Source organism: Cucumis melo, chromosome 9 (assembly GCF_025177605.1).
Source record: "Cucumis melo cultivar AY chromosome 9, USDA_Cmelo_AY_1.0, whole genome shotgun sequence".
In the NCBI taxonomy this organism is placed as follows: domain Eukaryota; kingdom Viridiplantae; phylum Streptophyta; class Magnoliopsida; order Cucurbitales; family Cucurbitaceae; genus Cucumis; species Cucumis melo.
The window spans coordinates 6,718,270-6,790,358 of NC_066865.1; the positions used below are offsets into that span (position 1 = coordinate 6,718,270).

A 72,089-nucleotide genomic window follows, 5' to 3' on the forward strand; every position below is an offset into this window, starting at 1 on the left:
ACTAACAATATGAACAGCATATGCAATGTCTAGGCGAGTCACTGTTAGATAGATGAGACTGCCAACGAGTTGCCGATACAGACTGACATTTTCAAGAGGAACACTATCATAAGGGGTCAAAATGAACATTGGGATCTAACGGCGTTGAAGCTGTGTTAGAGTCAGTGATTCCTGAGCAAGCTAAAAGATTAGAGGCATATTTATCTTGAGACAATAAATACCCGTCCAAGTGTCGAGAGACTTCAAGGCCAAGAAAGTAGTTGAGAGACCCAAGGTCTTTCAGTTCAAAATGTTGACCAAGGTAATGTTGGAGATCAGATATGGCCTGTGGATCATTACCAGTGATAATCATGTCATCAACATAGAGAAGATGAAGAACAATACCCAAGGGTGTGTGGTGAGTAAAGAGTGCAGTGTCATGAGGACTAGGAGTAAAGCCAAGTTGAGTAATGGTAGAACTAAATGTGGCAAACCAAACTCGTAGAGCCTGTTTGAGACCATATAGTGTGCGACGCAAGAGGCACACCTTATGAGGAGGAGGAGAAGTACCAGGAAGTGGCTTCATATAGATTTCTTCAGAAAGAGTCCCATTAAGAAAAGTATTTTTGACATCCATCTGAAGAAGCGGTCACTGCTTGGCAGCAGCAACAGCTAATAAACTGCGAACAGACATCATCCAAGCCATAAGAGCAAATGTTTCTTCATAGGCAATACCATATTCTTGGAAATACTATTTTGCTACAAGACGAGCCTTATAACGCTCAATTGTACCATCAGAGTGAGTCTTGATTTTGTAAATCCACTTGCAAGCAATGAGTCTTTTACTAGGAGGTAAGTCAACATAGTCCCAAGTGTTTGTCTTTTCAAGAGTCTGTAATTCATCATTCATCACTTCTTGCCATAAAGGGTCAGTACTAGCCTCTTGATAAGAGGTAGATTCCACAAGAGAAACAATAGTGGAAAAACAGTGATAATCTTGGAGATGAATGGGAAGTTCCCTTACCCAAGTAGAATGACGAGGAGGGGTGTCTGGAGTAGGTTCAGGACTATCATCAGAGATGGACGACTGGTTCGAGGTTGCAGAAGTAGGTGCAGATTGGGCAAGCTCATTATCAAGAGTGGACTCAGAGAGAGGAAAAAGGTCAACAGATGTGTCAGTGAAGAAAGGTTGAGGACTAGAGAATGAGGACAAGCGAGAGAATATAGTGTGCTCCAAAAATGTGACATGGCGAAATATACGAAGTCTATTGGAAAGAGGATCCCAACAACGAAAACCTTTATGTTCTGTGCAATAGCCAAGAAAACAACAGAGGCAGACACGTGGTTCAAGTTTAGTGTGTTCATGATGATGCAGGAGAACAAAGCAAGCACAACCAAAGATTTTAAGGTTGGAATAGTTAGGAGGAGTACCATATAGTCTTTCGAATGGAGAGATGTTCTAAAGAATGGAGGAAGGAAGACGATTGATAGTATAGATGGATGTAAAAGCTGTTTCACCCCAAAATTTCTCAGAGCATGAGGCAGAAAAAAGGAGGGCATGTACTGAGTCAAGAATGTGGCGATGTTTGCGCTCAACACGTCTATTTTGTTGAGAAGCGTGGGGGCAGGAGCGTTGAACATGAGTGCGCTGTTGGAAGAGGAAAGATAGAAGAGTGGAGTCTTTATACTCCAAGGCATTGTTAGTGCGAAGGGTTTTGATAGGACAAGAGAATTGGGTGCGAATCATATTAGCAAACTCAGTATAAGTGCGAGATAATTCAGAGCGGTGTTTGAGAAAATAAATCCATGTAAATCGAAATAAATCATCAATGAATAAAACATAATAGCGATAACCATGGACAGTGGAGGTAGTGGCAGGACCCCAAATGTCAGAATGGATTAAATCAAAAGGTTTATTACATATAGAAGTGGATGTAGGGAAAGACAAAGCAGGTTGCTTAGCAAGTTTGCAATTTAAACAATTAAAAGGGACAAACTTGGTAATACTATTTAAATTGTTAATAGAAATTAAATGACGCAGTTTTTCTGGAGAAGCATGACCAAGATGAAGATGTCACTGATATGTATCAAAGTCAGTGACAGGAGCAGAGATGGATAAAGGAGGAGGAACCTGAAGTGATAGGAGCTCAAACAATCTTCCCACTTTGCGACCCGTCCCATCTACAGATCCTAAACCTGACAACCATTGGGAGAAAAAGAGACAGTTAAGCCATGGTCGCACAATTGACCAACAAATACTAGATTAAAGGTTAAGTTTGGGACATAGTAAGTATGAGGAATATTCGAACTAGGGGTATTAGTGGTGCCAATGTGAGTGATATTTATACAATTGCCGTCAGCAGCATAAATGGGAGGTAAAGATTTAGCAAACTAGGAGTGTTCATAAGAGAATAATTAGATGTGATATGATTGCAACAGGAAAAGTCAAGAAGCCATCGATTACCTGATGAGACGACAAGTGCAGAGGAAGATGATGAGATTAACTGATTTAACAAACTTTGAAGATCACTTATCTAAAACTAGGGGTGGTGGAATTATCTGAAGTTGCAACAACAACTAAGGAGGTATCAGGTTTAGTAAAGTTCTTTGCTCTTGTAGAATAGCTTCGACATCGAGGTGGTTTTATGGGACAATTATCCAGAATATGACCTGGCTTATGGCAGTACCTGCATTTTATTTTAGGACAATCAATAAATTTATGACCAGTGAGCTTACAATTCTTACAAAATGAGCTTGATGCTCCAAATGGTGAATAAGTGTCAGCAAGAACAACATTAAAATGTTTAGAGAGATTGATGTCAAGACGTTTTTCTTCAAATAATATTTCTTAGATAGGAGCATCCAATTAGGGCAAGATACTGCAGTGTAATAAAGTAGGCCTAACAGATTCATATTCTGGACAGAGTCCCATAAGGACTTTAATAAGACAAAGATGATCTTTATTCATTTTAGCTTGATCAAGTTGAGTCCAGATAGGTTGAAGCACGGCTAGATACTCATTAACTAATTGACCAACTTCTTGATTAAGATTAACAAGGCTATTGTGCAACTGATAGTAATGAGCTAATCCGATGGACTTAAATCGTGTAGACAAAAAAATCCCATGGAAAGCCAAGATTGATGTGTTACTGAGCCAGATGATAATCTGATGATTTTTGCTGTCTCATTCTTCGAGGCGTTCGATAAATTTGCTATCATCTTCCTTGTCTTGTTTGGTTGGTTTGGTAGTATCGCTGGTAACAATACGCCATAATTTTCGTCCAATTAAAAAACTTTCCATTTGATTTGTCCATGTAATATAATTAGAGCCATCAAGAATCGTGCTAATTGGACGAGCAATTTCACTTTTCTCCACCAACTCACAATAAGAAACAAGTCAAATATCGAATAATCACAGCATAAACACAGACTTAGAGGAAAACTTCAGATAACTGCAGAAGATTAAGCAGATCTGCACAAAGAAACTAAAACTCAGAGAGCGACAACGATGAACAGCGGGGTCAGAAGTCACGGCGTCGATGAGCAATAGGGCTAAACGGAGAACTGATAACGGAGTTCAGCCTGGCTGAGTTTCATTGAGACCGAAGAACAGGGAGCTAAGATCGAAGGTCGGAGATAGGGGCGTGCTGCGAACGGAAATCGGAGGAACGCGTACTAAAAAAACGAGATCGGAGCGTCGACTTTGGCTGGGTTTCACAGAGACCGAAGAATAGAGAGTTGAGGTCGGAGATCAGGACATGTTGCGGCTAAGCTTGGACGAAAGAGGTGGCTCGGGTTTGGCTTTGGCTGGGTTTCACAGAGAACGGCTCGCACGCGCGAATAGACTAGCGCACGAAAAGATCAAGAAATGCACAGAATAAACATGGGAGTCGGATGGATCGGGGCGGGCGCGAATATTAGCTTGGACAGAAAAGGTGGCTCAGATGGATCTGTCTTCGTCTTGATAAGGCTCAGAACGGAGAGATGACGATGGGAATCGCGACTTCGGAGATCGGGAAATGCACAGAAGAAATGCGGGCGTTGGATGGGTGGCGATGGCGGCGGCGGCGGTTTGAACAGTGACCTAGGTTAAAAAGGCTCTGATACCATGTTGTAATTTTATTGAATATCTTATTGTATATTCTTACATCAAGAAAAAAGGGAGATAAATACAAAGTCCTATGAGATAAATAAGGCAACAAATAGTATAAGATAATATGAAATAATATCTTCTTAATTAGAAAAGAATATATATACATTAATAGATATCACATATGAATTATAGGAATCTTGAAAGCATGAAAGTGTGGTTATTAAAGACTTACAATAAATGAAAGTTAGTACCTATACTAACAATGTGCATCTTCTTTTTCGATGGCTCATTCATAAGATTTCTGAATTAAGTATATTTGGTTTGGAGCAATCCTATGCAAGACAATTAAGAATGATGTTATTAGGTTGCAAGAGACACACTGAAAATGTCGGGGCCATCATATTCGAATTTAAGATCCTAGTCTAAATTTTCAAATTGAAGTGTTACAAATTATAATTAACCTACTGTAATAACCAATTTAGCATATTGCTTGTTATGAGTTTTGCCTTCATTCACTTTCATCTACGCAAAACTCAATCGTAAATATATCTCATGGTGGGTCCTACTAATGCAACTAATACAAGTGTCTAGTCTAGGAATATACAACAAAAAGTGCATCTCCTATTTATGCGTTGCTCATGCATGATTAACGTTTAGTACAAATTTTTCTCATGCTTGTCGAAGTGTAAGCGAAGCAAGAAGTTTCCTGGGTAAGCTAGGGTCGAACACAGAGAATTTCTGTCACAGCTTAGTTATAACGCTTACTTCTCAACTAGACGATATAAATTCTATACAGTATGAGCATAAAACTATACTAATCTACTTATTTATACAGAGGATACTATAGAGGGGAATGGAATGGGATGATGATGGAATAGGAACTAACTTGCATTAATAGGGATGAAGGAAAGTCTTAGTATTATAGGCGATCTAAGCTATGTGACATGTGTTCTTGATGCGATATAGATCACTTAACCATCTCATATTTAAGGAGAGAAATCTCTCAGTGGATAAACACAACACTTGTTCTCGTTTCGGGACACAAATGGTAAAAATAAATCAAACGATATATATCTACGCTTCTTTACTTATAAACATCATATTTGACTCTCTATTTAAGGCGAGCATAACCTCTTAACGCCTAAACACCACACTTGTTCTCCTTTCGAGACACAAATGATTGGAGTCAAACCATCATAGTGGAATTTGTTTCCAAACTCCCTTCCACACATGTTTAGCTATTTCCTTGCTACTTATCTCTCAATCAGTTGGTGACCAACACTGACCAAGTGATTAAGTTAAGCTCAATTAAACACGATGAGACTTATAACTAAAGAATCCTCATCAAGTACATAACATGAACTTAAACTACTTAAAACACGCCAATAAGATGAATAGTACAGAAATGGAAGAGAGACAGTGGATAAAATGCATTGTATTGATAACGCAGGCCTATACCGACCATAAAATAAAGAACATTCATACAATACATCATAAATTACAAAAATGGGTAAGAAAAGAATTGTTTCCAAGATGCAGAATGCATGCATTGGTTTGCATTCCTTGGATCTTTGACAAGTTAATGGAAATGGGAAGGGGATTACTCTCTCTCCAATCTCTCTTTAAGCTCTCACTCAGACAGTGATTGGAGAAAGAATGGAGGAGGTTCTTCTACTACAAATGGTGAAGAACTCTAAAACTCGTCCTTCACCAACCTCCTTAAGGGATGAACTCCTCTGTTCATATTTCTTCATGGTAGAGATGGGCTTCTTTTATAAGCATACTTTAGGTGGAAAATTAAATGCTCATGTTGTACATTCATCCTTGCCTATGTTGAACAATTGTCGTTGCTTACAAATGTTAGTGAAGAAAGTAGTCGTTCCTTGTAACATCAACCCCTATTACCATCCTTGTCTCCTAGCGAATCATCTCGCATAGTGATGCGCTGGCATCTTGCCTTGCATTTCGTGAATTGTCAGTCTCCTTCTCACTAAGTTAGCTCATGCGATCCTCTCTTCATTTCTTCTTTTTGCCACCTGCATGAAAAACACTTAAAAGCATAGTTCATCAGGTGTTAAGACTTATGAAGGCGGATTCTCTTGATGTTAGAATTTTACACTAAAAGCCGCATTTTGATCATTTATCTCAAGTTTTGACTCCATTGTTTTACCTAAAAGGCCACAATAACTTATATTTTTTCAAGTTATCATGTGTATGATAGCACAATAAAGGTGTTATATTTTCTAGGTTAAAATACCTTAGATACTCATACTTATGCATCAATTCCCTTCTTTTATAGGAAATATTAATCCAGAGAAGCAAAGAAGTCTAACGAAGCAAAAATGACTCAATTCTGAGCTAAAACAACTAAACAAAGATCAAGGGCAAACTTGTAATTTTTACCTTGTCGGCGCCGCTTGCGACACTGTGATGTCATGCCATGGTATCAGAAACCGAATAGCTGCATTTTCAAGTAGCACCGCGACACCCAACTTAGTGTCGTAGTGCCAAGGCCAATATAAAGCACTGCAACATCAATGACAGTTAAAGGCAAGCATCCGGGTGCTACAAACTTTTGATGCACGTCAATGAACACGTCTACACACCTTTTGAAATCCAATTGTTATGTAACTTCCTTTTCTCTTGTATTTTAATATCAATTCCATAATTATATCACCCTGTTCAATTCCCAAATAGAAAGGGTACTTCTTCAACTTGTAATTTTTCTCTTCAAATTTATTAATAAAATTTCTCTCTTTTGTTCTTTGAAGATGTCTTTAGTGTTAAATAAAATTTCTCTCTTTCATTCTTTGAAGATATCTTTAGTGTTCAACTTTCCTCTTAATGTTACACCAAGATCAACGAAGTGATGGAAAAACGAGACATGCGCAATGGAAGGACGAATCAAAAATTACTCTAGATGTATCTAAACTAATTTAGAAGTTAACATGCTTTAAAAGCCCTAATTAAAACAAATTAGGGCTAAGGAAAATACTTACCTTTGAAGCTTTTCCCGACTTCTCAAAATCTCCTCACGATCACGAACCTGAGACCACCACTAGTATTGACCTGTTACTTTCTGGACTTAGGACCGGGTTGTGGAACCCGTTAAGTAAAGGAAAATATGAGAGATGGATGGAAAATGAGGAAGGAACCAACAATTTGGTTATGGGACACAGGTGAGAAAATTTTGAATGTTTTGAATAATTTCTCCAAATTATTGAAAGTCCTAAAATAATTTTCAAATCCTATCTTTATATAAAACTTACATGTAAAATCATGAAAAAATTTCACAAAAAATCAACACCTCATTTTCCATTTCATCTTAGTGAATTTGTTGTTTACATCACATGTAAACACTTGTCCCACTAAGTATTAATGGCATTGTCCAACAAAATGTTAAATATTTCCACTAACTTTAATCCAAGGGCAATATAGTCATTTAACCAATTAAATCAAAGTCAAACTTTGACTTTTTATAGTCAAAAGTCAACATTTTGATTTTTTACCATTTTGTTTGTCCTGACTAATTTCGACATGAATCCACATTCCTTTTTCCAAATTTAAATCATATTTGAATATAAAATCGGTTAAATGTTGACTTTTATTTTGACTTTTCAAAGTCAAAAGTTAACATTTTGACTTTTCACAACTTTGACCATTTTCATCAATTTTAAGCTTCCGAATATGAATCTGGATTCATATTTTTAATATTTAAATCACATTTAAACATAAATCTCTATAACAAACTTATAACCGACGCTTATATCATATATATTCGTCGATTTCTATTTTTTTACCTAATTCAAACAATTTGAATTATTCCAACATATTGTTCTAAGTTAATTCCATATATATGAGCTAGTAGGGGAACCTAATGGACCTATAAATCATAGGTTCCAACAATGCGAGATTAACTGGCTAAACCATTTTAGACTGAACTAATCAACATTTGTTAACTAACGGGTCATTCTACTAAAATCCTATAGTTACACTCCCCTCACTATAGATATATTTGTGTCAATCTAATATAACCATAATCAATAAGTTAATCCTTCACAGGTTGTTCGTAACCTCGGCTGAGTCAAAATACTATTTTACTCCTGAGACTATATCTTGTTCCTTAAAGTCCACTGATCTACTACTACATTTGGTTTAAGGTCCAACCTATAAACTGAATTGCTCTTAGGCCAATGAGAAAGCAGGACCTCTTGTTTAAGACTTGGATTCAGTATTTAAAGGAACAACCTATCTACTAACCCTATAACGGGTAGGAGTGAATTCTGTCTTGCACTCTATATCCTTAGCTATTCACCCATTCTTATCCATGAAATGGAAGGCTTATTGGGCCAGTGCCATTGAGTTGCCTTCATCTATGTAGATCTAAGGATAATACCGTTTGAACAAAAGTTCATAGTTAGCTTAGAATTAAAATTAAGTTATATAGGTCATCATAATCAAAATAGTCAGTTTATATAGTCAACGATGTTATAACTTAAAAGTGACTATTTCATGGTTCCGGTCTTATGCAAACTCTTTACATAGGATGCCCTTACTCCCATGTCTCTACATGAACGATTTAGTGTCACATCATTTGTACTAACTACAAATCGGGTCTTATCCATATTGTTTCCGGAATAAGGTTGCTATAGACCGTTTGAGCTATAAACTCAAACGTGATCCATGTTTATGTCTCTACATAAAGTTCAAGTCTACACTAGATAGCCTTAGTGTTGGGTTTTATGTCCTAAAACTCATAGATAATAAATATAATTAATTGATTGTTATTAATAAAGTGTTATTATTATAATTTCAATAAGCGTTATTGATTATATTATTAGTTTTATCTTAATAACCTAAATCCAATAAACTAACATCCTAAGTTGTTTGATGAGTCTTGACCAATATGTAGAGACATACAGGGATCAATGTTTAAGATCAGCTTAAAGGGTCTATAGTATAAGGTTAAGGCTGGGTATCTTATCTTGGTAACACTATGGATACAACTCACTTTGTATTTGATACAAACATATTGATCCAATATGTTCATGTAGGTGACATGTGAGTGAGGATATCTTATGCAATGAGTTTGTATAAGACCGAACCACGAAATAGTAACCACTAAATGTACCTTCGTTAACTAGTTGGATTTCTATTTCATTAGGATGACCTAGGTAACTTAGTCTTAATCTTGAGTGTATTATGAATTCATCTTTTCAAGAGATTGTCCTTTGATTTTTACGAGTGAGAGTGGCCAGATTGCCGACTCAATATGCTTATCATTTTGGAGACAAGACCAAGTGGGGAATTGGAAACATAATCACACAAGACGAAATTCACTTCTTTTCGACTTTAGAGTAAATAAATAAGTGTTCTCTTAAATGGTGTCTCCGGGACTTAAACAAAGGGCTCTACCCTCTCTATGACATGAGAGGGATTTTTGTTTAGTGGTTGGATCATAAACAGGTTGTTCATTAGAGGAGCACTGGTATTTAAGAACTAAAAGTAACCTAAGGGTAAAACGATAATTTAACCCAGCTGGTGTTACGAACACTTGTGAAGGACTAACTTACTAGTATTGGTTTATATCCGTGAACACAGAAATATATCTACAGTGAAAAGAGTTCAGTTGTGAGTCTTTAGTGGAGTGTACACACAATTAACGAATATTGGTTAATGTGGTTAATGAGTTTAGTCAATTAATCTCATATCGTTGTAGCTTCTGATTTCTAGGTCCATTAGGTCCCCTTCCTAGCTCGGAAAAATTAATGAGATATAATTGTATTCGTAGTAATTTGAAATGTTCAAATTTACTTTGGGCATTAATATAATGTATGGTGATACATTATAATATAAAGTTTATATTTTAATTAGACTTTAATATATAAATTTAATTTTTGATATGATTCAAAATTAATTTATGAGAGAATAAAATATTTAAATAAGTTTAAATATTAATTTAATGTAAATTAAATTCATACTAAACTATAGGTTAAAATTTAATGTGTATATAATACATATTAAAGCTATAGGTCATGAGAGAAATCCATATTTGAATATGATTCAAATTTGGATTAAATTAAATATAAGATATTTAATTTAGAAATTAATTAAAAGTTTAGTTTAATTTGATTTAATTAAATTAATTAAATTAAAACTATATTTTATGCGAGAGATATTCATTTAAATATGATTTAAATAAAATATTAATTAAATATGATTTAATTAATTTATTAATTAATTAAATTATTTATTTATTTTAATTTTAATATTAATTTATTAAATTAATAGGGAACGTGGGTTGTTTTCCTACATTCCCATTTTTCTCTCAACTTCCATCTTCTTCAGATTGAAGAAAGAGGGAGATATTGGTACGCATTCATAGAACAGTTCAATGAGTTCTAAGTACGATACGATTCTAAAAAAAAAATCTCTCTACTAATTTCCTTCTTCCAATTTGGTTCCCAGAAACCAAAACTCAATCTAGAGAACATGAAGGTTTCTAAGTTGTGGTGTCCCAAATTGGCGTTTGGTAGATTCAAAGTCGTCAACGTACGTAAGTTCTTCATTCTCTCTATTTTATTTCTTGAAAGTATGCTTAGCCATTATTAAATTAGGTTTTGCCAATGTATTGGTATTTTTAGGTTCCAATTAAAATTGGGTTATGGTTCTGTAATTCTTCCGTCGTGCAAGGGCTTTCACCCCTTCACTCATTACCTAGTTAATTGGATTTAAGACTATAGTATTCTATTTTTACTAATAAGTCCTCAATTACCACTTTATTGAATATAATTTAATCTTAAACTACAAACTATGAATTTTATGACATAAATTCCAACACGAAGAACTAAAAGGTACCTTTTTGGAAATGAGTTTTTAGTTTGATCTTTCTTAAGCATGTAATTTCAATCTTTCATTGAATTTCAATCTTGTTTTTGTATGAATGACTTGACCAATCATGAGAGCATGGAACTTTCTTTAAATTCTAGTGTTGTTCAGCATAATCTTTGAATTAAAATTGATAATTGGTGATTTTTTAATTAATTTTAAGCATGTCTTTCCTTTTAATCTTTGCTTGCATAGTCTAATTTGAATATCCACACTTTCAGTCTTTGGTGTTAATGTATATTAATTAATGGTAAATTTTCATAAATATAACAAAACATTACAATATTTACAGTTTGTGTAACAAAATCAAAAATTCAACGAAATTGGTAGAAATTTTTTCATAAATTTCAAATTTGCCCTTGAAATTGCAGATGATTCATCACTTCTCTTTCTTCTTCTTATTTGCAATTTATTCATCTTCTCTTCCAGATTTCTTCAGCTTCTCTTCCAGATTTTCTTTTTTCTATTTTTATTTTCTTTTTCTTTCTTTCTTACAACTTCTCTTCCAAAATATCAAGATCGTTTAAATATCACTTTGATGTGATCTAAACGATCTCTTACATAGTTAACACAATCGTTTAGATTTGAAGCATTTTTTCCATCATTAAAAAAAACTATATGATCATATATAAATTTCTACATGATTATGTGTAAATTTCTACATGGTCGTGTATCATTTTCTATACAATTGTGTATCATTTTCTACATGATCGCGTATCATGATCATTAAAAAAAGAATTACACGAAATATGTTTCCATCATTAAAAAAAAACTACACGATCGTATGTCATTTTTGAAGGAATGGAATTCCTAAAGCGAAAGCTTATGAACGCCCGTGCGAGTGAAATTCAATTTATGAAACCAATAAATTCAAAGAAAAATAATAAACATGCATTTCATGGAAAAAGTGAAAATAAACTGACCTTTGTAGAACCAATTCAATTCTTCTTCCAAGCTTGGCACCACAAAATCTTCCTCGTTATTCTCCAAGTAAAGAATCACAGAGAGTTGTGGGCTTCTGTAATTTTGGTGAGGGAAGAAGCTTTTGAGAGAATTTTCTTTTGTTGGGATACAGAGAGATCGTAAGATTGTTTTCGCTGTTAAAAAAAAAACTTTCTTTTTATTTTCTTTTAAAACAAATCTCAACAATGGAGGGAGTTATTCTATTCTATTTAAATATATTAATATATATATATATATATATTAATTAAATTAAATAAAATCAATATAAATTTAATTAATATATATTATATCTCATATAACATAAAATTAATATAAATTTAATTACAAATATATTATATCTCATATAATATAAACTTTATATTATATCATATATAATATAACCAATGATTTAGATCTCTCATATAATCTATAGTTCTAATATGAATCGAATTCAATTTTAACCTATAGTTTATTTATGAATTTCATTCATATTATTATTATTATTTGAATCATATTCAAATATTAACTTCTCTCATAAAAAACTTTACATTATAATGTATCAAATAAATTATATTAATTGTATCATATACAATTTATTCCCTTTAATCAATTTGAACAATTCAAATTAAACCAAAATAAATTTGATTCTCATTTATCCTTATTGAGCTAACAAGGGGACCTTATGGACCTACAGATTGAAGCTCTAATGAAATGAGATTAATTAATTAAACTCTTTAATTAAATTTAATCTCTATTCATTAACTATTAGTCATTCCACTAAAGACTAATAGTTGCACTCTTCTAACTGTAGATATATTTTTGTGTCCATTAGATATAACCAATCAACAGTGCAATGACCCTTCACAAATTGCTCGTAAGTACAGCTAAGCCAAAAATTACCGTTTTGCCCCTGTAGTTACATCTAACTCCTTAAGTACCATTGATTCCTCTAATGAACAATAATTATAGTCCTACTATAACTGAACTCCTCTCAGGCCAAGAGAGGGTGTGGCGCCACATTGTTCAAGCCCTGAAATCAACCCTTAAGAGAGCAAATTCTCTACTTACTCCATCTATAGAGAAGGAGTGAATTCCTTCTTGTGTAGCTGCGTTCCCAGCTCCCCATTCAGACGAATCCCCAAAATGGTAGGCATATTGAGTCGGCTACATAGGCCACTCTCACCCATACAAATCAAAGGATCGCCTACATAGGCAGGAGTTCACAACTCACTCAAGATTCAGGTCAAGTCACCTATAGTCATCCTGGTGAAATGTAGTCTCAACTAGTAACGGTGTTAATAAGAGAGACTATTCATTTCATGGTCCGGTCTTATACAAACTCTTTGTATAGAATACCCCCGCTCTAATGTCTCGACATAAATGATTAGAATCAAATCATTTGTAGCACTTTAGAACAATTGTAACAACTACAAAGCAGACCGTATTCGTAGTGTCACCAGGATAAGGTATCCAGCCTTATCCATTTACTACAGACCATTTAGGTTATCACTTAAACATGATCCACTTGTATGTCTCTACATACATGTTTAGGTTACAGAAGATAACCTTGGATGTTAGTTTATTGGTTTTGTGAGTTAATGCAACTAAATATCAAATAAAATAAAACACTTTATTTTATTAGATAAATAAAAAGTTTGTATTATATATACAATTACAAACTACAAGACCACGAGATTTAGGGCATCAACCCCAACAATCTCCCACTTGTCCTAAAGCTAGTGGGGTGTACAAAATAAAAAATAAAATACTATAATAGTACACAAAACAAGAAACTAGGGCATACAATATGCACCCAGTAAATCTCCCACTTGCCCTAGGTTAAATGTGGCATGTCACGTAGACCCAGACTCTCTAGGTGACCCTCAAACACCTTAGCCGTGAGGGGCTTTGTAAACGGATCAGCAACATTGTGTGTCGAAGCTATCTGTGTGACGATCACGTCCCCTCGATGCACTATCTCTCGAATCAAGTGATACTTGCGCTCAATATGCTTTCCACGCTTGTGGCTTCTGGGCTCCCTAGAATTAGCCACAGCCCCACTATTATCACAGTAAAGAGTAATTGGCTTTGACATGTTTGGAACTACTTCCAAATCAATCAAGAAATTTCTAAGCCAAACAGCCTCTTTGGCAGCTTCACAAGCTGCAACGTACTCTGCCTCCATAGTGGAGTCAGCAATACATCCTTGCTTGATACTTCTCCAAACTACAGCTCCTCCGTTAAGAGTGAACACTGAACCTGAAGTAGATTTCCTAGAATCTCTATCAGTCTGAAAGTCAGAGTCTGTGTATCCTGTAAGAATCAAATCCTTAGAACCATACACAAGCGTGTAGTCCCTCGTTCTCCTAAGATACTTGAGGATAGTTTTAACGGCAGTCCAATGAGCTAATCCTGGATTAGATTGATATCTACTGACTATCCCCACCGCATAACAAATGTCAGGTCTAGTACATAACATCGCATACATCAAGCTGCCAACAGCTGATGCATAGGGGATATGTCTCATTTCCTCAACGTCTTGAGGTGTCTTAGGACACTGTTCCTTAGACAAAGTAACTCCATGCCTGAAAGGTAGTAAGCCTCTCTTGGAGTTTTGCATTGAATATTTAACAACTATTTTGTCAATATACGATGCTTGAGACAAAGCTAGCATTTTGTTCTTACGATCTCTAAAGATCTGAATACCCAGAACAAATTGTGCCTCTCCCAAATCTTTCATTTGAAATTGGGTTGCTAGCCATTGTTTGATGTCAGTTAGTAAACCTATATCATTCCCAATGAGTAGGATATCATCTACGTACAAAACTAAGAAAGCTACTGATTTGTTGATGATTCTTTTGTAGACACAAGGTTCATCAACGATTTGATCAAATCCATAAGATTTTATTGCGGTATCGAATCTTATGTTCCAAGATCGAGAAGCTTGTTTTAATCCATAAATAGAACGATTAAGCTTGCAAATCTTTTGCTCTTGACCTGGAATTATGAATCCTTCTGGTTGTTGCATATAGATGGTCTCCTCAAGATTGCCATTCAAAAAGGCAGTCTTTACATCCATTTGCCAAATCTCATAGTCAAAATATGCAGCAATGGACAAAAGTATTCGAATAGACTTTAACATGGCAACAGGTGAGAAAGTCTCCTCATAGTCAACTCCCTCAACTTGGGTATAACCCTTTGCCACTAGTCTAGCTTTAAAAGTTTGTACCTTACCATCTGCACCTCTTTTTCTCTTGTAGATCCATTTACAACCTATAGGTTTTACCCCATCAGGTTGATCTACAAGATCCCAGACCGAATTGAAGTACATAGACTCCAATTCAAGATTCATAGCTTTGATCCATTCATCTTTATCCACATCCTCCATTGCCTTCTTAAAAGTCAATGGATCCTCAATGTCGCCATCAGATATGACAGTTAAGGTTTCAGTTAAACTCATATAACGAATAGGTAAGTTTGTAACCCTCCCACTTCGTCGAGGTTCCCTCAACGATTGAGGTTGATGTGTCCTAGTAGATGAACCGACATGAACAACTCTTGTTAATGCACTAGGCTCTTCAACAACTCTTGTTGAAGGTTCAGTAGTTTCTTTGGAAAGTTCATTTAATACTATCTTACTACGCGGTTTGTGCTCCCTTATGTGGTCCTCTTCTAAAAATGTAGCATTTGTCGATACAAACACTTTATTATCTTTAGGATCATAGAAGTAACCACCTCTAGTTCCTTTGGGGTAGCCTACAAATAAACATAATTTTGAACGAGGTTCCAATTTCTTAGGGTTATTCTCAAGCACGTGTGCTGGACAACCCCAAATTCTGAAATGACGTAAACTACCTTTACGACCATTCCATAATTTTAAAGGTGTTTCAGAAACACTTTTAGATGGAACACAATTCAAAATATAGACTGCAGTTTGCACTGCATAACCCCAAAACGAATTAGGTAAGTGAGCGTAACTCATCATAGATCGAACCATGTCCAACAAGGTTCGATTTCTCCTTTCTGATACACCATTCTGTTGAGGTGTACCAGGTGCTGAGAGTTGAGATACAATTCCACATTCCATCAAATAGTTTTGGAATTTCAAATCCATATACTCTCCACCTCGATCCGATCGAAATGTTTTAATAGTTTTACTTAATGCGTTTTCAACTTCAGCCTTGTATTCCTTGAACTTTTCAAGGGCTTCAGACTTATGTTGCATTAAATAAACATACCCATATCTTGAATAATCATCAGTAAAAGTGATGAAATATTCAAATCCTCCTCTTGCTTTAACATTCATAGGACCACATAGATCTGAATGTACAAGTTCTAGAGGTTCTTTGGCCCTATGACCTTTTCCAGTAAAAGGTCTTTTGGTCATCTTACCTTCAAGGCATGACTCACATACAGGTAAAGAATTTTCTTCTAACTCACTTAGAAGTCCATTCTTTACTAATCTCTCAATCCTATTGAGATTTATATGCCCTAATCTTAGGTGCCAAAGATGAGCATTTTCTTTTGGAGAAATTTTAAGTCTTTTATTTTGAGTTATTGCAGTTTTGAACATTTCAGTATTAAGAAAAGCTTTAGATGTTAATGATCTTAACACATAAAGATTATTTTCTAACTTTGCAGAACAAATCTCAACACCATTTTTGTAAATAAACACTTTATTTACATTAAAAGTTAACGAGTAAGATTGTTCTAGTAAGCACTTTACAGAAATCAAATTCCTTTTTAAATCAGGAACAACATATACATTTTCTAATAAAAGAAAAGATTTCTGTAAACAAAGTCGAAGCCCTCCCACTGCAATTGCTGAGACGACATGCCCAGTTCCAACTCGCATCGTCATCTCTCCAGTCTCCAACTGCCGCCAGGAACTAATTCCCTGAAATGAAGAACAAACATGATTAGTGGCACCTGAATCTATTATCCAGGCTGAATCATCATTTTCCACTAAACAAGTCTCTAGCACTAGTAAATCATATTTACCTTGTTTAGCCTTCTTCTTTTCTGCCAAGTACTTGGGACAGTTTCTCTTCCAATGTCCCTCTTGGTTGCAATGGAAACATATTCCCTTTGCAGCTTTGGCTTTCTTGGTCGTTTTAGCAGCAGCGAGGTTAGCTTTATTTCCTTGGCCACCCTTCTTCTTCTTCTTCCACTTCTTATTGCCAGATGAAGAAGGCATAGACTTAGTTCCTGAGGTCGAACCCCTATGGAACTTTCTTGTGGAAGTAGCAACATTTGCCTCTCCCTTCTGTCCCTTGATTTTCATCAGAGACTCAAAAGTCTGTAGCTCGTTGAGAAGGGTGGTAAGGGTATAAGCAATCTTATTCATAACAGCATTGCTTCTAAATTGCAGGAAACTCTCTGGCAGAGATTCCAAAATAAAGCTAACCTGACTGGCTTCATCGATGACAGCCCCATTCATTTCTGCCACGTTGAAATGAACCATCATATTGAGAACATGTTCTCGCACTGAGGCTCCCTCATTCATACGGGCATTATAAATGTATTTCAGAGCATCATGCTTAATCTGATAAGAGGCCTGACCAAACATCTCCTGCAAGGAGTCCATAATCTCACGAGCAGTGAGCATTGATTCATGTTTCTTGGCCAATACTTCAGATAAGCTTGCCAAGATGTATGCTCGGGCTTTTTCATTTGCCTTGGCCCAACGCTCATATGGTTCTCGAACAGTTCGAGTTGCATTAGCAGCTGGGACTTAAGGACACTCCTCAACTAGGACAAATCTAAGGTCATCGATGATTAGCACAGTGTTGATAGTATTTTTCCAAGATGCATAATTATTGCCATTAAGTTTATCAGCAGCCAGCATATTCAAAGTAGCACTCGTCATTATCAAATTACTGAAAACATACAATTTATTTATATTAGTTATACTAGCATTTTCCATATAAAACCAATCAATTTAGCAAAATTTTAATGTATCCTAAGTGATATCTATTTTGCAATGATGCTTCAGTGAGGTAGGATAAAAATCTCCGTAGGGTGATTAATTATCCCTTCACTAAATTGAGACAATCTCAACTAAATATTACACTAGAATAACTCTTATTCCTATAATAGTTAGTCATCATTGTTTGGTCAAGAAATGATTAACTTACTTAAAAATTTCTTGTAAGTGTAACCTTTCATTTTAGATTCTAGAGTTCCGCCCCAATAAGTAATCCGTAGGGAAAAAACCGATTGGAGCAAAAACTAAAGAAATCTTATCCATTTCTGGAGTTTGAGTAAAATCTAATGCAAACACCTTCCGTAGGGGAACACAAGCAAAGGTGCCTCAAGGCCAAGCATGAGAATTTACTTAAAACTAATGAAAGAGACCGCGGGATGTGTTGACACACATCCCTCTCCCACTTACTATAAACACTATCTCCATTCACCTTGTTATTGACTTACACAAACACCATCCTTAGGGGGACACAAGCAAAGGTGCCTCGAGGCCGAGCATAAGTCTCACGGTGTGAATGTTTAAGGAGAAACATGAAAAGAAAAATGAAGTATCATATACCTCATTTCCTCCCACTTAGTGTTTTACTTAAAAAAAACAACTTAGAAAATACGGCTAATTATTTATCTAAGTCCATTGTTAAATTGGCCCAATATAACTCTTATATTGGATAGTTTAACAATATATGATTATTGTTCATCAAACACTTTGATAAATATAATCATGTATTGTATGCTTATAAAATGTTTGACTAATTCACCTTCCAAGTCAGTTCCCAGGTAGGGGTGTTCCGTTACCGTCAGCTTAAGTACCCCAGCCTAGACAGAACCTTCCTTAGACAAAGGTCCCTTATAGACAAATATTTTATAAATTTAATCTTTTATTGATATCATTTTAATCCTAATAAAACGAGAAAAGATTAACCCTATTTCTAATCTCATTAGAAATATTATTCATTAAGGTCTAGGTGAATTAATTTTAAACTATTTAAAACTAATTGTGACCTTATGTTAGCATGCAACTCTTTATTATAGATTTTAATTCTAAATTCATAAACTTATAACACTTATAAGGAAAGAAAATAATTAAAATCTATAAACATGCAATTCTAATGTCATTTAATATATATATTCTCTAAGTAATGACATGCTCAATGCATTTTCATTTTCATCACACAATACAACAATTATATTAATGCAATGAAAATAAAAACATCCATCAATCAAACTATATAATACAACATGTTAAATTATAGGATGATGCATGGATATATTAATTATACATGCTATCATATAATATAACAATTATATTAAATATGATGCATGAGCATGCTTAGAAAATCATGCAACTAAAATACAACACTTATATTTAAGTATGATGCATGATAATTATAATCCTAAGGTGGGATTTTAAACTATATGACATACATTATGTATATAATTAGTTTAATAAAACATCACATGCAATAAAAGATTAAAAGCAAAATAGACCGAATTTGGCACTCCTAAAAAAATAATCAAATTAATATAATCAAATTATATTAATTTAATTAATTAAAACCAAAAAAAATGAAAAACTGCACAATCTGGAACTCGAAGCCACGACCTCTTGCAACAGAAATGGACAACCAGCCACTGCACCAGGAAGCAATCCTCGATGTTTGAAAGACGCGCGTAAAGGATATATTTGTTTTGTTGTTTTTTTTCTTTTTTAATAACAAAATCTGCTGCAACTCTGTACAGATTTGAATCTGTACGAACTGGAAAAAAAAACTCCGTAATGCCTCCGAAAATCGTTCATCAACCCAGCAACACTTGCCTCGAACGACATGGACTTACAGACTCGATTACAGAATTAAAATGGCCAAAACAACAGCCCCTTACATCAATCAAATTAATGAAAAATAAAAAAAAACTGTAATCTAAGGTGCCAAAATCGAAAACATCTAGTTTGCAAACCCACATACAACAATGCAGAGAAAAAATACCCACCTTTTCTTTGAATTTTGTTTCAAAAAAAATTTGAAAAAACAATTGCACGATTTGGCTCTGATACCAATTGAAGGAATGGAATTCCTAAAGCGAAAGCTTATGAACGCCCGTGCGAGTGAAATTCAATTTATGAAACCAATAAATTCAAAGAAAAATAATAAACATGCTTTTCATGGAAAAAGTGAAAATAAACTGACCTTTGTAGAACCAATTCAATTCTTCTTCCAAGCTTGGCACCACAAAATCTTCCTCGTTATTCTCCAAGTAAAGAATCACAGAGAGTTGTGGGCTTCTGTAATTTTGGTGAGGGAAGAAGCTTTTTGAGAGAATTTTCTTTTGTTGGGATACAGAGAGATCGTAAGATTGTTTTCGCTGTTAAAAAAAAAACTTTCTTTTTATTTTCTTTTAAAACAAATCTCAACAATGGAGGGGGAAGTTATCAAATAACTTCCCCATCCTTCCCACGTAGAATAACTCCCAAGGGAGTTATTCTATTCTATTTAAATATATTAATATATATATATATATATATATATATATATATATATTAATTAAATTAAATAAAATCAATATAAATTTAATTAATATATATTATATCTCATATAACATAAAATTAATATAAATTTAATTACAAATATATTATATCTCATATAATATAAACTTTATATTATATCATATATAATATAACCAATGATTTAGATCTCTCATATAATCTATAGTTCTAATATGAATCGAATTCAATTTTAACCTATAGTTTATTTATGAATTTCATTCATATTATTATTATTATTTGAATCATATTCAAATATTAACTTCTCTCATAAAAAACTTTACATTATAATGTATCAAATAAATTATATTAATTGTATCATATACAATTTATTCCCTTTAATCAATTTGAACAATTCAAATTAAACCAAAATAAATTTGATTCTCATTTATCCTTATTGAGCTAACAAGGGGACCTTATGGACCTACAGATTGAAGCTCTAATGAAATGAGATTAATTAATTAAACTCTTTAATTAAATTTAATCTCTATTCATTAACTATTAGTCATTCCACTAAAGACTAATAGTTGCACTCTTCTAACTGTAGATATATTTTTGTGTCCATTAGATATAACCAATCAACAGTGCAATGACCCTTCACAAATTGCTCGTAAGTACAGCTAGGCCAAAAATAACCGTTTTGCCCCTGTAGTTACATCTAACTCCTTAAGTACCATTGATTCCTCTAATGAACAATAATTATAGTCCTACTATAACTGAACTCCTCTCAGGCCAAGAGAGGGTGTGGCGCCACATTGTTCAAGCCTTGAAATCAACCCTTAAGAGAGCAAATTCTCTACTTACTCCATCTATAGAGAAGGAGTGAATTCCTTCTTGTGTAGCTGCGTTCCCAGCTCCCCATTCAGACGAATCCCCAAAATGGTAGGCATATTGAGTCGGCTACATAGGCCACTCTCACCCATACAAATCAAAGGATCGCCTACATAGGCAGGAGTTCACAACTCACTCAAGATTCAGGTCAAGTCACCTATAGTCATCCTGGTGAAATGTAGTCTCAACTAGTAACGGTGTTAATAAGAGAGACTATTCATTTCATGGTCCGGTCTTATACAAACTCTTTGTATAGAATACCCCCGCTCTAATGTCTCGACATAAATGATTAGGATCAAATCATTTGTAGCACTTTAGAACAATTGTAACAACTACAAAGCAGACCGTATTCGTAGTGTCACCAGGATAAGGTATCCAGCCTTATCCATTTACTACAGACCATTTAGGTTATCACTTAAACATGATCCACTTGTATGTCTCTACATACATGTTTAGGTTACAGAAGATAACCTTGGATGTTAGTTTATTGGTTTTGTGAGTTAATGCAACTAAATATCAAATAAAATAAAACACTTTATTTTATTAGATAAATAAAAAGTTTGTATTATATATACAATTACAAACTACAAGACCACGAGATTTAGGGCATCAACCCCAACAATTTTCTATACGATTGCGTATCATGATCGTTTAGAAGAACAATTACATGCACACATGTGGTCAGTGTCGATACCTACATGATCGTGTATCATTTCTCACACGATCATGTATCATTTCCTACATGATCGCGTATCATGATCGTTTAGAAGAATAATTACACGCACACGTGTGGTCAATTAATTGCGTGTTGACTTGAGCATTTTTTATATTTCCCATTGTGGGCTTTTTTCGTTTTCAGAATTGTTCTATACTTTGTAAATATTTAGTCAGTTTGTTATATTTTTTTAAAAAAAAACCCTTAATTAGTTTTAAATAATTGTGAAGTGAAATTTTAAAATTAATTATGATTGCAACGAAAAATAATGAAATTTAATTAATTATAAACTTTTTATAATTGTAATTAAATTAATTAATAGACATTAAAAAAATGTAATGAAATAGTTAGTTAGTTTAAATCTTGAAACATATGGATCCAATTAAAAAAAATTCAAACCAAATGGGTAAAATTGTAATATTTTAATACCTATGAACTAAATTAAAATCAAACTCAAAACTTAAGTTTAGAAGTGTAACATTATTTTGAAACCTGTAAACTAAAATAAAAATTAAAAAAAAAAAAAACTAGACTCGAGATCTATGGACTAATAAACATGGATCTTTTAAACTTATTTTGAAAAATTTAGGAACTAAATAGGTATATTTTGAAAACTTGATCAAACGCACACAGTTTTAAACATTCAAAAATTCTAAAATACATATTTAAATAATTCAAAGACCAAAAGAAAATACTCGTGAACTTAAGTTTAAAAAATATCCTTAAACATTCAAAAATATCATTGTTGTTAATTTTTGATGAAAAATGTTAAAAGATTTGCTTAAAAAACACCACTAAACTTTTTATACAACATATCAACACAATAAATAGTCAAATAAAAATAAAAAGAAATTGCTATAACACACACTTGACTAGTAATGTATGACTTTGTTAGTGTTGAGTTTTGTGTTCTAGACTGGCAGTTTGTATTTTTGTAAACAATTTACTTATCCAATAATAAATATTATTTTATTTCATCTTTTAGAATTGGGGTAACACAAATCAAATAAATAAAAATTCAAGATTATTAAATCAAATTTGAACACTATGTGGTTGATATGTAAGTGAATCACGTTCAAGTAAAAACCTAGAAGTCAAGTCAATATATGGATAAGGTCAAGTACCTAATCTTGATAAATCTAGTATGGATACGACCCACTTTGTAAAAATATTACGAACCACTTTTTATTCATACAAGTTAGGGTATGAATAAAAAGAGTTTGTATAATACTGAACCACAAAATAATTAATCCCTCTTTGTAACACCAATGAATGAAAATATTAATGTTTCACGGGATGACCATGTGTAACTCGATCTCAATCTTCATTGAGTTGTGGAATTTTGTTTGTTAGAGCTCGTTCTTTTTTATTTGCATGGATAGGAGTGACTCGTGTTGTCGACTCAATAAGACTACTATTTTGGGGATTTGATCAAGAGGGGAGCTGGAACATAATTAGGCAAAAGATGAAGCTTAGTACTCCTTGACTTGAGGAAAGTAGATGTGTAGCTTTACACTCTAACTTTAGGACTTGAACAATGAGGCTTCACTCTTTCACTCGACCGAGATAGACTTGGTTTATGGTTGGACCATAAACCAATTGTTTACAATTAGAGGATAGGTGGCAAGGGCGGATTTATTAAAGGGCCAACGAGGACACGTGCCCTCTCACATTATCGATTTTTGTATTTTAATATTAAATTTGAAGTATCAGATTAAAATATATATTAAATAATGTTTTATTTATACTATAGCGGTTGTGCTATCACTTTATGACTACCAAGTTATGGGTTTGAATCTTGCATTTTGCAATTCCTTTTACAATCTTGAACCCATAATTTGATAGTTACGAAGTAAAGGCACCACCACTATGCTACCTAATAATGTGAGGGGCACCTTACTAGCCCCTTAATAAATCATGAATGATTACGACTATATAATAGTTATATCCATAGATGCAACATGATCTACAATACATAAAAATTCAAGGGTAAGGTGTATTAAGCCCGTTGGTTGGCTCACAAAAAGTAAAACAAGGACTAAGAATTTGAAAGGTTGAGATTGAGTGAGAAGAATATATGTTAGTTGTAAATGATAACATCAATAATCAGGTAGCATTGTTGAATTTGAAACCTAAATACGCTAATTTAAACTTGAAAGACTAAATAAGTATAGAGTTAGTAAGTTTGTGAACAAAGAAAAAGAGAAAGAGAAAGATGAAGGTTACCTCAAAAATTAGGAAAAAGAAATAAAATGAAATAAGGTGACAAATTATATACCTCAAAAAAGAAAAGAAAAGAAAGAAAAAGAAAAATGACAGCCAAACAAAGCTCAATTCAATTCCATTTACATAAAAAAAGAAAGAAAAAGTAAAGGAAACAGTAAATCTACCTTCTTTTATTCACCATTTGCCTGGGTGGCTTCAAACAAACAAACAAACAAAAAAACAACGCTGCCTAAAAAATTATATCTAAAACTGAAAAAATATAAATCACGATTAAAATTTAAAATCACTACCAAATTCATTTCTTCATCTATCTGCTCTCCCCGGTAAATTCTCTCTCTCCCACATTCTTTATCGGACTAGCGTCTATTTTCGGCGGACCTGACTGCCTCCTTGAGTTCGCCGGCGAGCCTGGGAATGACAGCCTTTTCTTTGCTCCAACACTCGCCGGAGTTCCCGCCGTCTTCTCCGTTCCCATCGGACTCGACAACCGGGACCTGGCCCTCGCTGCTTCTGTCGATGCCATGTAGCTTGGAACCGACGGCGAACTCGTGAAGCTTTCATCATCTCTCACTGATGATCCAGCAATGCTGTGTCGCCTGTACCTTTCCGATTTGACGCTCAATGCGCTTCTGGAATCGGCGTCTCCGCCCCACCCAATTCCTCTTGGACTATCCGGCTTCAATTTTCTCCCTGCAGATAGTGACGAATACGCTTTCGTAGGAGTCGCTGGCGATTGGTGACTCGGAGCTCGGCTTGTTTTTTGGCTCGTTGGAGTCCTTGGAAACGGCTTGATGATGTCGAGATTGAGATCGCGACGGGCGTAAGCTTTGGCAATGTCTCCGATCGAGGTTGTGTGGCTGATCACGCTCTTGACGGAGCCACGATCGTGATAATCGATTGTGCTCTTAGTTTCCCATAGACGAGCGGCCATCCATCGTTCTAACCAACTCCATCCCCAGCGGGGATTGTTCGGGTCCATGAATGTAGAGTTTGCAGATTTTGAATAATTCTTCCATGAATTCTGTTGGGAAAACGCCCATGAGAATGAAAAACAATGATCTGAGCAGGGAGATAATAATTCAGCAAGAAAGTAAGAAATGAATTGAACCTGATGAGTGTAAGCATACGCCAGTGCCCTTTCTCTTCTTGTTGCTGCTTCTTGCCTGTTAGCCAATCTGGCTTCAATTTGCTCCTTTGATTTGGTACTGTCATTCCATTCATTGCTTGCCTAATTCAAACATCAAACTTCAATTCTCATTCATAGTACCAACACAAGGATTAATTAAGAACTGATCGTAGCCACATTCTTGTAACTTGTAATATTTAATTAAGAAACTTCCTTATAAAAGAAACATCTGAAAACTACTTGTAAGAGAGAGTGCGTTATACTCAAACCTCAATTTAAGTATCTTGGAGTCAAAGGCTGTTGTATCATAGGCGATATGATTAATTGGAAAGTTCAAAAGTCAGCTTGAGGATTAATGGATTGAAATATCTCATAATAAAGGAGCACCAGATAAAGAAACACATAAACTACTTGCTTCCCACTTGGAGTATTAAATATATCTAAAAGCTTCCTGACATTGAATATTGCAGGGTATTGTAGGGTCAGGTCAAAGTTATACAAGAACTAAATACTTTGATGATGGAAAAAAGAGGGAAGAAAAAAACTGATCCATCCCTCTCCATCTCTCCACGGTACAAAAATAAAATTACCAAATATCTTTTAAAGAATTGTACTTTGTGTGGCTGAGAGATGGGGCGGATTTGAGGAATGCACCTAATCATCCTCCAAAAGAAAAAAAAGGATTTAGGACTAGTTGGGATGCATCACTCTTTTTACCTAACGACAATCGAAAAAGAAACTTAAAAGTTTTGATGGTCATGTGGCATCATGTCGTTGGGCCGCATATCTATGTTACTAGGAAAAACGTAGATGAAACCAGCTAGCCATTAAGTATTACTGTCAAAGTACAATCTGACATGAGAGATTTACAAAAGAGAATAGTAAGAAACTTACAGAAGTAGTTAATCTCTCAAGCTCTCTTTCATGTTTTTGTTGGAGCTGTCTCTGAAGAGCCTGATTCTCCTCTGACATTCTAATTCTTCTTGCACGAATCTGTGACTGGACTCGGGCAAGAGTCTGCATACATCTTAATGTGGTTGTTGCTTGTCTTTTGACAGATTGGCCTTGTATCAATGACTTTAGCCTCACCAACCCTCTTAATGCCCGCAGGGCCCTCCTTGCCTGAGCCAACAAAATTCCCATTATAGAAACCAATTTCAATTCCAATATTTAATGTCCCAAATCCTTGAACTAGCCATTACAGAGAACCTATTAAATACGGTTTTTGAACACTCTGTAGACCATTAAATGACACATTCAAAGCCTGCCTTGAAGTTAGGTGTATATGATATGCACGAATTTGATGCGAAAACTCATGCTCTTTCTCAAGAAAAAGTACTTTAAGTCATGGCAAGTAGGAGTTTGACTTGTATATTTTGTTGTTTTAAGAATGTTGAATAGTTCTGGGTATATTAATTGTTTTAGTTCCTACAGCTTAAACTTTGGTTTCTTTGTGATTTTAAGACTTCCATTGTAGCTCCCATAACTTGCTTTGATCTCTTTTATATGTTAGCCTTTTGTTTTATTTTATTTTATTTTATTTTTAATGTGGCTTCTGACAACGAAAGATGATGAGCTAGTTAGCTAGCTAAGTAACTGTTGGGAAAAAAATAACAAGGAAAAAAGGTGGGTCTTGTTGCACATTCTAAAAACTCCTAATACCACACCTTACCCAAACATCCACATGATTTCATTTAGATTTTGCACAACCAAACTCTTGTATACTTAATCTAATGCTGCAAGTCAATCTAACATCTGTTCACTGCCTCTCTAAAGAAATGTTGTGGGAGTTGTGAACAGATCTCAAGAATAATCATAAACCTTCGAACAACCTTCACTTGAACCGAAACTTTTCTATAGATTTGGATTGCTCTGTCCTCGAATTCTAAGGAATAATCATAAAACTTCAGACTAATTTGAAATGAAACTGAAACTCTAGGGGCTTATATGGTAATTTAAACAAAATCTACAATTCTATCCAAAACAAATAACTGTTATAAAAAGTAGTGAATAGTTTGAAACAGCTATAGGCTTAAAAAAAAATGAAAGTGATCACTCACCAAATAGCCACGGAATGCAGTCTGGATCTTGATGGCTGCTATTTCTTCCTTTGATTTCCCAGAGTATCGAGGGATAGTAGTAAGCCGAACGACCTCCGCTGCAGCCTGAGCAGCTGCAACGGCTGCCTCGGCAGCGATTGCAGTGGCAATGGCAACAGAGTAAGCATGTTTGCTCTGTTCGTTCTCTGCATCTGCTAATTTCACCTCTTCAATTGGTAGAACAGACACATCGAATGAAGCTGGCTCTGCAGATGTCACTGTCTCCGATTTCTTTGGCTTCCCAAACCATCTTTTCTTTGATTTGTTGGTTTTCTAGCAATTAAAATCATTAACAAACTCTCAGTTCAGGATCTAGGAAGAAAACCATAACACAAAGAAAACAAAAATTTATAGAAATTAGAATCCAACCCATAAGAACCTGATCTTTCTTTTCCTTAGATTCAGGAGCAAATGCTTTCTTCACAGCAGAAAACCAACCCCCCTTCTTCCCCATTTCCTATTCAATCATCTGAACTTGAGAAAAAAGAACACATAAATCAGTCAGAACATAAGAACTCAAAACAATGCAAAATTTGAACTTTCAGAAAACAGATCCAAAATGAAGAAAGCCCGTAACAACCAATTAAAATCCATCTGATTGCAACATTGTACAAAAAAAACTCCCAAGGAAAAAAAAAAACAAAACAAAACAAACCCATGAAACAATTCCATATGAAATAGGAGATTTAGAGGCAAAACCCAGAAAGAAACTGAAAGAAACAACCCTCCATTACATTACCTCAGCACAAAACCTCCATTTCTTTTCTGAATCTCAGCAGCTCTCTCTCTTAGATCCTAAAGAAATTGATTGGCAAAGAAAACAGCAACCTCCATGAGAGAGAGAGAGAGAGAGGCCAGATCTTGAGCTTAGAGAGAGAGATAGAGAGTGAAAACAAAAGTAACGAAGAGACTTGAAAGAACAAATGGGCAAAGAATAAAGGACAGAGAGGGTATTGGGAAAAGAAAAGTCAGTAGTAGACCGAGTGGGCTCATGCTCTGTGTGACTCTTATTATTATTTTAACAGCATCAGCGGCAAGGCAAAACAAAACCAAACCCCACCAAGTTGCTGCCGCAGTCCGTCGCTATCGCCGCCGTCGGCTCCGCCGTCGCCCGGTGGAACTTTTAGGTGAAACAGGGAGGAGTCTGTTAAAAATCATGATGTGGACTCTTAACGTGTACACCAAGTAGTAGTTTTTAACTTTTTGGTGTGTTTTTATTGGAGGATCTGACCAATTGTGAGTAAGCCACGATGGCTTTTGTTATCGGTTTTCTGAAAACTACCAAAAAGTTATATTGCTTTTTAATGTTGAAGTTATGGACATAGACTAGACCCATAGCACATGAAAAAGGGTAAATTGGAATTTGGGATAGAGAGGTAATTATTATGTGATGTCTTTATTTAAATAATAAAAAAACAATTCTGGAAAATGATGCTTTTGTCACTTCCTAGCTATTTTGCCCCCTATCTAGCGTCTTGTTTAAGAAATAATTAACGTGCCTACTTCTCTTTATTTGTTTATTTATAATATTTGTTATTTTAACAACGCTACAAACTTACATGTTACAATGGGGATATGAGCAGGTTAGCTTGGCTTTTGACCAAAACAATGTCGAGATGATGCGTGATTCTAGTCCAATGGTCATGTGGTCGGATGATCAAGATTGTGATTCAGATTAGATGATTCAGGTTGTACACTTTGAACGCATTTGCAAAACATAACCTAACACCGTTGAGGTGTTATGTCCCAGATATTTTGATAGTTAGGTCAATCTCTAATAGATCATACTATTCTCTTTTAACACTTTGAGGATATTTGGTGGTCTGCTATGGAGTGAGTTTATAATATAATATAATCCAAGTATTTTGAGGGTATTCGGTGGTTAGTTATGGAGTGAGTTTATAATGTAATGTAATCCAAATACTTTGATGATATTTGATGGTCTGTTATGGAGGATATTTGGTGGTCTGTTATGAATTATGGGTTTGTCACATCTACTCTTAATCCAAAACTGAGCTTTGGATTAAGTGTTTTTAGACCTAATTTATATTACAAAGCTCGTTATGTTTCGACAGTATTCAATTTAATTCAATCATCTTTATCACTATTTTCACGTTTTATCATCTTATTTTAGTTTCATTTTCGATTACATACACTTTTCTAACTTTTAGTTAATAATTGTGAATATATTTTAGATTTACAAATAGTCCATAAAGTGTTGTGTCTCAGAGGTTTGAGCTATATATGATAGCCTATCAATTGGTTTGGGGGCTTTTTTTAGCCATTTGTGTAGAAGGGATTGCTTAGGGTCGACTGATGTGGCCCGTGAGACTACCCTTTACCCATTTTGATAAGGGTAGATGTGACGGACAACCTGGACTTTTGGATTGTTTTGGCTTTCTTTTTTCTTAACAATGGATGTTATTAAATAAACTTAATTGAATTACTCAATTTTATCTCAAACTATTGATTTTTTCTTTTTTTTTTTTTTTTTGGTTTTTGGTTTTTGTATGGTTTAAAATTATTTTATTCTGTAAAGTTAACTCAATTGAAAAGTATATCTCACCGTCCTATTGATTGCCCTTCTTCTTCTTCTTATTATTATTATTATGATTATGTTACTTTTTAAAATAAAAAAGAAATTATGTTAGCTTGAACCATTACATGACAAACTAGAGATATGGGGTTCGGGTACCAATAAGCAAGTAAGCATTGAACTATTCTAGAGAGAAAACAATAATAATTAAGCATCTCACCATCCGGTCAACCAAATAGATATAAAGTTTGTGTTATTCATTTCTAAGTTGACATAAATTTTTTAGAAAAAATAATTTAAAAGGTTAATGAGGTCAATGAAATAGGCCAACAAAAAAAAATCAAAATTTTGTCTAGATAATTATTTGAAGAGACCATGTAATCGAGATTAGATCATTTAAGGCAAATTGTTATAGATAGCAAAAAAAAAAATAGAACTATTTATAAAATACAACAAAAAAAAATACTTAACTTAAACGAGCTAAAGAGAATTTAATGAGTTTTGCTATATTTTATAAATAATTTTAAAATTATAATATTTTTTAGATGCCCCTAATCTAATTACTTAATATAATGTTATATTGGTTAGTTATTTAACCAATTATAGATGAATATATTTTTAATTAAACATAATTTTAGTTATTTTAACACTAGTAATAATATACATATATATTAGAATATTAATAATTAAGAATTATATTAAATAGTTAGGATACTATGGAGAAACAAAACATACTTAAAAGGTCAAAAACTCACTAAACAACAAAAGTCTGCTTATACCAGACACGTTTATACAATTACAGTAAATATTTTGTGAACTTTACTATTTTGAACAATTCTTTAATTAATTAATAAATGATACTAATTAGGTATAAAAATTTCAAAGTATGAAGAATATTAAAAAGGTAATGTCCTGTTACGGGTTGTTAAAATTTGTTAAATTTGTTAGTTAATAAATAACTCGAAAAATAATCGTAAAGGATAGAGTTAGTGAAAAATATTTAAAAAGATATATATAAATGATAACTTCAATCATCATGTAATTCGAATGGTAAGTTGATAGATAGATAGATAGATTGATGTATTTGTTTATAAAAATATTGATAAATAAATGAGGATATTTTATTAAAATAATGTTGTTCAGATAACTTATTACAAAAGTATTGCTGTTTTGAAGCAATTTACAATAATAATGCACTTTTAAAAATAAAAGTTAAAAAAAAAAAAAAAAAAAAAAAAGAAGAAGAAGAAGAAGAAGAAAACAGAAAGAACGCTCGACAAATTAAAAAAAAAAATTCAAGACTTGGCCACCAATTTAATTATTTTCTTCCCTTTTCTAATCACTTCCTTACCGGTTTAATTTTTTAAAAAAAATGTAAATTTTAATTTTAAATTTATTATATATTTTTTAAAAAACTTAATGGTTTAATTTTTTAAAAAAATGTGAATTTTAATTTTTAACAATTATATATATGTTTTAAAAAACTTAATTGTTTAATTTTGAAAAAAAAATGTAAATCTTAATTTCTAATATCACATATGTTAAAATAATATTTTAAAAAATATATGGTTTTAACCATCTCATAATCATTAGTCGTATTAATATATTTGTGAGAGTATGACAAAAAAGTAAAGATAATATCAAATTTGATCCTAGCCTATTATAAGTTAAGAAATTCATATCCTAATTTTGGTAGGATCAAAATAAATCCTACTCAAATTTCCTATAGTTGTTTCATATGAGTTGTCTAAATGATGTAACGTGAGGGTGGCATGTTTTCTTTGACCAAAATTTGATATTGTATGCACGTTACATGTATGTATGTGCAGCGTGTAGGGAGTAGTAAAGGGGTGAATATGGATATTGGGGAGAGATCTACACGATCATGTACCAAATCTAAATGATCTTGATAAACGATCATTTAGATTTGTAGTGAAAGAAGAAAAAGAAGAAGGACAAAATACTGATAATGAAAAAAGAATAAGGAGATGGAGTTGAAGATGAGATATGACAAAGAAATAGAAAAATTATGGAAGAGTCACGAATAAATCACGAACAAGAAGACGTGCGGATATGGAGAAGGTAATAATCTATAGTATATATAAAAGCTCCTATATGGAGAAATTTTTTTAGTCCATTTTACCCTTTTGATTATAAGTATTCTTAATGTTCATTTGATGACAATTTTGTCATTCAACTTCAAGGATGGATAGTGGGTGAATCTTAACTATTTCTTTCTATTTTTTTTAACTATTTCAATATTTAATTGAAAAATGTTTATGAATTAACTTCATGGTAGTGGAAGAATTTGTATATGCATGATAATAAATTCAAAGAAGTCTTTTAGAATTCTCTAACCTACACTTTTATCAATTTATTCAATATAAATACATGGTACTCCTTGCTTTCTTATAGCAACAAAAATAGTGAATCTAGAAACTTCAATTAGGAGGAAAGGAAAATGTAAGAAGACAAATTTTATTTCTTCGATGTTGGAGATTTATATAACTATTTTTTCATTTCTTTGTAAATATTATCTTTTTTTTTTTTGTTATCTTTTAGTTATATAGATGAGTAAATGAAAAATTTTCCTTCATACTATTTTCTATTTTATTTTTTCAGCCAAAATGAGAAAGTAAAATGACATAACTTATGTTTTCTAGATCAACATTCTAAAATTTCTCAGTTTTTGTTGGAGAATGTATTTTTAAATTTAAAAATTAGTATTATCATATTACTTAACTCTCTTTTTCTTCTTTTATTTTTTATAACTTCTACTTCTTTCAATAATCTTAAATAATATTAATTCAAAATTATTCTATAATTTAGAGATATAATATTAATTTTTAGAAAAAGTAAATTAAATATTATCACATTTTAATTCATAACTAAACTTAAAACAAAGAGACAAAAAAAAGTTTGCATTCGCTATTTAATAGAAATTAATGTTGAAACATCTCTATCATTCATTATAATTATCAATAAAATATTAATTCTAAATAGAAGTAAAAAATGATGAGATGTAACTCTAAATTAGGTAATTTTTTATAAAAATATGAAAATATAATTATAACTTATATTATTAATTTTAAATTTTAAAAGATACATACATCAACGTGCAACGTACGTGCAAAAAACTAGTATAAAGAAGATAACGTGCAATTTAAAACCAAGAAGAGCAAATCTATAATTTATGAAAATACTAAGTGGCTTCATGGACTTTTAATTTTTTTTTTTTGTTACACGAACCGTAAATATTTTTTGGTTTTGTTTTATATATATGATTACTTTTTTTATTGATTCAATCTAATTTTATTTTTTTATGTCCTTTTCTTATTAATTCAAATTTTATTCTAGATTTATAATAATTATTTATGTATATTGTTCGTCGTTTTTATATAGAAAATGACAACAAATATGTGTCATTTACGTTATTTACAAATGACCATATGATTAATCTCTACGGTGAAAATTAAATAGTACATTTGTATGTGATTGTGAGAAAGGTAGATTTTGCAAAAACTTAAATGCAGAACAAGCACTATATGTACGATGTACCTATTATTATTATTTCTTCATTATCAGTACCGTGTCCTTCTTTCTTCTTCTTTCATCACAAATCTAAGCGATTGTTTACCAACATCATTTAGATTTGGTACATTATCGAGTAGATCTCTCCCCAATATCCATGCTCACCCATTTACTACTCCCTACACGTTGCACACACATACATGTAACATATACATGATATCAAATTTTAGTCAAAGAAAACGTATCATCCTCACGTTACATCATTAATTTGTACAACTCATATGAAACCATTATAAGGGATTTGAGTAGGATTTATTTTGATCCTACCAAAATTAGGATATGAATTTCTTAATTTATAGTAGGCTAGGATCAAACTTGATATTATCTTTACTTTTTGGTCTTACTCTCACACCTATATTAATACGGCTAATGATTCTAAAATGGTTAAAACCATATATTTAAAAAAATATTATTTTAAAACACACACATATATAATAATTAAAAATTAAGATTTACATTTTTTTTCAAAATTAAACAATTAAGTTTTTTAAAACATATATATAATAGTTAAAAATTAAAATTTACGTTTTTTTAAAAAATTAAACAGGTAAGGAAGTGATTAGAAAAGGGAAGAAAGTAATTAAATTGGTGGGCGCACACTTCTTAAATTTTTTATTTTTTTTCTTTTTAATTTTTATTCTTAAAAGTGTATTATTGTTGTAAATTATTTCAAAATAGCAATATTTTTTAATAAGTTTTCAAAACAGCCCTTATTTTAATAAAATATCCAATAAATGATAGGTGACCCTGACAGGACACACAACAACACAACTTGAAACTCAAAGCTTGTAAGTGATCACATTGATTCAACAGCAGCACCATGCATTTTCCTTTACTTAATATATATGTTTATAAAATTAAAATTGTTTACTCTTTATTTTCATTCATTTTTGGGATTTTCTCAAAATATAATTTCAAACAAAAAAGCCATAGCCATGCAATAGAAAATACAAAAAGAAATAACCTAGTCAACAAACGATTAATTGGCTATGTGCATCTAATTATTTCTCGATCATGATAGGCGATCACGTAGGAAATGATCCAATATCAAATATAAATCTTTCATATTTGTTACACAATCGTTTAGATTTGGCTATACGATCATGTACTAATATCCCAACGATTTTTTTCGAGATTTTGATATACGATTTTGTACCAATATCGTTTGGATTTGGTACACGTAGTCCATTCTAAATCATCATGTACCAATATCACAATGATTAAAATATTTTATATTTGATACACGATCTTAAACTAAATAATACCTTAAAAAAAATAATAATGAATCGAAAATAAAAATCATAATTTAAAAAAAAAATTGCAGAAAAATAGTCTAAAGAAATGAAAAGGAAAAGAAAAAAAATTGAAAAAGTAGAAAGAAGTTGGAAAGGAAGGTGAAATCTGTCATATTTAAAAAAATACATTCTTTTCAAAATACGTAACTATTCATTTATAAAAAGGAAATTACAAATTTTCAATCTCACATTTGTTAATCATAAAAAGTACAAATGTTGTCAACCTAAAAATTACTCCACTAATTAACATCTTAATTAAATTACATCAAATCTCATTATATTTCAAACAATATAAAGTTGCTGTTACCATTGCTTTGATTCTTTTTATGTCATCCCACGTAAGTAACACCTTATTACTATATTAAAATCTACTTTCTCCTGTATTTGTATTGTATCCTAATGTTGTTTAACATAATTTAATTATCTAACATCGGTAGGGTTTAAGTTTGTAAGTAGACATCTAATATGTGTGAATTCAAACAAATAAATGTGGTATGCGAAAATTAATTTGATCATGTCAAGAAAACTACTGAACATTGCGTCATTTGTAATAAATTCTTTTTCCAAATTATAAATTCTTCCAATCATTGTGATGTATGATCGTGTTAACTATATTTTTAGATGAACATCGTATTGAAATTGTCAAATTGTTGGTCAATTGATATGTACTGTTTTAACGAGTTGATCATGTTCACAAAAACTGATTTATACAGGGTTACTAAAATTTATGAAAAAAGTCGACAACAATGAACATATATTATTAACCATTTGAAATTCTCGATACTAGTTAGGTCATTTGCAAAAATATGAGTACTTTTTGACTTATTGGATAGCATTTAATTTAGAAAAAAATGTAACACAACTTAAATTGCGTCTTTACAAAATATGTAACCCTCATGTAAAAAAAAAATTTGAATTTCAATAGTTCGGTCAAATGATGGAAGAGGTGGATCAACATTTAGTTTCGTCTTTGTAAAAAGCCACGTGAATCATCTAGGTTCTGCTTGGTATCCATTTTACTTTTTGTTTTTGTTTTTGAAAATTAAGCATATTTCATCTTTCATGTCATATTTCACAATGATTTGTATATTCTTTTTAAATATAATAGTTGAATTCTTAGCCAAATTCTAAAAAACAAAAAGCAACATCTTGAAAACTATTTGTTTTTCAAAATTTGATTGGTTTTTAAATCATCGGTAGAATATAGATAAGAACGGAAAAAAGTTCGAAATGAAAGTAGTGTCTATAGCAAACGGTGTGAATATGAGTTTATAGTTAGTTCAATATGAAAATTAAGTTACGAAGTTATCAGTAATCAAAATAGTTAGTTTTATACAGTAAACGCCGATACAACGTAAAAGTGACTATTTCATGGTTCAATCTTATGTAAACTTTTTAAATAGAATGCCTCAACTTTCATGTCTCCACACGAACGATTAAGAATCACATCGTTTGTACTAACTACAAAGTTGGTTGCATCCATAGAGTCCCCAAAATAAAAAGTCCAATCTTATTCATATATTATAGATCGTTTAGACGTTTATATCTCTATAAGTTCATATTTGCTAAAGACAGTCTCAGGACTTTAGTTTATCGGATTCAAGATTATATTTAATTTCACTAACAATTCCTTAATAACAACTTTATTGAATAGAATATGATTTTAAGTTATAAATTACAAGTTTCAGAACATAAATTCCAACAAAACATACCCATGAATTCCACAGACAAAACTAGTGAAACTGGAACAAGTGATGGAATGCACCGTCAAACAAAACAAAAAGATGGGGAATGCACTGTTGAAAATGCACTGCTGCAAAAAGATAAAGACTTGAATACACACCGAAAATATATTTTGCATCGTCGATAAAAAAATAGGAATGCACAATCAAATAAAAAAACTAGAAATGCACAGTGGGGCAAAAAAAAAAACCCTACAGTATGCACTGTCGAAAAAAGATGAAATATGAAAACGGGTGGAAATGTATGTGAAAAAAAATGAATGCATCACTTAAGATAAATATCGATTAAGGCCTCGGATTCCAGAGAAAAAAATCCTCGAAAAAGAAAAGGAGAATAATTCAATTAAGAATGTGGATATTCCATAAGAAATCCAAAATTTGCCTTCTCACAATAATATCGAAGAACATAAAACAACTAAGAATAATAATGAGATTTTGATAAACTATGTCATGATCATAGGAAAAAGATGGAATCGAGCTAATGTAGTTGTTGGCAACATTTTTACATATAATGTTTCTCTTGATATTATACCTGAAAATGAGTATCATGAACCAAAACCTGTTAAAAGAATGTTGACAAAAATAAAAAAATAGTCTTTATAGAAATAAGCAATTGAAGTAGAATTACATTCCATTTCAAAACTTCAAGTTTCTGAATCAGTGCTCTAAACATTAGAAGTTGTCAAACTTTTGGGATACAAATGAGTATTGGTGAGAAAGAAATGAAAATAATGAGATCGCACGATATAAAAAGCAAGACTAATCACATAAAGGTATTTCACAAAAACTTGATATTGATTATGAAGAGACATATTCTCTAATGGTAGATGCAATTATAAAAAAATTTTAATTGGTCTGAATGTGTATAAAATTATAGACATGTATCTTATAGATGTAGTCACAGTACATTTACATGGATTGCTTGATAATGACATTTATATGAAAATCATGAAAGGATTTAATATACTTGAAACATATACATCAAATTCTTGATAATTGTATTCAATAAAGTTACAAAAGATCACGATATGAATTAAAATGATTAGGACAAATATGGTACAATCGTCTAAGTGGATATTCGTTGAAAGAATGATATCTAAATAATACAATATGTCCATACGTTTTATTATAAAGAAATCACATACATGATATGTTATTATAACTGTATATGTTGATGACTTAAATATAACTAGAACTCTTCGATGAAAGATGTCTTAAGAAATAAATTGAGATGAAAGATGTCAAAAAAACAAAATGTTTCCTTAGCTATCAAATTGACTTTTATAAATGAGATATTTGTTCATCAGTCAATTTATACAGGAAATGTCATGCCCCGCCCCAAGATCACTTCACAAATACTTAGTAAATCTCAGAATAATAACACTTTCTTTAGATCATTCAATCCTATTTATACTAATCCTAACTCGAATTAGTATCTTTCAGCTTCTCTTAGCTTGCTAGCTTCTACTTAGAACTTTACAAGTGTCAGTTTACTTAGATTCCAGACCATGATTAATCCAAACTCAACACGTAATAAGCTGTCTAATTGAGATTGGACAATTCCTTGAAATACTAAACTCTTCTCGCTTGGCATCACCTTGCGTTACAACACCAAACGCCTAACCCTTGCTGTGTTTACAAGACCTAAATGCATACCTTTCTTATCGAGTCGCCTAGCTTCAATGCAAACTTAGAATGCCTATTTTAAAATACCTATCTTCCAAAAATCCTTTTAATCAAAACTCTTACTTCAAAATGACCTTCTATTCTAGACTTGGGCCTCACAAGAAATTTTCTGGAAAGATTTATATGGATACAACACATCAGTGGAACATTTTAATGCAAGTTTTTGTTTATTAGATGTGAAGAAAGATATATTATACACTCATGATCTTGAAGAAAATGACAACTTTATTATATAACAAATATGTTCGAATGATAACCTAATAGACTTATTTATTACCAGGGGTGTAAGAATAATTCGAGCAACCTAACACATATTAATATAATAAAGGTTGTGTTGGGTTAGTTAAAAATGTGGGTTGAGTTAGATTGAAAATTTTGATTTTTTTTTGGGTTGGGTTGGATTGCGGGTCGAAAGGTTGAAAAATTCGGGTCAACCTAACCCAACCCGAATTAATATAATAAATATATATATATATATATATATATATATATATATTTCATTATTATTTATTTATTTAATAAAAATTAAACAATCCTATGAGTTCCAATTTTTTTTGCTTGCTTAACTTGATGCAAAAGCATATTCGATTTAGGCTTAATGATTTCTATTTATAAACATTAAAATTTAGAAACGAAAAAAAATAAAAATAATACAAACCGACAACCCAACCCATATTTTACGGGTTGGGTTGGAAATTTAATTCAAGTTAGCAACCCAACTAACCCGAAAATAAGGGTTGGGTTGAGAATATCTCTAACCTAATCCAACCCAACTCGTTTACACACCTGTAATATTTACAAAGTACCTACTATAACTTTTGAAAAATTGGTGTAACATTGGAATGTAACGATCCATATATCTCATTTGATGTTTTCATGAGGGAGTAAATTGTATTTTTTTACTAAGATTTTTTGCCTTGGGTTTTTTACTAATAAAATTTTAATAAGATATCTAAAACGAAGTATTTGACGCTTCAAGGACAAAATAAGACCTCAGCCCCCCTAAATTCGTTGTGGAAGCCGAAGTAGCAGTCCTTGTTCCGGCCGAGGTTGGGGAAGTCGCTGTGGCAGAAGAAGTGGCTGTCGCAGTAGTCCCTCCCCGTTGATCGGGCAGTAGAGCGTAAGGCCTCATTCAAGGATGAATTATAAATATTATATTAATTTTTATAATAATAAATTATCATGCTTACTGTATATGTAATCCGACTCATACTTGCCAATTTGATAAATATTGAGAATTTGTGGGTCTTGTGATAGATAGAAATATTAGTAAATTTTCATAAAATTATAAGAAAATGAATGATTTTGTTTCAATTTATTTTAATATTGTATTTTTTCAATATCCATGCTCGTGTTGTATCTCGTTTTTACTAGGGGTGAAAATATCGAACAGAATCGATGAACCAAACCGGACTGACTTGGTTTGGTTCAGGTTGGACCGGTTCACAAGAACTATAGTGCCAACCAAACCAAACCGACACTATTTGGTTTGGTTAGCGGTTTACCCTATTGGATTAACAGTAAAGAAAAGTTAGAAGCCAAAGTCGTTTAGTTCTTCGTTCTTCCCATTCACTTCTTCCGTTCACCTCTTCATTCTTCACGTCCACCGTTCACCCCATTAGCTTCCGCGGTTCACCCCATTTACAAGCCATTGTTCGTTTACAACTATTGGGTTTCCTTCAATTGGGTAAATGACTGTTTGTTTGTTTGTTCATTTACAAATCAAGTTCTTGCTGTGTTATTCTCTATTACAAATCAATTTACTTTGATTCTTACATGGGTTGTCCCACTTCTGCAAATTTCTTCACTCTATGTCAAACGAAGAAGGTACTTGGTCATGGGTCATATAAAGTTTATATCTGCTAGTTATGTTTAATTTCAATGCTTCAGAAAGCAAATTAGTTGATTTTGATGTTGCTCATATGGATATATTGTAGTTTGTTATGTAAATTTTCCTGGTGCTTTTGTGTAATGTGTATGACGTTTCTTCTTTTTAGGACTGGGAAGGTGGAAGGTTATTTTCATTACAAGAACAAATTGATCATAAGGTAACTGGCTGTTTCTCCGTTGATTTGATTAAATTGTTGATGGGTTTAAAGTAGCCAGTGGTCCATAGAAAATTTAATTTTTGAAGTTCCTTTATAAGCTAGTGGACTTCAGTTTTCATGTCTGAATCTGGAATTTATTTGAAGTTTTGGAATATGTTCCTACCCCTTCAGCCCTCAGGAAAATGGTTAGTATTATATAGCTTAGTTTCAGGTACGTTATCAGTTTAGAACTATGTGTAGGCCTAGCTTTAGCATGATAAAATATCCAATTGGTTTGTCTCCCCTTCCCTATGATAAACATTTCAGAGATAGTTTGTGAAACTTAATACCCTTTCTCAAAGCGTAAGTTATTGTGTTGCTTTACCACATACATTCCTTAGGAGGAGGATATCAATTAGTTTGTTATATTAGTGAGAAACTCTTTATTATCCTGTTCTAGATTAGCTAGAGAATGTTCATGCTGAAGTAGATAACTTTTCTTTTATGGGTTGTTTCATTTTGCCCTTCTTTATCATGAACTTGTTTAACTTTTTTTTTCTTATCATAGTTATGTGCATATGAAATTGTTATGTGATATTATTGTTTAATTTTACCTTTACAGGAAGACTTCATTTTCCATAGATGAGATTTTAAAACAAAGTTAGTTCTGGTTGAGTAAAAAACTTTTTAAAACACATGTGACTTTAAATTAAACAATAATAAAAAACCAAAACCAAGTTTTCAACAATCTGCGCCGTAATAGATTCCCTCTACCTTCTTCTACTCCTTCGGGTGAAGGCGGCTGGCAGCAGCTGCAGTCTGCAGCACACCATTTCACCACACGCCGCCGTCCACGCGAGACTGCCGCCGTCGCGGAGGGTAACGCTGGTAGGTGCTATTTATCTTCCTCCCTCACTCCTTCTCGTTTTCCCTCTCTTCTCATATCTGTTTTCTGGGCAGCCTCACTCGCTGACGAAGTCGCCGACCCCATGGTCTTCCGCTGTTGTTTACCGGTCATCCTCGCTGCTGCCGCCTTTTGGTTGCCGGATGAATCGCCCGGCAGTCAGCCCTTTTTACAATAACCCTTCCTTACTTCGACATTTGCCTGCCTGTTGAGTTTGACATCTGTCTTCTCCGAAAATTTCCCTCTTACCCACTAACACGCTTACAGGAGCTCTGACGAGAGGATTTGAATTTTAGTGTTGATTCTTTATACTAAGGCAACGGAATGGGGAAGCTCGGGAAGAAAGCAAGGAAGTTCGCAAAGAAAAATCTTCAGACTGCCCTCAAAAGGAAACGGAAACTGAAGTCTTCGTTCAAAAAGAAAGCTTCATCAAGTAAGATTTCTTGGTCGGAATTTAAGCTTACGCACATTCTAATCCTAATTTCTCGAAGATATTTATTATTGGATACGTGTTTCCAGTTCATTGTCTCTCTCTTTGTTTACTCATTTATTCTGACTTGAGCTGCTTAACGAATTTGTTTCCTGTTACTTGTTTAAGTTATTTATTTGGATTTCTTCAAGTTTTGTAGGACAGGACGGAGATAGTGTAGAAAATCAGAAGGACGGCGCGTCGAAGCTCCACAATCAATTGTAATGCTTTAATCTGGGAATAGTTTGTTCATTCACTGAGAGCGTTGTATTTATATTGATCTTTCACTCATTTTGTGTCAAGTCTGTTGTCAATATCGTTCTGATCAGCATCTTTCCAAATAATATTTTTGCTGTTATTTACTTGGCCCCAAAAGACTACACGGATGAATATTTACAGAATTGTTTGAACGTACATGGTCTTGTGTTTAGGACTTTTCCATCCTCAATTCCTTAAGATTGTAATTAAAATGAATATTGTATGCTTGAAAACTGTTGTATTATCCATTTAAATTTCTAGTTTCTATTTGCAGGAATGGTGAAGCTGATGAAAACAACAACGTTTCCCTTGATGCAATTTTCAGTGAAGATGAATATGATATGCTTGAAGATGATTCTGACAGTGATGGTTACATCTCAGAGGTTTTTTACGGAGTTTTGCCGATATTATTTATGATTACTTTACTTGATTGAGTTCATAGCATTTATAACGTTATTTGTGAACTAGGAACCAAGCTCTTTTAACATGGCTGAAAATGAAATCCACAATAGTTCTGAAGGTGGCATTGGTGAGTCTACTCTCCATGCTATGTATAGATCTTTTTTTTTTTTTTTTTTTTTTTTTTTTTTTTTTTTTGTAATTTATCTTCACACTTCCTTTGATCTTGTCTTCTTTTTGTGGTATCATTTTGCAGATATGACTAATCCCAATGATTTATCGGATCAAAACAAAGAAATCCATTCAGAACTCACAAAGAAAATCAAGCAACTGAATAGGTTGAAAGAAAAGGTAATATTTTACTTATTTAATCTCCATCTCCACTAGACTAGAAAAACTAGGGCGTGTATCTCTCGTACTTATACTATCCTCAAAATGCATTCCAAGTGACTCTAGTTACACATGAAATTTGGGACATGCAAAATATTTCTTTTACTTAATAACGGCATACAAAATGCATTCCAAGTGACTCTAGTTACATATGAAATTTGGGACGTGCAAAATATTTCTTTTACTCACCAACGACTTTGCATTGTGTTTATGCATTTCCAATAATTAGAGATTAACATGTTTGCAAAAGTTATACCAATGCGTTTAATGTTCTGATAGCAGCTTAGCAGCTTAGAGGGATATTTGCGCAATGATTGGGGCATGTGCTGTGTTTGTTTTATTTTTGGGGAGAGGAACAATAGAGTGTTCAAAGGTTTGGATAGGAACCATAGTGAGGTTTCATGTTTTGCTTTGGGCTTTGGTTACGGAGTTTTTTTTGCAATTTTTCTTTAGGTAACATCTTAGTTGGACTATGTTTCTTTAAAGGGGTTGTTTTGTGGGCTTGTCTTTCTTAGGCTCTTGTTTTCTCTCATTTTTTTTCTCTTTGAAAGGTGTTGATTCTACCAAAAAAGTGCTCCTAACTATTTCTTGACTCCAAATATTACGGTCTTACTTGAACAAGATTTATTCTATAGGTTGTACAACAGTATCTTTGAATTCTAAATAGCTGGTGGCTGACTTTGGCACTGGGTGCTTGGCATCAATAACTAGAAGGGTGTATGCTTTTTTGGAATAAGATTTATGATTGGTTTTAACAATCTCCCAAGGGTCTAATTTCTTTCTTTGAAATGAAAAGAAGACTTTCTACTGAAATAATGAATGAGTTAATGCTCAAATTACATGAGAGAAAACAAAAATAAAAACGTCAAACCTGGTAATACAAGCACCAACGGATTTAGCATAGGCCCAAGGGGGCTCAAGCCCCCTCCTTAGCTTTATGCTCTTTACATTTACATATATATAAAAAACTGAAATATTACTAATTTCAGAAGTTAGTCCGGTGGTAAAACTGTCCCTCAACCCCCAGACCCAATTTTAAGCCCTCCTACTTACATTTTTTTTCTAGATTATTTTTATTAGTCTATAAGACCCTCTGTCAATAAAATTTCTGGATTTGTCACTAAACAAGGCTAGAACCAAAACTAGAGAAAAACTCTGCCTGTTGAACAAAAATCTCAAGATGAATAATTGGGAAAGTGCTTGGATAGGGAATAATAAGGCTTTAGCTCAAGCAATCCCAAATGATTAGAATAGGGAAGTGGCGTGTCTGGAAAGATATGTTGAAATCTACCAAACCAAACATATGAATAAGAGTTTCCACTGCAAAAACCCACAAAGATTGAGCCGGTGTTTTAAAGAAGCGTGCACTGAAGAAGGAACCAAGTTCCTTCCATAATTAGATGAATAACAAGATCCAGAAAAAATGTGAAGATAATCTATTCTTTGGAGGATTAAAATTCCTAGGAAGGTTAGGTTCTTTGCTTGGCAGGTTCTTCATGGTCACGCTAACATGATGGCTAACTTGCGTGGACGATGCCTACGTTGGTTGGTCCCTTTTGCTGTATTCTATGTCGAAAGTCGGAGAAAGATTTGGACCATATTCTATGACATTGTGATTTTTGAGTCGTGTTTGGAATTCTTTTCTCAAGACATTTGGGATAGTGTATGCTTGCCATAAAGATGTTTGGAATATTATTGAGCAGTTCTTCTTCAATTTCCCTTATGGGGTTGTTTTTATGGTGTGCGGGGGTGTGTGCCATTTTATTGGGGGGAGTGAAGTAGTACGGTGCTTAGAGGAATGGTGAGGGACCCTTCAGATGTTTAGTTCCTTGTTCTTTCCATGTTTCTTTGGAGGTTCGATATCGACAACGTTTTGTAACTACCCTATAGATATGATTTTGTATAGTTGGAGTCCCTTCTTGTAAGGGGAGGGCTTGTTTTTCTTGTGCACCCGAGCATTCTTTCATTTTTTTTTTCAATGAAAGTGGTTTTTTTTATAAATAATAATAATAATAATAATAGTAATAATAATAATAATAATAAATAATAATAATAAAATTAAAAAAAAAAATAGAGAAGTAGGTCTTTTTTGGAGAGAATTGCAAGAAGGGTGCACTTTCTTCCCGAGGGTCTACTTTCACCAACACTATTTAATAATTTGAAGCTAGGGTGGCCGGTGGTGTATATTTTTCTTATATCAACTCATACTGATTGTTTAATTTTCACTCTAAGGCTGGGGCAGTTTAATTTATCCCTTTATTTGGAAGATTTTCAGGATCCAGAATTCTTGAAGTTTCTGGAAACCAATAATAAGGCTGTTGAACCTTTCAGAGATGAAGACACTGTAAGTAATATGTAGGGTGCTGTCTTTCTTGGTGGCAAGTTTGAAGTTCTAATTTTGGTTATGAATGATTTGTTTAATCATGTAGAAACGAGCACTGTTAGCCAATTGTGTTTTAATGTCTTTTTTTAATTTATTAAAATCTAATTGTTTCCTTGAATAGAGTTCTGATGAGGAAACAATCAATGCTGATGGATTAAAGCGAAATGAACGGAGTGTTAGTTCTAATAAAAACTTGTTGTTGACTTCCTCTGTCGTTGATTCCTGGTGTCATCAAGTCAAGAACAAGCAGGATTTGCCTCTATTTACCAGTCTAATAAATGGGTATCGAGCTGCATGTCACTATGGATCTGAAGCAATAGACAATGTAGATGCTGGCAGATGTTATAAAATTGGAAACAGTGAAACTTTCTCCAAGATATTAATTTTCATGCTTTCTGAGGCTGACAATTTATTTAGGGAGCAGCTAGGACTCTTGACTAAGAGCTACAAAAAGGAAATGATTTTAGAATTGAGAAACACCCAAAAGTGGAAAATGCTCAAGCCCTTAATCAAGTCATATCTAAGGAGTAGCTTGTTTCTCTTGAACGAGGTTTCAGACACTGAGATATTGAGGTTCTCATTGGCTCGAATAAGAGTGTCTGTTATATTCTTTGCAGCTTTCCCTTCTCTGCAGCGCAGGCTCATTAAGGCACGTATATGTTTTACATAAGTATTATTACCTTTATTTTGTTGTTGATGCATTTGAAGCAAGTATTTGCATATTTTCTGTTTTACGTTTCTTTACCATTTAATTTCATTCAAATTTGATTTCATAGAAGTAATTATAGATTTTCTCATATTCCCTGATCATATATGGAGGCGATCTATTAGACCTCCCATTAGATATGTTTATAGTAGAAGGAAGAAGAATAAAGAGCACGTGTAATAAGCATGGCTAAGTAAGTCGGTTAGTTAGTAGTATAAATAGTTAGGTTGTTAGGCGGGGAAGATATCAGTCAATTTGTATGAAATTAGTGTTGATACTTGAGAGCAAGTTCTACAAGAGCGACTTCTTGAATTGATTCCTTATCAATTCTTCTTGTAATTCTTTTGAGAAATAAATAAAAGATTCATACCAAGATAGAGTTCTATCAAAATGGTATCAGAGCAACGATCTTGGAAGAAAAATGGTTCAAACGAGGATCGAGGAAAGATTGGAGTTGATCGACCAAGAAATTGCCGGATTGAAGAAAGAGATCGGGAAAATGCCTGTGATTGAGTTGAGTTTGAGCGATATCATGAAGAATCTGGAGGTAATGCGATCACAATCGAAAAAGCAGCAGCAAATGTTAATGTTGATGATGGAATCAATTGCAAAGGATAGAACGGCAGGAAGTGATCGAACGACGGAGTCTGTTGCACGTGAGTCTGCGATAGCCAAAGGAAAAGAAAGTGAGGCAACGTCGAGCAAATTGACTGATTCGGACCAAAATGAGAAGAAAACAGAGATCAAAGAATCTTCAGTCGATCAGAGCAAATTTAAAAAGGTCGAAATGCCGGTGTTCGTCGGAGATGATCCAGATTCGTGGCTATTCCGAGCAAAAAGGTATTTCCAAATTCATAAGCTTAATGAATCGGAAAAAATGCTAGTTTTGACGGACTGGTGTTAAACTGGTATCGATCTCAAGAGGAAAGAGATAAATTCCTCAGCTGGTCGAATCTAAAAGAAAGATTGTTAGTTAGATTCAGATCGAGTAGAGACAGAATAGTTAGGAAAACTTTTGCAAATCAAATAAGAGAATACGGTGGAAGAATATCACAATCTTTTTGATAAATTGGTTGCGCCATTGTCTGATATTCAAGAAAGAGTAGTCGAAGACACTTTCATGAACGGACTAATTCCGTGGATAAGGGCCGAAGTCGCCTTTTGTAAGCCAAAGGGATTTGTGGAAACGATGCAGGTTGCGCAGTTAGTTGAAAACAGAGAGCTGATCAGAAACGAAGTGAATTTAAATAGTTTGGCAGGCGGGAAATATCCTCCACAGCCAACGATCTGTAATAAAGCGACAACGGGTACTGCAATGATAGAAAACAAGGGAAATACTACCTTTCCTATTTGGACCATTACACTTAGAAGTTCGAATGCCAATGAAGTTCGTAGAGAAACTAATACTAGAAGATTGTCGGATGCCGAGTTTCAAGCCTGGAAGGAGAAGGGACTCTGTTTTCGGTGCAATGGAAAATATTCTGCTGATCACAAATGTAAGATGAAGGAATTGCGCGAGTTACGTATGTTTGTAGTGGTGAATGAGAATGAAGAATACGAGATAATCGAAGAGAAGGAATCTGAGGAGGAGCTGGCTGTGATAGAAGTTAAAGAGAGCAATAAAGCGTATGTTGAACTGTTCATCAATTCTGTCGTTGGGCATAAGATCCAGGCACAATGAAAGTAAGGGGGAAGCTACACGATGAGGACATAGTAATACTAATTGATTGTGGGGCTACTCACAACTTTATATCGGAAAAGTTAGTTAAAAAACTGCTGATACCGACTAAGGAGACAGCTCACTATGGAGTTATTTTAGGATCGGGCACAGCCATTCAAGGGAAGGGAGTCTGTGAAGGTGTAGAAATTCAGTTAGAGAACTGGAAATTGAAGGAGTTTCTGCCTCTTGAGCTGGTAGGTGTCGATGTCATACTGGGTACGCAGTGGCTGCACTCACTGGGCGTAACAGTAGTAGATTGGAAGAATTTGGTGCTTACTTTCGTTGCTGAAGGAAAACAAGTATCAAGGATCTCCCTAGCTTAACTAAAGCTCGGATTAGTTTGAAAAGTATGATCAAAACATGGGGAGAACAAGATGAAGGCTATCTAGTTGAATGCAGAGTAATGGAAGTTATGAATAATGAAAAAACAGAGCAGTAATGGACTGAAGCTTCTTTGGTTGAAACAAATCCGGTGCATATGAGGTTGAAGCAATTTGAGGACGTTTTTGAATGGCCTGAGAAACTACCTCCAAGGAGGGGAATTGAACATCACATTCATTTGAAAGATGGCACGGATCCGATCAATGTGAGGCCGTACAGATATGGTTATCACCAGAAAGAGGAGATGGAAAAGTTAGTTGAAGAGATGTTGATCTGTGGAGTCATTTGACCAAGCAAAAGTCCTTTCTCAATTCCTGTTCTTCTAGTTAAAAAGAAGGATGGAAGTTGGCGTTTTTGCGTTGATTACCGAGTGGTCAATAATGCTACCGTGCCCGATAAGTTTCCGATACCGTTTGGGAAGAGTTGTTCGATGAGCTGAATGGGGCCACATTGTTTTCGAAGATTGATTTGAAGTCTGGTTACCATCAAATAAGGATGGCGGAGGAAGATATTCAAAAAACGGCTTTTAGAACTCACGAGGGTTACTACGAGTTCCTTGTAATGCCATTTGGATTAACAAATGCGCTAGCCACCTTCCAAGCGTTGATGAATACCCTTTTCAAACCTTATCTTAGAAAGTTTGTTTTGGTGTTCTTCGATGACATTCTGATTTACAGTAGGGATGAAAAAGAACATGTGCAGCATATGGAGAAAGTGTTTTCCATCCTTAGAAATCATACCCTCTATGCTAATAAAAAGAAGTGCGTTTTTGCCCAATTGAAAATAGAATACTTGGGGCATGTGATATCAGGAGAGGGGGTTGAAGTGGATCTGGAAAAGATTAGATCAATTGTTGATTGGCCAAAGCCAACCAATGTTAGAGAAGTCAGAGGCTTCCTCGGTCTGACTGGTTACTACTGAAGATTTGTCCAGCATTACGGGTCCATAGCAGCCCCATTAACACAACTGTTGAAGAAAGGGGGATTTAAATGGAATGAGGAAGCTGAAGAAGCTTTTGTGACTTTGAAAAAAGCTATGATGACTTTATCGGTGCTAGCACTTCCGAGCTTTAATCATCCTTTTGAGATTGAAACAGACACATCTGGGTACGGTATTGGTGCGGTTCTGATTCAGTCTAAGCGGCCTGTAGTGTTCTATAGCCATACTTCGGCAGTACGAGACGGGGTCAGACCTATCTACGAAAGTGAATTGATGGCAGTTGTTATGGCTGTGCAGAGATGGCATCCCTACTTGTTGGGAGCGAAATTCGTTGTTAAAACAGATCAAAAATCGCTTAAATATCTCTTGGAACAGAGGGTGGTTCAGCCTCAATATCAGAAATGGTTAGCTAAACTTCTTGGTTACTCGTTTGAGGTAGTTTACAAATCGGGCCTTGAGAACAGAGCTGCTCATGCGTTGTCAAGGAAACCACCGGATATAAATTGTGTGGGCTATCTGCACCAATGTTGGTTGATCTTAAAACAATTAAAGAAGAGGTAGAAAAAGATGAGAAATTTCGAAAGTTGATTTCTGGATTAAGTAGTGGTGCTAGTCTGCAGAACAGTAAATTCCAGATGAGGAATGGGATGCTGCACTACAAGGGTAGGTTGGTTCTGTCCAGAACTTCAAAACTAATTCCAGACTTATTAAATACCTTCCATGATTCTGTGGTTGAGGGTCATTCTGGATTCCTAAGAACATATAAAAGAATAGAAAGCTAATTGTTCTGGGAAGGTATGAAATCGGATGTGAAGAAACATTATGAGGAATGTTTGACATGCCAGCGTAATAAGGTTTTGGCATTATCTCCAGCTGGATTGATGCCATTGGAAATCCCATAGCAAATTTGGAGCGACATCTCTATGGATTTTGTGGAGGGATTACCAAAAGCAAAGGGGTTTGCAGTGGTATTGGTTGTGGTTGATCGTTTGAGTGAATACGGTCACTTCCTTCCCCTCAAACATCCTTATACCGCTCAAGTGGTACCAGACTTGTTTGTAAAGGAGGTAGTTTTACATGGATTTCCTTCTTCCATTGTTTCGGACAGGGACAAAGTTTTTCTTAGCTGCTTTTGGAAGGAGTTGTCGACTGGCCGGTACGAAGTTACATAGGAGCACTGCCTATCATCCTCAGTCGGATGGCCAAACGGAGGTAGTAAACAGGGGGTTGGAGACTCATCTTCGATGCTTCTGCAGTAAGAAACCGAAGGTATGGGTTGAGTGGCTCCCATGGGCTGAGTATTGGTATAATACTACCTTCCAAAGGGCACTAGGGGTTTCCCCTTTCCAAGGGGTATATGGCCGAAAACCTCCTTCATTGTTGTCTTATAGAGATGGTGGAACTACTAATTCAACAGTGGATGAACAATTACGGGAAAGGGATGTAGCGTTGGCAGCATTACGTGAGCATCTCCTTTTGGCCCAACAACAAATGAAACAATATGCAGATCGCAAACGGAGACATGTGGAGTTCAATGTTGGTGATCTAGTTTTCTTAAAGATCCGCCCTTATCGACAGCTCACGTTAAGGAGAAAATGCAATGAGAAACTTTCTCCTAAGTACTTTGGGCCCTCTAAGGTTTTGGAAAAAGTTGGTGAAGTAGCATATAAGCTGGATTTACCAGCTAATACAGCTATTTACCCGGTTTTTCATGTTTCTTAGTTAAAGAAAATGCTTGGGAATCAGACTAAGATACAGCCAACGATACAGTGTGTTAATGAGAATTTTGAATGGCAAACTCAGCCAGAGGAAGCGGTTGAGTACCGGAAGAATCAAGCTGGCAGTTGGGAAGTATTGATTTGTTGGAAGGGCCTACCTAAACATGAAGCTTCATGGGAATATTACGATGAGATACTTCAGCTTTATCCTAGTTTTCACCTCGAGGACAAGGTGAGTTTGGAAGGGGGGAGTAATGTTAGACCTTCCATTAGATATGTAATAAGCATGGCTAAGTAAGTCGGTTAGTTAGTAGTATAAATAGTTAGGATGTTAGGCGGGAAAGATATCAGTCAATTTGTATGAAATTAGTGTTGATACTTGAGAGCAAGTTCAGCAAGAGAGACTTCTTAAATTGATTCCTTATCAATTCTTGTAATTCTTTTGAGAAATAAATAAAAGATTTATACCAAGATAGAGTTCTATCATGATCATATTTCTGTTCTGTATATTGGTCATTCATTGCTACCAGTAGCCTAATAATCCTATAGGTTCACTTATCTCACTCCACCAAAATGTATGAATCCAATGCAGATTGCAGTACATTTATGGGCAACTGGTGAAGGAACAATATCATCACTCTCATTTCTCATAATACGAGAAATGAGTTCTGTGCTTGGGTCTAATATCTTCGACACCTGTTGGATTAAAATGTACAAGGCTGTCATTGCTAACTGTCAATTTACGGAGCCAATTCTGCATAAACACATGCAATTTCTGGGGGACTCCTTCGTTGAGTTATGCTCTCTTGATGTCCATAGATCTACTACTAGGGCCAAGTTTTCAATCTGGCAGCTCACAAAGATACTACATCAGGGTTTACGAACGAAGAAGAAAGTAAGCTGTCAGGATCCCTAATCTTACTTCCTCAAGTCATCAAATTTAAATGTATTACTGTTTGTTCAAACTTACGAGAAGCCTATTTGCATTTAAAAGACTTTATCCGTGGCTATGCATCTCTTTGCAGGAAGCAGTCCAGATGATGCGCAGTTGGCAATTTATCAATTGCATTGATCTCTGGGTCAAGTTCATTGTTGTAAATTTCCAGAATTATGATTTGCAAACACTGCTCTACAATGTTATTCAGATTATAAATGGAGTGGCTGTATTGTTTCCTGGTCCTAGATATTTACCATTACGAATTAAATGCATTCAGTGGTTGAATTATCTTTCCAGATCCTGTGGGATTTTTATCCCTGTTGCATCTATGGTGTTGGATATTTTGGAACATATAATTGTCAAGGAGGGCAAGAATCCAGGAGTTGTCTTCCACCACTTGTCTGTCCTACAGGTTATACCTTTTTATGCTTATTATATATGAATGTTCCTGTATTCGTGATTGAGCGTGATGTATTGTTTATTCATGTGATTAAGAAAATAGACTATTCTTTTGCTAAATGCATTAATTTCAGTTGTAGTAACTGTAGAAGTTATTCCTGCAGCTGCCAAAATATTGGTTGAAGTCGCAGAACTTCGTGGAGGAATGTGTTTCATCTACCATTGAACTTTTATCATCTCACTTTTCTCAATGGAGTCACCATATATCCTTCCCTGAACTGGCTACTATTCCACTTATTCAACTCAAGAAGTTTCATGCGACATCTACAACAGAGAATCTCAAGCGTTTTACCAAACGTTTTATTGATCAGGTAGAGGCTGCATTTTGTGTTTGAATCAAATATTTTAATCAATTAGTTACCATGTTAAGTAGAGTATTTGAATTGTGACATCCTACATGCACACAGTAAATGCATTACATATTCTTAGACCTTTGTTTGCCATTCAGGTTGAGCAGAATATCGACTTCATTAAAAAGAAGAGAGATGAAGTCTCGTTTTCACCCAATGATCAGCAAGCTGCTGAATCATTTCTTCAGGTTTTGTTTCCTTTTCTTTTTCGCTTTTAATTGTTTCAGTTTTGCATGCCTGGCAATTGACAAATGACAAGTATTGTTCGCATTATATTGGGACTGCAGCTAGAGAAATGCAACAGCAACGTTCCGTTTATACAATATTACAAAAGCATATTGGACAAAGCTGCATCCAGGAGTCTGGCTGTGGATAAAAAGGTACTTCTTTTCCTTTCATGCTTTTTGTATGAGTATTATATTTATACTTCAAAGCATAGATACTCCATTCTAGAGAGAGTATTCGTGATGTTTGACATGCTAATTTCCATATCCTTTTTTGTTTTGTTTTGTTTTTTTAATATTTTCATACATGTGGGATGCTTCCTCGATACACATGGGAAATGGGTTTTTTCTTCTGTTTTTTGATTGTTTTTTGATCTCATAGAACGTGGATAGATTGAATATATAGGTTACGATAATCCAAGTGATTTGAGGTACTTGGACTCTCCTTTCTTGAGATCACTCTCAAGCCTAATTCGCTCACCAAATAGTTCTTTTTTTCTTCATTACCCTACTCGCTCTGTATATAATCAACAAATATAACTAACTCCCAAGCTAATTACTAATGCCCCTAATACCCTAATAACCCTCAGTACCAATCCTACTAGGATCGTGCTCTTAAATAAAATCTCAGTCATGTCCAGGAAATGTGCCAAACGTGTCTGAAATTGTAAATAAATAACTAAAAATAGGACACTAAAATTTTGGTGTCGGACGTGTGTTAAATAGTGTACAAACATGCCCGACACAGCACTTTGCCTAAAATGGAGTGTTCGTGCTTCATAAAAAGAATACAAACATTAGAAACTGATCACTTGCTTAAAAATTTTATTATTTTATTATGTACTTTTGACTAAGGGATTTGGGGTTCAATCTCCCACTCTATCATATTAAACTCAAAAGATACGAAAACCATTGGCTGCATTCAACTGAGAATGTTGATTGATTTTCCTCGCATTATTTTGTTTTCATAGTTACTATCTTGATTACTAAAGTCAATCTTGTAGTTTCTTGGAGCCAACAAAAACAAAAAGAAAAGGCAGCAGCATGAAAAAAATCAACAAATTGAATCGGCTGCTAACGGCAAAGTACGTCCAGAGAAGAGAAGAGGGAAAAAGAGGAAAACTTGAGAAGGAACAGGTTTATCTGCGCTTTCTCTCTCTTCAAATATTAATATTATTTTTATCCCTAAAAATTCTCCGTTGGTAAATTCAGAAGATAATTTATTACATTGATCAGGAGCCATCAGGTCAGATACTAGAATTGACTTTTAGCACAACAAGAAAGTTGCCATTAATGAAATTAATGCTGAGAAAATAGTCGTGTAGATTAGTTTAGAGCATTGAAATTCTTTGTCTTTTGGGGGTAATGTCAATTTTGTTTGGGTAATTGAAAGTGCAAAATGTTTAGAAGTCTTTCTTCATATCTTTATATCAAATTTTGCTTGTTGAGTCCTCTAAAGGAAAAGCGAAAGTCTCCATTTAGATTTTTTTTCTTTTCCTTTTGCTTAAATTATTACTTTAGACAGTGAAATGGATGTATGTATGTATTTATTTGGTTATATTACATGTTTAGTCGTTTTACTTTGAGCTTTGTATCTATTTCATTAATAAACTTATATAATTACTTGATAGGTCTATTTTTAGTTGTCTAAAAGATTTATGACAAATTTAAATTTTTTAAAAATTAGTTGTTATATTGGGGAGGTTTTGACCGGAGTTGGTTGATTGGAGTTGGTTAATTAGAGTTGGTGATAATTGTAGGGTGTGGATTATTTTAATTTGGGAGAAAATAGTAAATGCTTTAACAAAGGAGGTAAAAGTGATGAGTAGAACATAGTGAATGAACATGGAATAAAGAGGGATTTTGGTGACTCAAACATAAGTGAGACATAATTTTAATTTTATGTCTAATGAAATTGTCTACTTATAGTTTTGAAAGTTCAGGGATCAAAGTATGCAATTTTGTGGGTTGATTAATAAATTAGATATTGTTTCGTTTTTATTTTTATTCGAACCATACATCTCTTATTTGTCAAATGAATTATGCTCCTTTGCTATTTTTATATAGTTGTAATTTGATGCAACCTGTAAAGATTAAGATGACAGAGTACCTTGAAATCATCGATTAAAATTCATTTTGCGGACAATTTTAGGCATTCGGAAGAACTGTCCACCTATGACGTTTATAGAGGAACTTTTTTTAATAAACAGTTATATGAACATTTATTTATTGGTCCTTTTTTTGTGTTAAATTGGAAGAAAACAGTTTTATTTTAGACCGCCTCTAAGCAAATTGTATTGTTCTCTATCTGAATCTTTATTAAATATATGATTGTGAACACAAAATTATATATATATATATATATATATGGAATAAGTTTCAACATATTTGGGATGTGCGATTAATTAAGAAGAAATTGTGATTAAATTGTATTTAATGTTTACATGAAGACAGAATTTGGGGGATTTAGGGAATTCTTTAGGGAGGTAGTTGATATCTCGTTCTCCCATCTTCCCATGTCTTGTCATTATCTAGTCTTTGGTTGACTAACAAAAACTAAAGTCTAAATTACAAAAAAAGATGCCTTCAAATCTGCTTCTACTTCTTCTCTCTCTCTCTCTCTCTCTCTCTTTTTAAAGTACCTCTCAGCTTTTAAAAATGATTCAAAAATACATTACTGTTAGTTCTAAATAAAATTATTAAAATTTTGTTTCAAAAATACTCTTGAACTGTCGAAAAGTTTCATAAATAATTTTAAACTAGTACGTAAATTCAAAATCAAAGTTATAAGTTAAAATCATGGTTTAAATTTGCATAGATATGTTGGATATCAAATCAAAATTTAAATTAAGATTTCTTAAAACTGAGATTTCTATATATTCATCAACATTGATATTTAAACCTTGGTTGAAACGTAGAATTCATTAAAATCTTACAAAATTTCAAAACAAAAATTTCTCCTCAATAAAAAAATCTCACATTGATAAATTTATCGGACTATCATTGTGTGTTAATTGTCAAATACATCTTTTTATTTGACAATTAACAATATCTTAATTATAACAATAATTATTGAGATTAGTTGTGTAAGTGATGTATGACTTTGTGTTGATTGTCAAATAAATTTAAAACTATGGTTCTAACTTAAAATTTTGATCCGTGAGAAAATTGGTGTAAAATTTAGATCAATGAGAGTATTTTTTTTAATTTTTTTAAGCTCAAGAGTATTTAGGAAACTTTTTTATAGTTGAAGGTTATTTTTTAAACAAAATTTCGTTTCGGTCCAAATTTAAGTATTTTAAAATATTTTTTTTAAAGTTTAGAACATTTTTGAAACTTTTGAAAGTTTATGTGTACTTTTGACAAAATCTATAAAGTTCATGAGCATTTTTTTGTAATTTAATCAAAATTAGATACATTTAACCTCTTTCGTACCTTCTTTTCGAAAAAAGTAAATTAATAAATAAAAACTAAATACTAATTTGATTTCTTTACTTTTGGTTTTGATTCATTTTAGTCCTATTCTTAAAATGTTCATTTAAGTAGGTTAATATACTTTCAACTTTTATTTATTTTAGTTGTATTTTCAATATATTCATTTTGGTCATTAAACTTTCGACCAATGACAATCCCAATCCCTTCAGAATGAAACAAAGAAACTAAAATTGATAATTTTTGTAAGTACAAGATCAAAATAGTGTTAATAAAAAATCTTCTAAAGGATCTTTAATTATTATATTTGATAAATATTTATAAAATACTTTTTAAGACCCTCTCTCAAAGTCATGGGATTTAGTTTTATTTAATTTCTAAGCTTTAAAATTCTATACTTTTGCTCTTTGTTTTGAAATTAATTTTTGTTGTCTTTAAATATCAAGATGTTACATAGATTTTGAGTTTCTTTTCAATTTTCTTTCTTAGAGTTTTAAGATTTATACTTTCAAACCAACTAGAACACAATAACCAGATAACAACAAAATAAGCAATAAAAGAATAATCGACATAAAGATATATAGTAGTTCGACCAATTTGGTTTACATCCACTTTGGGAACCAGCTGAGAGAAATTTTAGTAAGAGCAATATCAAGATACAAATTATAGATATCAACAAAGTAATATGCAATCTGTGATTTTACCGTCGAACCCCACTTTATTGTCGATCAACCACCAAGAAACTGATAGAACCACGTGCCGGATGTTGTCTCTAATACCGAGACCCAAAACCCATCAAAAACTACCTCCTCTAACTGGAGACTCACGTGTCGACCCACAACAAACCTAAGAATAACCCACGGCTACACCATGTGAAGAAAAATGCGACTGAATACTCAGTCAAACCATGAAGAAATCCGTCGCTAAATGTCGCTAAAACCATTTGATGTTAGAAAATAAGGTCGATCAAATTAATTGCTGTGCCGTGACGAACCGCTACCCTGAAAGCAAGTTCGACTGACCGTGGTGCTAATCGTTATGCCGGTTGCTCCCCAAGGTTAACACAATTTTCCAGTACTAACGTGCACTCGTAAGCACGGGGAATAGAAACAAAAGGCTTATGTAGATGCTCAGAACACAGAGTATGAAAACGAGAGGAAGAGAGGAGGATGTTGAAGTGAATATGTTTTTGTTGCGTGAATGATGGAATGAGTTCTTTCCAATTTATAGAGGGGCGATGAAGGCAGTGCGTGGAGGAGAACGATTATCGGCAAGGAGAGGGCGCAAGCGAAGATCGTAAAAATATGACAGAGAGTGAATGTCGGACAAACACGTTGCACGACGAACGTTGAATTATGCGAACGTGCGCCACGTTTGAACAAGGAAGTCAGACGCTTTGACTGTGTAAATAAATTACTCGTGTCCTAGCTACCAATGCAAAAAATAAAAGAAAATAGAAATAAAATTATATTCCTATTTTTTGCGCAAGCGTAGTTGCCCGAGGTCGCCCGATCGAACGGACGGCGGTGGTGGCGCATGTGTGGGACAAGGTTATACTATTACCACTTACTCAGTTTGTAGTCCCCTTTCAAGACTTGAGTTTATATGTCCTCTTCCCACTTCAAGATTTATCAATGTGGGACAAAGATTTGTTGCTTTGCTATTTGAGCCAAGCCCAATAAGTCATTTCCAATAATCTCCCACAAATGACTGTAGTAGCAAAGTTTCTGGGTAGGCGAAGAAGAATGAGATTTGTTTTGAGCATAGAAGAGATATTAAGCTTAGGCACCAATATCCGAAGATTTGAATTGATGCATAGTGAAGTAAGGCAACAACCTTGTTTAGAGGGAGTGAATTATATCTTGAACTCCTTGTAACACTTGGTTGAGACCCTTACGACACGCTCTATCTCTAGAAAAAGCCTTTGTTTATGCAATGTAAAATTGTACCTTTCTGGTCATGCACACAGACCGAACCTCGGTTCGTCGTGAGAGCTCTAGAAAGAGACCTTTAAACTCTTTCATAGAAGGCGGCCCCACCTTCATTGTCACGTTATATGCTCCATCAAGTTTTCCAAGTCAAACCACTCAAAAAGAGCTATGGAGACTTTAATATTATCCATACTGACTATGGACTCAAAAAGGTTTTGGATCATCCATCTAGTCCATTTAAGGACTGTCCACACAATGGGCTATGGACCATTAAGTCTATCGCAACAGACCACCCTATAAGAGGCTATGGACCATCAAGTCTATCACAATAGACCACTAAATTATCAAGTGCTATGGATCTCCGAAGGGCTTTAGGCCCATGTTCACAGAGGAATCTAGCACCACTTTCCTTGTCAGTCCTTTTGGTTAAAGGATCAGCCAAGTTCTTCTCAGATCGAACAAATTCCAAGGAAATGGTTCCTTCCTTTAGCAATTGTTTTACTACTGCATGCCTAAGACGTATGTGTCTACTCTTCCATTATAAACACTGTTCTTGACAGTACATATCGCAGCTTGCGAATCACACTGTATGGACACGGGTACAGATGTCCCCCACAATGATACATCTCCTAGTAGATTTTTGATCCACTCAGCCTCCTGTCCTACCAACTCTAATGCTATAAACTCGGATTCCATCGTGGATCTAGCTATACAAGTCTGTTTTGCAGACTTCCAAGATATTGCTCCACCTCCGAGCAAAAATACATACCCACTAGTGGAGTTAACCTCATCATTATCTGTGACCCAGTTTGCATCACAGTATCCTTTTAATACGGCAGAAAATTTGTTGAAGTGTAAATAGTAATCTATCGTCCCTTTAAGATATCTCAATAGATGGCGTAAGGCATCCCAGTGGTATCTATCAGGATTATGTGTATATCTACTCAATCTATTGACAGCATATGCAATATCAGGTCTAGTGTAATTCATTAAATACATCACACTACCTATGATCTTTGCATATTCAGGTTAAGACACACTATCTCCTTTATTCTTCTTAAGATGTTTACTAGCGTCAAAGGGAGTTCTCACTAGAGAAACATCATAGGAATCAAACTTCTTTAGTATTTTCTCCACGTAGTGAGATTGGCATAGAGACATACTAGTTTTGTTTTTCCTGATTTTAACACCTAGGATTACGTCTGCATCTCCTAGGTCTTTCATTTCAAAGTGTGATGAGAGAAATAACTTAGTATCAGTTATTAACTCTATGTTTGTTCCAAAGATTAACATGTCATCAACATATAGACATATTAATATGCAATCAGCTCCAAACACCTTTGAATAAACACACGTGTCTGAGGAATTTATTTTAAATCCATTGTTTATTAACGTATTATTAAACTTTTCATACCACTGCTTGGGAGCTTGCTTGAGACCGTATAGGGATTTTCTCGGTTTACACACTTTGTTTTCTTGCCCAGAAATTTTAAAACCTTCTGGTTGTGTCATATAAATTTCTTCTTCTAAGTCACCATTTAAAAAAGCAGTTTTTACGTCCATTTGGTGAATAAGAAGGTTATGTATTGCGGCTAATGCAATCAAGGCCTTAATTGTGGTTATTTTGGTTACAGGGGAGTATGTGTCAAAATAATCAATGCCTTGTTTCTGGCTATACCCTACTACTACTAATCTAGCCTTGTATCTTTCTATTGATCCATTTGGTTTTGTTTTTCTTTTGAAGATCCACTTACACCTAATTGGTTTGTTTCCCATAGGAAGGTCCACTAGGTCCCATGTATGATTCATGACCAGTGAATCCAGTTCACTTTTAATGGCCTCTTTCCACATACTTGACTCTACAGAGTTAAACACTTCTTGGTAAGTTTTAGGATCCTCATCTATTAAGTACAAATTTGTGAAGTTACAATCAATTTCATTACGCCTTTCCACTATGAAAGTGCTTAGGAAATTTGGCCGAAACTTTTCTCAGTTCTCTGTCTTTTATTTCTCCTAAGTTCTAATTCACATCTTAGGTTTGAAGTATTAACAGTTTCAGAAACAGGTGTTTCACTAACGATTGAGGGGTTTTCAGGATCATGCATTCTTTTAGATAGGCTAGGAGCAGACAATGATTGCTTTAACGGAAATACATGCTCAAAGAATTCTGCATCTCTAGATTCGTTTATAGTTTTATCATTTAAACACATAAACGTATATGCAGCACTATTTTGAGCATATCCGATAAATATACAGTCAAAGGTTTTAGACCCTACCGTAGATTTCTTCAATGCAGGAAATGGTACCTTAGCCAAGCATCCCTAGACCTTCAAATAGGAAAGATTTGGTGCATGTCCTTTCCAGAGTTCATAGAGAGTTCTGTCTAGCCTTTTGTGGGGAATCCTGTTTAGAATAAAACACGCAGACAACACGGCTTCTCCCTACATATTATCAGATAAACCGGAGCTCAATAACATGACATTCATTATTTCTTTAAGAGTTCTATTTTTCGTTCTACTATGCCATTTTGTTGTGGTGAGTAAGGAGCAGTAAATTCATGGATAATACCATTTGACTCACAAAAGTCTTTAAGAGTTTTATCAGAATACTCACCATCTCTATCTGATCTTAATCTTTTTATCTTTTTTCCTAACTGATTTTCAAATTCTGCCTTAAATTTTAAAAACATACTACCAGCTTCATCTTTGTTTTTATCAAGTATATCTTAGTAAATCTAGAGTAATCATCAACAAAAGATACATAGTAGTTTTTACCATATCTACTAGTAGTGGTTCTAAAATCGGCTAGATCCGAGTGAATTAATTCTAACAAATCAGTAGTTCTAGGTTCAACTGGTTTGAAAGGTTTCTTATGGAATTTACTTTCTACATAAATGGGGCATTTACCAGTTTCATGCGACTCAGAAGTATTAATAAGTTTCAAGTCCTTAAGTTTCCTAATTGATGCAAAGTTCACATGTCCTAGTTTACCATGCCATAAGTTAATAGATTCAATCACGTAGGCAGAACTAGAAGCATTTGCATTCATGGAAATTGTGTTTAGCACAAACAGACCATTAGACAGATACCCCTTACCGACAAAATCTCCGTTTTTGGTGAGGATAACTTTATCACATTCCAATACAATTTTAAGCCCGACCCGATTCAACAGACTCCCATACATTAGGTTCCTACGTAGAGAATGGACATATAGAACATTACTTAGAGATAAAATTTTGCCAGAAGTTAACTTTAAAATAACCTTCCCTTTCCCGATTACTCCTGCAGTGGCTGAGTTTCCCATGAACACGCATTTTCCATCGGCAGTATCTCGTAGTCATGGAGAAGTTCTCGATTGGTGCAGAAGTGTCTCGAGGCTCCAGTATCGAGAATCCAATCTGTCTTATTTTCTATCAGATTGGCCTCTATTATGGCTGTTATGATCTCACTGTCTTGTTCTGCTAGATTGGCTTGAGGTGTTGGTTTCTGACTTGGTCTCCCTTTCCTTTGGTTACATTGGTATGATTTGTGTCCTTCCTTTCCGTACACGTAACAGACTAGCTTTTTCTTCTTAATTTGTACCCCAGGAGCCTTGAACTGTCTTTTCTCTGAGTTTTTCCCCTTATGCCATTTTTCCTGCTTGGTTTTGTCTCTGTTTACAATAGACGATTCGACTAGGTTAGCATTAACTGAATTTAAATTTTTGGAGGCTAACTTATCTTTCAGTCTGTTGGCTTCTTCTGTGCGCATGTGACTGATGAGTTCCTGAAGCTTCAGATCCTTCTTCTTGTGCTTGAGGTGATTACGATAGTCATTCCATGATGGAAGAAACTTTTCCAGCAGGACATTTGCTTGAAGTATTTCGCACATCTTCATGCCTTCAGATAGGACGTTCGCCACCATGTTCTCGTACTCATGTATTTGTTCCACCAGCTTCCCAATACTAATGTGCACTCATAAGCATAGGAAATAGAAACAAAGGGCTTATGTAGATGCTCAAAACGTAGAGTATGAAAACGAGAGGAAGAGAGGAGGAAGTTGAAGTGAATATGTTTTTGTTGTGTGAATGATGGAATGAGTTCTCTCCAATTTATAGAGGGACGATGAAGGCAGTGTGAGGAGGAGAACGATTATTGGCAAGTAGAGAACGCGAGCAAAGATCGTAAAAATATGGAAGAGAGTGAACGTTGAACAAACACGTTGGACGACGAACATCGAATTACATGAACGTGTGCCACGTTTGAACAAGGAATAAAAGAGAAAAATAGAAATAAAATTATATTCCTATTTTTTCGCACAAGCGCGGTTGTCCGAGTCCAAGTACGAGGCCACCCTCCGTCCGAGGGGACGGACAGACGGCGGCGTGCGTGTGGGACAGGGTTATACTATCACCACTTACTCAGTTTGTAGTCCCATTTCAAGACTTGAGTTTATATGTCCTCTTTCCACTTCAAGATTTATCAATGTGGGACAAAGATTACGTTTGAGTTTTGGAACATACCTCACACTAGTAAGCATTCTAATCATCCCGTCATGTGTTGCTATTTGAACTGAACCAGTTCCCTTTACAACACAGGTACCATTATCACCCAATAAAACATTTCCCCCATCACTTTTCTAAAAGTTAATTAAAAAATTCCAATTAGCAGTCATGTGAAATGTGCACGCTGAATCCATGATTCAAGCATCCTGTATATCCATGTGAGACACCATCAAGACCTCTGCTCAATCATACCCATCAATGGTCTCTGTTGAATCATACCTATTAGTAACATTCGCTTCTCTAGTATCAGCTGCATGATTGCTACTTGATGCTTCCCTACTCTTATTCAAAGGGCAAAGTTTCTTAAAGTGTCATTTATGACAAAGGAAACACTTTCTTAATTTGAATTCATCCTAGAACTCTTCTCTTTGCCTTTCAAGGTCATTTTCTCACTTCTTCCTCTGGCCATGAGTAACTCTCCATCCTTGTGTTCTTTCTTAATTTCGAGATTTCTAGTCTTTAAGGCATCCAACACTATATTCATGGTCAATGAATCCTGACCATATTTAATAGCCGCTTTAACCTCTCGATATGTTTCTGGTAATGAATTTAAAAGAATCACTACTTGATTTTCATCTGACATCTTCTCACCGATGTTATTGAGACCAACTATAATCTTTTGAAATTCATCCAAGTTCTCTTCTAAGCCTTTACTTTTTTCCATCTTATATCCAAAGAATTTCTTCTTTAGATATAATTTATTTGGCAAGAACTTTGTCAAGTAGAGACTTTCTAGCTTTTTCCACAACTCTCCTATAGTAGTAGCCTCATCCACTAGCCTAAGCACTTCATCTGACAGATACAGAAGAATCGTTGAATAGGCCATTTCATCCATATCCCTCTTTTCACTTTCTGTAATATTTTCTGGAAGGCTCTCTTCATCAAAGATTTTAACTACTTTATGTTGAACCAAAATAACTCTAATTTTTTTCCTCCAAAGAGAAAAGTCACCATTCTCATTAAACTTAGACACCTCAAACCGGGTCGAAGCCATCTTTACAAAAAATGATTTTACCAACGATATGCCAACTGCGAACTACTACACAAAACTAAAATCTTCTTTGGATCGAATAGAGCTCTAACACCACTTGTTACGAATTTTTGCACTAAATCAGAGAACATAATGACAAACCAACTAGAACGCAATAACCAGATAACAACAAAATAAGCGATAAAAGAATAAACGACATAAAAATATATAGTAGTTCGACCAATTTGGTCTACATCCACTTTGGGAACCAGCTGAGAGAAATTTTAGTAAGAGCAATATCAACATACAAATTATAGATATCAACAAAATAAGCGATAAATGAATAAACGACGTAAAGATATATAGTTTTCGACCAATTTGGTCTACATCCACTTTGGGAACCAGCTGAGAGAAATTTTAGTAAGAGCAATATCAAGATACAAATTATAAATATCAACAAAGTATGCCATCTGCGATTTTATCGTCGAACCCGACTTTATTATCGATCAAACACCAAGAAACTGATAAAACCACGTACCGATGTTGCCTCTAATACCGAGACCTAAAACCCATCAAAAATTGCATCCTCTGACTGGAGACTCACGTGTCGACCCACAAAAAACCCAAAGAATACCCCACGGCTAAACCACGTGAAGAAAAATGCGACTGAAATACTCAGTCAAACCACGATGAAATCCGTTGATAAATGTCGCTAAAACCATTTGATGTTAGAAAATAAGGGTGATCAAATTAATTGTTGTGCCGTGACGAACCACTGCCCTGAAAGCAAGTTCGGCTGACCGTGGTGCTTCGTTATGCCGGTTGCTCTCCAAGGTTAACACAGCTTTCCAATACTAACGTGCACTCGTAAGGATAGGGAATAGAAATAAAGGGATTATGTAGATGCTTAGAACGCAGAGTATGAGAACTACAGGAAGAGAGGAGGAGGTTGAAGTGAATATGTTTTTGTTGTGTGAATGATGGAATGAGTTCTCTCCAATTTATAGAGGGACGATGAAGGCAGTGCGTGGAGGAGAACGATTATCGACAAGGAGAGGACGCGAGCGAAGATCGTAAAAATATGGCAGAGAGTGAACGTCGGCCAAATACATTGCACGACGAACGTTGAATTACGCAAACGTGCACCATGTTTGAACAAGGAAGTCGGACACCTTGACTGGGTAAATAAATTACATGTGTCCTAGCTGCCAATGCAAAAAGTAAAAGAAAAATAGAAAAAAAATTATATTGCTATTTTTCGCGCAAGCCCGATTGTTCGAGCCTTAGCCCGCCTTCCCGTCTGACTGGACGGACGGCGGCGGCGCGTGTGGGACAGGGTTATACTATCACCGCTTACTCAGTTTGTAGTCTCCTTTCAAGACTTGAGTTCATATGTTCTTTTCCCACTTCAAGATTTATCAATGTGGGACAAAGATTTGTTGCTTTGCTATTTGGACCAAACCCAATAAGTTATTTCCAATATTTGAAACCCCGACGAAAAATTACCACGCTACTATCCGTCGAAGCTCACGGAAACTACTCACCAACATCCCAGTCAAACCACGCAAGGACGCCTTGTACCATATGCCAAACGTCGTCGACAATGCTCAGCTCTTCCTCTTTCGATTTATTGGCCACCTCAATCTCAATCTCTCTCTACCATTTGTGTGCGGTTGTCCTTTCTCTCTCTTTATTGTTTTCCTACGGCTACCCTTTTTTTCTCTATCTCTTTTTTTTTAATAACCTAAAAGAAGAAGATATGAATATTTACAAAAATGACATTGAGACATATTTCCTGTTTTGCTCTCAACTTAAAAATCCAATTTGAACCACTTAAATATTTGTCATTTTTATACCAAAAGGCCCCAAAGAGTTTAACAAAGCGTGTAAATCCAAAATTTCAAAGAATCCAAGACAAAATAGTGTGTCAAAGACTCCAAAGTCTAAGTTAATTCTATAAAATATTGATGGAAAAAGTGAGGTCATGCACATCCCCAAAGATTTTTTTTTTCTTTCTTGATTCTTCATTTATCTATAATTCAAAATTACTTCTTACAACTCACTTACAAATTACTCGCAAATCACTTGCAAATTTTTTCTTCCTTTCCCTTCGATAATGTTTCTATCAACTCCGATTCTCAATCCCAATCCATGGAAACCTAAAGAATCATAGCTTCTCGCACCTTCTTTGAAATTTTTGCGCATCAAGATGATGGTAGGGAGTGACATTCTTGGGAGTTCCAATTATAATGGCATGGGAGCGAGTGATATTTCATGGTGTTCCGATTTCAATTGTATGTATGTACACATGTACACATGCGTACACATGTACACGTGTACATACGAAAACACATATACACACACATGTTTGTGCATATATATAAAACAGGACAAATTATGAGAATAATGCTTTTTTTCAAACAATTTACCAAAATAATGTTCTTTCAAAACTTATTACGAAAATGGTGTTGTTTTTTTTTCTTTTTTTAATAGGGCGAGTCTTCAAGACTTGCCCTTCTGTATATTTTTTTTTTTATAAAAGAGAGAGGGCGAGTCTTGAAGACTCGCCCTCATTATTCAAAAAGAAAAAGATAAGAGGGCGAGTCTTGAAGACTCGCCCTCATTCATTTTATAAAAAAAAAAAAAAGGTTGCATGCAACCCGTGACCAAAGTGCAGGAAAAGCCTGTCACTCCACGCCACGCCACTGAGAAGAAGGATGGTCACCTGAAAAAGGAGGAAAAGAAGGAGAAAAATGAAGGGTTGAGATTGGATGGTGGCAGAAAATCCTACGGTGTAGAGGATTTTGCTAACCATTTAAATCTACCATTCTTCTTCTTCTTCTTCACATATCCTCCCTTCTTCTTCTCCTTCACGAAAAATTTCTCCCTTCTTCTTCTCCTCTCAACCTCCTTTCGGGTGTTGTAAAAAACACTTGATCTTATCACATATCCTCCATTCTTTTTCTCCATCACAAATATATTTCATCTTCTACAAATTTAGGTATGAAATTTATTTGTAAATGTAATTTTTATTTGAATATGTTATTGTATTATATTATTAGATTTTGTGTTATTGTTGAATTTATTTAATAATATAATAATAATAATAATAATAATAATGTCAATGCTAATCAATAGTGGCTCCGCAACTCCTACATGTCAATGCTAATCAATTACACGGTCGAGCTTATGGTTCAAGGTATACTATTTCAATTTAATTTAGATTAAGAGTAACTTTTTATATATAGTTCAATTAAAATCTAAATTATTACTTCAACAATACAGATGGAGAGATCAATTTTGTGTGACAAGATCGGCTACACATGTAGTCTCTCAGTACAGGTACATGTTTGATCTTCTTCAACCTAGTCAGGTACGTCATGCTGAACTTCAATTTCAAGTTCCATATTTTTTTAAGTTCTCAGTATAGGTACGTTATTTGTTTCATACAATTTGTTTCAGATTGTCTGGGAGCCATACAAAACTGTCATAGATAGTTTGCCACATTTTTGTACAAACGGTCACAACATATGGCGGACGATTAGTCCTCTCATATGTTTCTACATTGGTGAGTGGCATCATCCTGATAGAGTACTTAGACAGTTCGGTATTCAACAAGCTGTTCCACGTGACTGTAATACTGAACCACTGTTGCACAACATTGACCTGAGGACTGCTGATTGGTCAGATAGAGTTGCTCATTTAGTGATGCGATGGCATAATCGCAGAAGGTTTACTGCTACGGGACCTCCAATTGAGCAGTTTGATATGGATGTAACTCAAGAATACATCAATTGGTACAAAAACAGTAGCAAGCTCTATATCACCCAACCGGGAGCTGCTATGAGTCATCTGGTATACATTTAAAAATTGTATAGTTGTTTTTAGTGTTAAATTATTTTCAATGATTTCTAATTCATTTTAATATTTTACAGAGATCAAACAATATTAGACTTCGGAATGTTGCAGATGATCCACAACAGGTTCTAAATATATGCAACGATAACGAGCAGTATATGGAGAACATCCACTATATGTACGATGTCCCTATTGTACCTGCTCCTGTTCAGAGGAGACGTCCTCTAGTGCAAGAGCCCGATCAATTGGAAGAAGTTGACCAACACGGGGAAGAAGTGCCTCCAATGACACAAACACAAAGCGAGCATAATTACGTTAGTCCAGTAATGATGATGCCAACATTTGGAACGACATATTATGATTCAGAAGTCGGTCAATCGTCAGACTTTGGAAGAGGATATTACAATTCAGAGGCAGGTCAATCATCAACGGACTTTGGGCAACAATACTATGATTTAGGGAGCGATCCATCGTCTTCATACATGCATGGTCACGGGCGTGGTCGTGGAGAACATAATGAATATTTGTACTACGAAGTGCCTGCAGCGGTACCCGAGCAATCAAATGAGCTACAGCAACAAGAGAATGCAGCAGTACCCGGACAATCAGATGAGCAACAACAACAAGAGAATCAGGAGGAAATACAACAACAGAGAGTTCAAAGTCGACGACGACAACCGGCTAGAAATCGTCGACGTCCAGGTTGTGGAACACATTGATTTTTTTTCCTTTGAATGAAAATTGTTAAATTATTGTATTAAACATTTTGATTCATATTTAATTATTTTACAATCAAAAGTACTTACTACAAATTTACGGCCTCCAATTAATAGAAAAATATATTTTAATTTTTTGTATGGTGAAGAGTGCATGGAGAGTATACCAGATCATCCAAGTTTATAATACGAAATCCAAAACGAGCCAAAAATGAGCCATAAATTTTCAAGGTTTTGATTAAATCCTAATTCTTCAAGATTTTCATTCACATGTTGAACGACAAATATATATTTTTCTATTGAATATATACATATGTAAGATTCAATTAATAACGATTTATAATTTTGACTTAATTGAATGGGCTAAATAATAGACACAACCCACTTGTTGAATAGCAATAAAAAGTTCTATTTATTCGTTACAATCTTCCAAATATTAATTCCAACATACATACCAAATTTTCTACATTTTTTTAGCCTTTTTTTAGCGGAGTCTTGTGCATTTTTTTTTTATATAGGGCGAGTCTTGAAGACTCGCCCTACTTAAATTAAATATAGAAGGGCGAGTCTTCAAGACTCGCCCTACTTAAACTTCTTCTTCCAAAACAACAAGGGCGAGTCTTAAAAAAAATTAAAAAAAAAAAAGAGCATCAATTTGGTAATAAGTTTGCAAACAACCTTATTTTGGTAATAAGTTTGCAAAATAACATTATTTTGGTTAATGGTCCTATAAAACAACAACAAAAAAAAAACAAATAAAAATGAAATTTTTTTTCTTGAGGAGAGTCCTTTCCTCGTTTCTCTCGTAGAAATTTTTGCAATTGGAGGATGTTAACTATTTTCGTGAATTCATATTACATTTTTAAAAATTAATATTTCAACATTAGGAAGAACACACGTCACCCAAGCTTCAAAACAATGATTATAATTAAAATCATTCTATACAATATCCAATATAACAATTATATTAAAATTTTTAAATATATTAACATTATTCTATTGTAAAATTGTTAAAATATATATATATATATATATTATTTTTTTGCAATGTCAAGGTGTTGGAATTTATGTCCTAAAACTCGTAGTTTGTAATCATATTCTATTCAATAAAGTTGTTATTGAGAAATTAAATACTATAATCTTAGATCCAGTAAACTAAGATCCCAAAACTATTTTTGAGTAAACTTTAACTTTATGTATAGACATAAAAATGGATTAAGTTCGAGTAAATAACCTAAATAGTCTATAGTATATGAATGAAAGTTGGGTGCCTTATTCAGAGATACTATAAATGCGGCTCACTTTGTAGTTAATACAAACGATATAATCCTAAATTGTTCATGTAGAGACATGAAAGTGGGGGTATCCTACGTAAAAGGTTTACATAAGACAGAACCATGAAATAGTCACTTTTATGTTATAACACCATTTACTATCTAAAATTGACTATCTCGATTATTGATGACCTAGGTAACTTAATCTTAACACTAAGCTAACTTGAACTCCTGTTCACACGAGATCATCTTTACATCTGCATAGCTGAGGGCAGCAACTCATTAACGTTGGCTCAATAAGCCTCCCATTTCAGGAGTAAGATCGGGTGGATAGTTGGGAACATAGGGTGCAAGACGGAATTCACTCTTACCCGCTTTAGGGTTAATAGATAGGTTATTCCCTTAAGGTCTGAATCTAAGTCTTGAATAAATGGGCCCCACCCTCTCTTTAGCCTGAGAGGGATTCAGTTTATAGGTTGAACCTTAAAACCAATTGTTCAATAGTGGATCAGTGGGACTTAAGGAGAAATATGTAGTCTTAGGGGTAAAACAGTATTTTTCGACCCAGCTAAGCTTACGAACAACTTGTGAAAGATTAACTTACTAATCATAATTATATCAAATGGATACAAATATATCTATAGTGAGGGAAGTGCAACTACGAGTCTTTAGTGGAATGACCTGTTAGTTAACGAATATTGATCAGCTCGATATAAAAGAGTTTTGCCAGTTAATTTTAGATCGTTGGAGTCCATGATCTATAGGCCATTAGGTTCCCTTGCTAGCTCATATGAAATAAACTTAGAATAGTATCATGGAATGAGTCGAATTATTCGATTTTAGAGAGGAGAGAGAAACTAACAAGTATATGTGATATAGTCGTCAGTTTTTTAGATTACCAATAGAGCTTTATGCTTAAATAGGATTTAAATATTAAAAATATGAATGCAGACTCATACTTGGAAGCTCGAAAAAGATGAAAATAGTCAAAGTTGTAAAAACTCAAAATGGTGACTTTTCACTTTGAAAAGTCAAACTTTGACTAGCAATATAGTCAAATGTGATTTGAATTTTGAGAAAATAAATGTGAATTCATTGAACAAATTGTAAAAAGTCAAAATCATGACTTTTTGGTTTGAAAGGTCAAAGTTTTTGTTTGACCAAAGTTATTGGAAAAATCCAATATATTGTTGGATAAACCCACTGACTATAGTGGGCTAAGTGTTAGCAAATTATGAAGACATTAAGCTCACTAATAGTTAGTATGTTATGTGTTGTTAGCACATGTGTTTGCGCACATGTAACCTTGCATGTAAATTCTCTATAAATTGTGTTATTATAGCCTCAAGAAAAAAATTTGGTATTTTTTCTTAAAATTAAAATTAGGTTGTTTTTATAAAACAAAAGTTTGACCCTTTATCCATATTTATTTTTCATCTTCTATCTAGAATCGCAAAGAATCCAAGGCTAAAAAGTGTTTCAAATACTCCAACTATATGTTATAAAGTAATGAACGAATACTATAGAGGAAAAGGACTAAAGACTATTAAATGACTTTGAATTGTTTTGGATGTTTTATATACCTTTTAGCAGTTTAGTTGTATGTAATATTTTAGGCATATATTTATAAGTTTTTAATATAATAAACTTTGTTTTTTTTTTTATGTATTACTTTTTGGAGTTTTGAATAATTTAATAATTTTGGATGTAACAACCTTAACTTTTTGGAGTTGTGTAATGTTTATTGTTTTGAATAATGTATTACATTATATTATTGTACATAATATATTATATATAGTACTTTATATAGTATGTTATATACATTGTACATAATGTATATATAATGTATATAAATAATATCTTATAGAGACTATATATATATATATATATATATACACACATACATACATAGATGCATATATATTATTATACAAGGTAATGACACAATTCAAAAAATCAAAATTGTCACGTTCTGAATCTACCAAACGCTATTTTTGGGCACCACCACTTGAAGATCTTCCTATTCTCTGAGTTGATATTTTGTTTTGTGGTTGTTTTGTGGGAACCAAAATTGAAGTCTCTGTAACAATTAATATATATATATATATATATATATATATATATATATATATTAAATATTCAAATTTCAATTTTAAAAAATATCTTGCTTAATAAACATTTTTTCAAATATCAATTTTCAACTTTTTAAAATACATTTTCTTATTTAATATCTTTCCAAATTTCAAATTTCAAATACTGATCTTCATGTTTTTTAAAAAAAGATATATATGAACAAAATATCTTATTAAATATTTAAATCTTCAAATTTCAATTTTCAAAAATATATTTAGAGATCGAAAATATACAAGAATTTATAGAGATTGGAATTTGAATATTGGAAAGACCATTTTTTAAATTAAAAATTAGAATTTTGAAATATTTAATAAGGAAAGATATTTTTTTAAATTGAAATTTGGAGATTTAATTATTTAATAACATATTTTGTTAATATATATATTTTTTTTAAAAAAAATGAAGGTTGCTATTTGAAATTTGAAAAGGTAATTAACGAGAAAATTTATTTTTAAAAATTGAAAAAATATTTAATAAGAAAAATATTTTTTAAAATCGAAATGTGAATATTTGAATATTTAATATATATTAATTATTAATATATATATATATATATATATATATATATATATATATATATATATATTATCTTAAAAATAAGGTGTGGGGTCCACATTATATTAAATATTAATATATATATATATATATTAAATAATGGAAGAAAAGAAAATTGTGGGGTCTACGCATTGAAGTCGT

At 33.8% G+C, this 72,089-nt stretch overlaps 3 protein-coding genes and 1 long non-coding RNA gene across 7 annotated transcripts; 3 read left to right on the forward strand and 1 right to left on the reverse strand.

The window, feature by feature from the left end:
- Positions 1-24,220: 24,220 nt before the first annotated feature.
- Positions 24,221-28,588, reverse strand: LOC103501685 (protein IQ-DOMAIN 3-like). 2 transcript variants are annotated; one of them, XM_008465353.3, is made up of 6 exons: positions 28,163-28,588; positions 27,803-27,892; positions 27,385-27,696; positions 26,219-26,446; positions 25,307-25,426; positions 24,221-25,219 (listed from the first exon to the last, which is right to left on the reverse strand). In XM_008465353.3, the coding sequence occupies exons 2-6, from the start codon at positions 27,875-27,877 to the stop codon at positions 24,506-24,508; spliced, it is 1,449 nt and encodes a 482-aa protein (XP_008463575.1). In that variant the 5' UTR covers positions 27,878-27,892; positions 28,163-28,588; the 3' UTR covers positions 24,221-24,505. The 2 variants fall into 2 exon arrangements, with proteins under 2 accessions (XP_008463575.1, XP_050945555.1); XM_051089598.1 differs by having other exon boundaries at positions 27,803-27,897; positions 28,163-28,502.
- LOC127150890 (uncharacterized) lies at positions 25,166-29,414 on the forward strand. The gene is made up of 2 exons (XR_007823439.1): positions 25,166-25,315; positions 29,007-29,414. It is a non-coding gene; the product is annotated as an uncharacterized LOC127150890 (long non-coding RNA).
- Positions 29,415-39,857: 10,443 nt separating this feature from the next.
- LOC103501701 (protein REBELOTE-like) lies at positions 39,858-54,922 on the forward strand. Of its 3 annotated transcripts, XM_051089462.1 has the most exons (17): positions 39,858-39,960; positions 40,271-40,321; positions 40,923-41,188; positions 41,261-41,637; positions 41,834-41,894; positions 42,206-42,314; positions 42,400-42,460; positions 42,587-42,681; positions 44,996-45,064; positions 45,225-45,752; positions 51,160-51,462; positions 51,593-51,916; positions 52,068-52,274; positions 52,412-52,501; positions 52,601-52,693; positions 53,542-53,674; positions 54,605-54,922. In XM_051089462.1, the coding sequence occupies exons 4-16, from the start codon at positions 41,529-41,531 to the stop codon at positions 53,662-53,664; spliced, it is 2,172 nt and encodes a 723-aa protein (XP_050945419.1). In that variant the 5' UTR covers positions 39,858-39,960; positions 40,271-40,321; positions 40,923-41,188; positions 41,261-41,528; the 3' UTR covers positions 53,665-53,674; positions 54,605-54,922. The 3 variants fall into 3 exon arrangements, with proteins under 3 accessions (XP_050945419.1, XP_050945418.1, XP_050945420.1); XM_051089461.1 differs by lacking the exon at positions 54,605-54,922 and having other exon boundaries at positions 53,542-54,095; XM_051089463.1 differs by lacking the exon at positions 54,605-54,922 and having other exon boundaries at positions 39,859-39,960; positions 41,826-41,894; positions 53,542-54,095.
- Positions 54,923-66,758: 11,836 nt separating this feature from the next.
- Positions 66,759-68,082, forward strand: LOC127150917 (uncharacterized). Its single transcript, XM_051089708.1, has 3 exons — positions 66,759-66,785; positions 66,875-67,267; positions 67,348-68,082. The coding sequence occupies exons 1-3, from the start codon at positions 66,759-66,761 to the stop codon at positions 67,987-67,989; spliced, it is 1,062 nt and encodes a 353-aa protein (XP_050945665.1). The 3' UTR covers positions 67,990-68,082.
- Positions 68,083-72,089: the final 4,007 nt, after the last annotated feature.

Excerpts from the sequence above, each read along its gene's own strand:
- LOC127150917 (XM_051089708.1), top strand. The coding sequence starts at position 66,759 with ATGTTTGATCTTCTTCAACCTAGTCAG. Across the intron at positions 66,786-66,874 it reads ATCTTCTTCAACCTAGTCAG|ATTGTCTGGGAGCCATACAA; the intron begins GTACGTCATGCT and ends AATTTGTTTCAG. Across the intron at positions 67,268-67,347 it reads GAGCTGCTATGAGTCATCTG|AGATCAAACAATATTAGACT; the intron begins GTATACATTTAA and ends AATATTTTACAG.
- LOC103501701 (XM_051089462.1), top strand. The coding sequence starts at position 41,529 with ATGGGGAAGCTCGGGAAGAAAGCAAGGAAGTTCGCAAAGAAAAATCTT. Across the intron at positions 41,638-41,833 it reads CAAAAAGAAAGCTTCATCAA|GACAGGACGGAGATAGTGTA; the intron begins GTAAGATTTCTT and ends CAAGTTTTGTAG. Across the intron at positions 42,315-42,399 it reads GTGATGGTTACATCTCAGAG|GAACCAAGCTCTTTTAACAT; the intron begins GTTTTTTACGGA and ends TTTGTGAACTAG.
- LOC103501685 (XM_008465353.3), bottom strand. The coding sequence starts at position 27,877 with ATGGGGAAGAAGGGGGGTTGGTTTTCTGCTGTGAAGAAAGCATTTGCT. Across the intron at positions 27,697-27,802 it reads CTAAGGAAAAGAAAGATCAG|AAAACCAACAAATCAAAGAA; the intron begins GTTCTTATGGGT and ends TTTAATTGCTAG. Across the intron at positions 25,427-26,218 it reads TTGAGAGATTAACTACTTCT|GCAAGCAATGAATGGAATGA; the intron begins GTAAGTTTCTTA and ends TGTTTGAATTAG.